Here is a 72,089-nt window from a genome sequence, read left to right on the forward strand (position 1 = left end):
GCAAATAAATCATCTCCAAGATCATCCAGTATAACTTGAGTAGTGACCGTTGCAGCAACTTTAACAGTATCCTTTTGAATATCAGGAGATGTTAACTTAAGATTTCCACGACAATTTTTTCAAACTTTATAAATATCGTCATTATGGTTAACAAGAAAATTCATAAGTTCAAGAAAATTCCCCTTATTTCTGGATGAAATTGACTCACCATTACCACGAAAAGTTAAACATTATGCTAATAAATATCGAATGCAATCAATTATACCTGTCAAATGAATTCGATAGTCCTCTTTAACTTGATTGGATTGTTTACACAAGACACCTTCAGTGTGTTGCTTTTGTTTCATTAGAGCTTGACAATTTCTCCATGCTTGATTATGAGAGCTATTTAGATCTCCAAAATAAACTCGAAACCTTTCATTTTTTTTTCCAATTTGTAAAGCCTTTTGTTATAAAGGCATCACCGCAACCTTTATATTCTTCAAGATGTGACCTCATAAGATAACAACATAAACAATATGCAGCATCCTCACTTTGACTATATTCCAACCAACTATCATATTTTAAATACCAATCTGAATTAAACTTACGAAAGGTATCTCTAAATTTTCTTTGTGGAAAAATAATTTCTTTTGGTTGACAAGGACCCTTTTGCAAATAATATCTTTTAATTCCATCTCTATCACTTAGATGATAATCTGATATTTTTGGCCTTAAACTGAGATCGTTAGGAAGTTTTTCCAATTCAAACTACAAAAACCTTTTTTTCATGAGAGAATCCAGTTTGGGGTTTCGACGTTTATTAGGTGTTTGAGGATTATGAGTTGATGATTGTTCAGTTGATTTTATTTTTAAATATTTTTCCATTGCTTATTAATAAAAACAAAACAAAAAATCACAATTAAAATCATATTCAGAAAATTCATAATAATACTATAAAATTGATACAAACACAACAATTTCAAACAAACACTACAAAACTCTAAAAATAAATTTTCTGTCATTAACACAATCTCAAGCTCAATAAAGTAATAATATATTTTTTACTCTTATTACAATAATAAAAATAAATTATAAATTCATAAAGAGTAAAATTAAAAAATATACCTTTTAAAAGATCAACAATGAAGAAGAAGATAGAAACAGATAGACACTTTGTAGTGAGAGAATAAGGAGTAAGAGAAAGAAGAATACGGAAAAGTGATTTGTTTCTATTTGGAAAGAGTAAAAGAGAATTAATAGGAATATGAAAAGAAATATGAGTTAGATTTTTTAATTTTATTTAAAGAATTTATTTTATTTTAAATGCATATGGATGTGTTTGATACTCCGAATCATTTTATTAAGTGATGGACATTATTAACTTTTCTTCCTAATTTTTAGTATATTAAATATATTAATATTTTATTTATATTATTAAATATTAATCAAAGAAGAATGTGGTGGGGGCATAGGCCCACCATTTCTTCTTAATACCTCTGTCCCTATATATATATATATATATATATATATATATATATATATATATATATATATATATATATATATATATATATATATATATATATATATATATATACCAATTAGAGTCTAAATATCATATCAGCTCTGAATCATATTTAGCACCAGAATGGAATAAAACTTCATACTTTAGAGTCTTCTTAATATACCTCAGTATCTTAAGAGCAACTTGGTAATGTTACCACTTTGATTTGTTCATAAACATACTCACTAGTCCAATTGCACAACAAATGTCAAGTATGGTATTACAGAGATATATCAATGGGTCCACCAACTGTTTAAAAATTATAGCATCTACATCATCACCCTTAACATCATAATCCAACTTGTGATTTGTTTCAGCATGTGTGATTGCTGACTTACAATTTATTAGCTCAAATCTCTACAGAAGCTCAAGTTCATACTTCAGCTAATGCAAAATTATATCCTTATCAGAGTACAAAATCTTCATCCCTAAAAAATATACCATATTTCCTAAATTAGTCATCTCAAACTTAATCATCAACACCTTCTTGAACTTAGCTATCTCATTTGAACAACCCCCTATTAGCAATACGTCCTCAACATAGAGACACACCAGAATCATATTGCTATCAAATTTATGCTGAACATAAACATATACTTTCGATGTTACTAAGTGTGACGAAATCTTTGATCTATTGGTTGCTGATAGAAAAATTGGTGTTCCTAAAGGGGATAAAGTACCACCGTTATAACAAAGAAAGAAAAAAAGTTTTTGTAAATTCCATAAATTTTTGCATCATAAAACTTCTCAATGTGTACTTTTCAAGGACCTGGTGTAGAACGCTCTCAAGGATGGCAAGCTTAAGTTTGTTGACAGGCAAAAACTACGGCCAAAAGAGGACGTTGAAATGAAAGTTGAAGCTCTCTTTGTCGAGCCAGTAGACATCATCGTGGTCCCACTATCAACGAAGCTGGGGCTGAAGACTGCAAAGAAAACTATGAAAATCAAGCAGCAAAGGTCTATCCCAAAGCTGAAGAAAAATTGGTCAAATTTTTGAATCGTTGCATGTTGAAGGATTTAGAAGTGATGTTGTGCCCCAGGTGCAACTCTGTGTTTGACAAAGAAGATGCTAAAGAGCTGGAGAGGATAAACCATTACCAAGCTAAAAAGTATGTTCGACGGGATAAACCCAAAGAACTTTTCTCCAACAAGGGAAAAGGTCCAGCAAAATTCCAGGGTAGGACTTATGTCCCCACTGCAGATGCATCTCCTAGAGAATGAGTACGCCCTGCTAGGAAATCAACAACTGATGGGTGTGAATAGAAAGTAGTCAACTTTGGTGCTAGTTCCTCATACAAAGATAACTCTCAAGTCTCGAAGAAGTAATCTTACGTCTCGCATAATTACATGGGAAAAAACTCCCAATGACTAGAACTCAGTGGAGGAGACACCAGAGAAAAAATAAAGTTGCACGAGAGGCTGAGAGTTCCAGCGGAAGTGATAACATTCAAGTTGTCGATAAAGGTCAATCTAGTCGACGACCCGTTAACCAAAGGTTGTTTCCCCCTCTGTCACCAATAAATGAGGAGAAAGCAACAAAGGATAAAGCAGGCGAAGATGTCGACATGGAGACATACAAATTCGACTCAGGGTCTGAACCAAAATTAGATATCATTTTCAATATGATATATGTTTTTCCCTTAGAATACAACGCGGTCATATAAGTGATTAAGGAAAAAGGTCTTGATGAAAAGCTAGTTACCCACAAACCTCTATGTTACTATGTAATGAATGACAACTCAGTGAATGAAAATCGTGTCATTTTTGAACAACCAGACATGGCCATGCAACAACACTTGAAGCCTTTGTATATAAGGCCCAAGGTAAATGGCATAGGGATCAATAAAGTTTTGATCGACTGTGGAGCATGTTTCAATGTTATGCCACAATCCCTCTTAGAGAAAATTAGAAAACTTACCACATATTTAGGCTGTAACAGCATGGTATTGTCCAACTATGAGGGCAAAACCAGCAAACCCTTAGGGGTTATTCAAGTTGACATACTGGTAGGAACTTCCACAAGGCCAATGATGTTTGTGGTTGTGTTGAAAAAAGAAAACTACAACCTACTATTAGGTAGAGTGGTTGCATGGAGTATGATGTGTACCCTCGTCTATGCATCAGAGGATCACCATTTGGAGGCCTGATAGGATTGTCAAACACATCGAAGCATATCAAAGTGTTTTCAAAGCAAGTGTCAATCACATCGACAGACTTAACTTTGATCGAAAATTGGTGAACATTTAACCATGTCGACCTGCCGGAGAAGGCTCGCTCTAACTTTGAAGGGCGTGAGGTATACTACATAGTGAACCTACATCCACAGTATGAGTTTACTTGGGAATATGAAATTGTCGGAGGGTACAACCGATGGTATGAATCTGATGAAGATCATGTTAGAATTCTCAATTTAGTTTTCTCATTTTCTATTTTTCTATTTTGTATTGCTTGAAACTTATTACAAAATGATTGAGATCTATTTATTTATTCATACATCTCAATTTAGTTACTTACCAGGCTTCTTAAATCTAGGTGTTAGTTTCCTATATTTTAGAAATTAATATCAATTAAATTGCTTTAATGTTTACTAATTAAATAATAGTCCTAACACATATAATATTACATAAGTGACACAACATTTTAACATATGCAAGAGATGGGAATACTAGCAAGCAAAAAGAAATTGACATAAATGAGAAATGTTTCTAACTTAAACGTGATAATTTGATATCAATCATCCCACAAGTAATGTGGTTTAAATATTTTGAGTTCATATTACATAACGATGGAGAAATAGAAGGGGACATAAACCATCAAATTCAAGTTGGACAGATGAAATGGAGAATGATTTCAGGGATTTTATGTGACACAAATCTACGGTTTAAGCTGAATGAAAGTTATTATCAAACTGTTGTAAATAAGTCTTTTTTACTACTGTTAATAGTAATTTATACTCGAAGTTTTAGTCTATTAGTTAGGCCCATTAGATTAGAATAGTCTTATATAAATATATTAGTGTTTGTAATTTTAACATGCTTAAAATATGTTATTCAGTTTCAAACATGGTATCAGAGTCTATTCTAGATTCATTGTTGGGTTTCCTGCATCATCCACGCTTTGGGCTCATATAGGTCCAAGCGTGAGGGTGTGTTGGAATTTCCGCCTTAATTGCGGTCCGCCCCTAGTCGCCTTAATTGCGGTAGTTTGTTTGCCTTCATTCAGCCCCTAACACCTTCATTGTGTTGGGTTTGAAGGGGTGGAATTAGTCCCACATTGCTAAGAGACATGACTTGTGTTATGTTTATAGGTGGGGGAAATCCCCATCCTACAAGCCGGTTTTATATGGATGAATTAGGCCAAACTCTAATATGGTACCAGAGCTTGATTTAAGATTCGGTAGGCCACCACCTATCAGGTTTCAGTATCGGGTCACTCACCATTTATTTTTGCACTCCATATGTTCAGTCCTAGGCATGAGATGGTGTGTTAAGAGTCTCACATTTAATAATATATGACTTGAACATATCCTTATAAGTGGAGGCAAGCTTCACCCTACAAGTCAGTTTTGTAGGATTGAATTAGACTCAACCATAATTCTTAACATGGTATCAAAATGGTAAGACATGCAATGTCGTATGAGATAAAATGGTTAGAGATTAAGAATTAACATAAGAATACAATAAATATAACAAAGATGAAGATGTTGTGTTGAATGTATAGTAAGGCTAGACAAGATAAGATTATAAATTACAATATTAGAGAGAATGTTTGGTAGCACTTATAGTGGAAAATTTACTTACGTGGTTTGAATATATAAGGTTTGAATATGTAAAGAGAAAGATTAGTAAATTTTACCATAAAGAGAGTGGATAAGATAAAGAGGAGTCAAACTATTAGAGATAATAAATACCTAAAAAACCTAGGCTTAATTAGTGACGAATTCATTTAACTTAATTTCAATTTTCACTTTAGTTTCTTATCTAATAAGTGTTGCATATTAGTCCCTTAAAAACTGTTTTGTTAGTCTAGTTGATCATTTCCGTTAAATTTTGTGGAAAAAACGTTAACTCCTGCATACGTGACATGATTACAAGATATTTTTATAAAACTAAATTAACATTGTTTTCGGAAGTTAAAAACCTCTCGCAAACGTTAACTTCTGCATACGTGGCATGATTACAATACATTTTTATAAAACTGAATTAACATTATTAATTTCTGCATATGTGACATGATTACAAGACATTTTTATACAACACATTCCCTTCCATTTCCCCCCAAAAAAGTCATCCAACAAACTCAAAGAGCAACCCCTAAAAGAAACATCGCATATGGATCATTATAAGGTTCACGGATTTCACAAAACAAGTTTAGAAAACATTCATAAAATTAGTGTTTTAGTTTCGTCCTAATAAACATTCTCAATCACCAAAAAGTTGAGTTATAATTAACGGTGATGTTAGACCCCAGGGGACAAAGCGGTTGTGCTGTCGGTAATAGTACCAACTATTATTCTCAATATAGTTATCATATAATATTTTACAATATCTTTTTCCTTCTTGACTTCTCAGTAGTGTTGGAAATTATGGAAAATCAATGTCCATGGGAGTATTTCAATATGATATTAAATGTGCAATTGAGTTAATGATAATAAATATATTCGGAATATGCAATATTTCATAATGTAACCATAGGCAAACTATTGCAAACTTATGCCGAAAAAATGTTGTTTCATCAAGAATTGCAATCTTATGAAACAACACATGCATGACTTATAAATAAATTACTCATAATTCAAAAGTCATAACAAAAAACATACATTATCTTCACTAAAATTCCAGACACTCTTCCCTACATTCGAGTTTTCATCAGTCTTATGTAAACTCGAGTATAGGCTGAATTATCTTGTGTATTCCTGCGTTTCAACTCTAAGACATTTGAGAGTGCTTGAAATATCTTTAAGAAAAATAATTTCATTCACGATTCTAGCCGCAATCCATTTTATTTAAATTAATTTCTAACCGTCTCAAAAGTATTACATATAATGACAACCAAAGTTTCCATATCTAAAATCAAGAATAATAATTAATAAAAATGAATTTTTTTAGAATAATAGTTTCCCTGAAAGTGGCCTAAAAATATGGAATTAAATTGTTTGATTCAAAAGGTAAATATTGTTTATATAAATTGATACTATATGATAAAATTTTGGAAAACATGTTTTTCGTTATTATGTAGAAAAACATTCAAAAGATTTATAATGGTATTGTTACTTTTCAAATGCTTTTCCTGTGTGCATGCATATCTTGATTCAAAAAATGCTACTGTTATATTACAATATTGTTATTTCAATTTGTTTTTGGAATTATTTATTAAAATGGAAATTTGTTAATCACCGAAATGATCGAATTTGTTAAAGTTTATAATTTTAAATTATGCAATTGAATTATGATTTAGATATTATATGAATAATATGTATGTGTTTAATTAAATTTATTATTATAAATCGTATAACGAATATTCAAAGATGGATCATCACTTATATATATTTTTGAATTGGGAGTGTAGTGTAATTATTGAATTCAAAGAATCAGAATTATTTAAGAACCTTATCACAAATGATAAGTAAGAGAGTCTGAAAGATTAAGGATCTAGGACAAAATAAAAATAATTCTCGATTTATTTTCTTTATCTTGTGGACGGAAATGATGGAAATTTTGTTTGGAAAATTTTATTATTCTTCAAGTGAAAGAGGATCTTAAGACTTAAAAGTTGGCTTCAAATGACTTCTCTTTTTGGAAGGACACTATCCAAAACAAATTGTATTCTATAATGTCAAACCAAAAGGTTTTTAGACAAAAGGAAGGTGTTGGTTATTTCAACATTTATGCACGGGTAGCAAGGATGACGTAAATTAAAATTTTATTTGACATTATAGTTCATAAAATAGATGTCAAAACAATATTTCTAAATAGATATCTCAATGAGGAGATTTACATGAGCAACTGGAAGGTTATGTATTTCTTAGTAATGAACAAAAGTGTGCAAATTTGTCAAATCCTTGTATGGATTAGAACAAGCATCGAAATAATGACATCAAAAGTTTGAATATGTCATTGTAAGATTCACCGATTAAGGGGAGACACGCAAGAGTTTGTCATCATCAAAAGGGGGAAATTGTGAAGAATATCTTATATCTAATTCAGTTTTGATGAAGACAAAGATTATCAAAGAAGAAAGGTCAAAAGTGTCATGCACATCAATGACGAAGTTGATCAAGAAGGTTAAACATATAAATTCAAGTGAAGATTTAAGACAAGTGAATATAATTAAGGTATTCATTGCAATTCGTACTATATTACTTTAAATTTCTCAGAATTCCATATCTCACTTCATCTAAAAACCTTCTTCCATCATCATGCATGATTATCTAAAAACCTTCTTCCATCATCATGCATGATTATCTAAAAACCTTCTTCATCTAATTCTTGTTACAAGTGTTTGTACATAAAGTTTAGTGAGAATATTGTGATATTCATTTGTCTCCATATTGATTATATGATTGATCATTAGCAAAGAGATGAATGGAATTTTTGAAACAAAGAGGTTTCTAACTTCCACATATTAAGATGAAAGATCTTATACTAGTTAACACAATTTTGAGGTTAAAGTAAAGTGAAACAGTGGGGGTTATGAACTTAGTCAAACACACTACATTGAGAAAATGTTTAATTAGATCAAACACTTACACTTTAAGTAAGTGATCATTCCATTTGATCCTAGTGTCAAACTTCAAAAGAACGATGGAAGAATTGTGACTAAATTGGAATATGCAAGTGCATGTAATGTACTAGACCCGACATAGCATTTGCAGTTAGTAAAATGAGTAGATTTTACTAGCAATCTAAATGATGAGCACTGTAAGGTCATCATTAGGATTTTCGGCTATCTTATAAAAACCAAAAATCTTGACCTCCATTATGGTAGATTTCCTGCCATATTAGAAGAATATACCGATGTGAGTTGGATATCGAGTGTTGAATATCATAAATCTGCATTTGGGTGGATATTTACACTAGTCGGCGATGCAATTTCTTGGAAGAGTAAGAAACAAATGTAGATCGCTCTCTCAACCATAGAATCGGAGTTTGAGGCTCTTGCTTGCGCTAGTGAAGAAGTTGAATGATTGAGAAACCTTCTATTGGAAATTTCATTGACTAAAGATAATGTTTTAAAGATGTTGATACATTGCGGTAGTCAAGTCACTTTAGCTAGAGCATACAAAAAAAAAGTATAATAGAAAGTCTAGGAAAGTGGGACCTAGACATTCTTTCGTGAGAGAATTGATTAAGGATGTAATCATTTCATTCACGAATATACGATTGAGCCATAATTTGGCTGATCCATTTACTAAGTCACTGGCTAAAGACTTAGTAAAGACAACCTCGAGAGGTATGGGGTTGAAACTCTTTCAATAAGAGTTCCAACAGTGGCGGCAATCCAATCTTACGTTAACAGAACATTAACCTCAAGATTCAATGGGTGACAACAAGTCGTTGATTTGGATGTTTGTCGAACATTTGATAATAATGTTGATTATTTTAATCGAGGGTTAAGTTTTTCCAAACTATTAATGAAGTTTAATACCGAGAATAAGTATCTCATGGAAAATGATACAATATGAACTTCACCTATGTGAATTTCGAGATGGTGTCGTCTCAAAGTGAGAGTTGAAGTTTCTCTCACAAAAAATTCATGAAACAGGAAAGCATATGACCATAAATAAGTGTTAAGAGAGATATGTAGGGGAAGAACCCTTAAAGAATGTGTCTGAGGTAATGCCGATCTAATCATATGGATTAATGATTTAAAAATATTGTCACCTAACATTCTTATTAGACTTTGCGTTGTCCTCACTAAAGTTAAGTTTTAAATCAAAAGATACTTAAATGTATTAACATTCTTTATACCTCCTTTTTTGGAATTAGACTTGTCATTATTAGAACAAGTGGGGGATTGTTGGAAATTATGGACAATCAATGTTCATGGGAGTGTTCCAGTGTGACAAGAGTGTGCAATTTAGTTAATGACAATAAATGCATTTGAAATACGCAACACTTCATGAAGTGGCGCATAATATAACCATATGCGAACCGTTGCAAATTTATGTTGAAAAGTTGTTGTTTCATCAAGAATTGCAACCTTATGAAACAACACATGGATGGTCTATAAATACATTATTCAGTCAGAGTTAAACCTAAACTTATTTCATACAATACAATTAGGGGTGTTCATAGATGCGGGTCGACCCACAAACCCGTTGATCCAAACGAAACCAACCTATAAATCATCTGAATTCATTCATTTATGGGTATACCCAATCCAATCTATAACAACCTGTATAATTTTTGTTCGGGTATCGGGTTTGAGTTTTTGCAACCCACAAACCCGTTGACCCGACATATTAATGTGACTTTAATAATTTCTTATTTTTATTATTATTTTAAATAAAAAATATAAAATTAATATTTCTCTAATAACCATAACTTTTTCATTATCCACCAATAATACTACTAAACCAATGAGTTTACGTAATTCTAAGATTAAATATTATTTTTTATTTTATTGTTGTATCATTTTCAATTTATGTATTTTATGGAAATAAATTTTTGGTTGAATTTTATATTATTATCAAATGTTATATCGTCTTGATGAATTTTATTAGATATTATTATAATGTGTTTCATCGAATTTGAGTGTTATAAATAAGTATGATTGTATTGAATTGTATTATATTTTTTTAAACTAACAAAAGAATCATAATTTTTTTTTATTTAAAACACAACTTACAAACTCAACCCATAAACAAACGGGTTAGTTCGAGTCGATTTTGATAATGAAATTACAAATTGAACAACAAATTCAATCCATTGAAATTTGAACGGATTTGAAAGCGAATTAGACCAAACTCAATACAACTCAGCTCGTGTACACTCCTATATATTACAAGTTTAACAAGTATAAAATGGTGCATATATTCACGAAAAAGGAAGAAGAAGAAAACAGAAATCGTCTACTCTAATATTTTAACAAAAAAACTACCTCAGTGATGCATAGTTGCATACAATATCCCTTAAAACCAAGATAGCAGTTTTTTCTGTTTAAAAATTTGAATGAAAAGAAAAGGAAAAATTGGCACATTTACTATAATTTTAAGAGCTACTACATAAAGAAAGGTTCTTTAATGCAGTCAATTATTCCATTTTATCGTTATAAAAATAAATACTACACTTGACCATTATAAAAATAAAAAAGATAGTCATTCCACTATGAATAAATTTTCTTGTATTTACATAAACCTGCCACCATATATACAAATAGCCATTGTTCTTCATTTTAACTAACATCATCAGACTAAATGAAATCACTAACTTTCCAATGATTTCATGTCACCGAAATAAAACCCCACGCACCAGGCGAGCGCCAAAAAATCTCTTCATCCAAGTCCTATATGTCAAAAGGGTGATCATAACAGGATCAGGAAAAAGACTTCAGCCTAAATCCTCATAGAAAACTGTTTCTTCCATAATCCCATGCTCATTCGTCAGGTCGCACTGAAATAATCTCAAATTTAGAGGGATATATATGCAAACAAAAACACATAACCAGCTTTTACTCTTATAACATTCATTTGCCTACACACACAAAAAAAAAAACATAACCATCTTTTATTTGCAATCTGAAACATGGGTTCCTAGCAGAAAATACTACATAACCAGCTTTTACTTCTCTTAATATATTTATTTGCTGACACACAAAAAACACACCATCTTTTTTTTGCCTCTTAAACACGTGGGTTTCTAGCAGAAAAATACTACATAGAGACAAATGTTCAAAATTTTTGCAGCATAAGTTGTGATTATAGTTGACTCTTGGAAGGATTGGTAATCTTCCACTACATTGACTTAATCAATAACTGTCCTTGAATCTTATCAAATTAGGGGTGAATTCTGTCAACTTTGTTCGACACTGTAGCATTACTCTACCATAGCAACTATGGCTTGCTTCAGAGCTTGAAATGATCAAATAATGAAAAATAGAGAAAAAATAAAACTAAACAATAAATGAATATCATGCATGGTGTTGATATACATTTAAAACTAAGATGAAAAAAAATCTAATTACAGGACACCAAAGGGTTTTTGGAGTGACATGACCTAAAATAGGACACTTCACATATATTCAGGTACAGGTAAGAAAAGAATACAATGAAAGATGATGCAAAAGATACTTAAATCAAATTATTCTTCCAGAGCACTTTTAGGATGACCAATCATGATCAGGTAATGATTAGACAGAGACAGAAATATAAGAACATGGGATGGAATAATGTTAATTGATTTTATTTAGATAGAGATAAAAGAGATTCAAGTAAAGCTAGGAAAAACAATCCAGAAGGACTTAATATCTGTTATCATGGCTCCAAAAATATTGTTTTCATGGCATCTTCACATTCGCATCAACTAAAGGGAAACAACAACATCTACATCATCAAAATTAGTAAAAGCATAGATGAGGAAGTTTACCGCTTCTTTTCTTAGGTGGTTTGATACTCCTGTCTGCACCAGATGAGGAAAAGGATCTTTTGGCAGAAACAATTTTCGATCTCTCATCCTTCTTCGTAGATATCAAACATGAGTTAAGAATAGCATCAACAGCTTCACGCTGTTTTTTCCTTTTTGAAATTTCAGCAACCATACTTTGATTAGAAGCTTTCCCTTGATTGTTTGCATCTCTTTCTTCGTGACATCCTTTCATTGAGGAAGTAGAAACTTCTGTAGAACTGATCCTATCCCCTCCAGGATACATAGACAGTTTTTCTGACTTTGAAGGCTTTGATGCCTTGTGTCCACCACCTGTTTTTCCCACACGATAGTCCAAGTCATTCTTTGAATTTTGAAACTTGGATTGCCTTTTACTTGAGGGTGTCCTTCCCAAGCTCATATTCATTTTATATTTATCTTCTCTTTCAGCATCTACACATACTGTATCCTTCTTTATGGAAATATGCTTATTTTTGGAATCTTTTTCCTTGGTCAGGGAAGTTTTTTCCAAAACTGAAAAATTATTCTCTTCCCGACTACCCTTATTCCTGTCCTTGACTTCAGAAACACATTTATTTTTCCCCACAAGGGTATAATTGTCATTAACCCTTTTTTTTGGTACATTGTGGCAACTATCCTTAGCCTTCTCCACATGCTTCAATGGTCTTGCATGGTTATCAGAATTTTCACAAACACGCTTACTATTAGCAGTTTTGAACATTGAATGATATGGCATTTTAGCCGTCATGATCAAGTTTCTTTCTTTGGCATCTTTAACAAGAGCTGCCCAGTTATTGTTTGTCTGTAAAGTTCTTGCATTACCCAAAATCCAAAGTGATAACTTGGCCCTTGTCAAGGCAACATTCATCCGTCTTATATCAGCAACAAAGCCAATAGAACTTGAGCTCATTTGAGATGTAGCACTGCTTGACTGAGCTGCTCTTACCGTAGAAAGTAACAATATATCGACCTCTCTACCTTGGAAACCATCCACAGTATTAAATTCAATGTCAGCTATGGTTGAAGATCCAAATGCATTAAGAAAACGAGACCGCAGAAGAGAAAGTTGACATTTGTATGGAGTAATAATGCCAATTCTTCCACCAATAAATTCAGCTGGGTATCTAAGGAGCATACAGTAGAAAGTTCTGTAAGCAGTCATCAATAATAAACTTAAAGACGAGAGATAGAGTACACTGGTACCGGTACCTTTTCTTGAAAAACTTTAGTATTTCAACCGCAGCATCAGCTTCGTGTTCATTACAAAGCGACATTGCACCAGAGTTTTTTCCATGAGCCTCCCGACCATCAATAATATCATAGAATGCATAAGGCCCAAGACCCTCGGTCTGATGAAATGGTGCTGATTTGCTAGACATTTGGCTACCATTTAGTAATTTGTTGTCATAGAAATGCGACGAAGGAAACTTGCATATCTCCGGATGCATTCTATACTGCCATTGTGAGAAAAACCAAAGGGAGGGGATTCAGATCTTTTACATAAAACAGGGTAACAAAAATATAACCAATTGTGCACCAAAATAACGAAAGAATATATAATAAGAACAAGACTTGTGTAATCAATGGTGGATAGTGGTATGGCCGCAATGTCAAAATTTTGGGAAAGTACAATGAAAGAAAGTTATACCATAGTAATACACAATAAAATACATATTCATAAGTAAGAATCAAAGTTTGTGTCTACTAATATTCAAACATAATATAAAACAAATAGGTTTTAGTATGAAATAAAAAGAAAAGTTCAAAAAATACATTGGGAACATTTATAAGTTGAGGGCATATTCAGGGTTTACAAGAGCTTCACTGTAGCAGCCACTAATTGGCCACTACTAAAAAATGCAATAGAGTTTCACAAACATCCTAAGAGCTGCTACACAACGCTGCAACTGACTACAGAGCACAAGACAACTTTAAGAATCAGGAGGTGCAAAATATAAGTTGCAAGGGTTTTAGGAAAAGTGGTTGGCTATTAAATGCAATATCAAGCATGATTGACTTTATGATCTACAGTTCAATCCCGACCATCTTTAGTCTTATGATTGAATTCAGTAAAAATAGTATTGAGTTTACAGGAATTCTTATGATGGTCTCCCCATAAGCTCAAGCACAACAAGATGAAAATGTACACACGTGTTAGAATTTCGCATGACCTTATCATGTGAAAAAAAAAATTGTTTTTCTCTTTGTAGACATTAAATAAGGGAGCGTCGTTAAAGATTGTAAATATTTAGTGAAATAGACAATATTTTCACATACCAAGATCATGCAAATTTTTAACATGACAAGATCCATTCCCCAACAAGACCGGGAAAGAGAATTGCAAAAAATAGAAGATGGTGCTTCAACAAAACTGAATAGCAAATGCAACCTTAAGTACCTCAAGGGTTCCCCAAGGAGCTTTAGACTTCTTAAGGGTAAGAACAATTGATGCATCTTCAAAGAAACTTATCCAAAGTTACAAATCAAAGGTGTTCTGAAGTTTTTGGATTAGGCCTAACACATCCTACATAGCCGGGATGTAAGGTGAGAGATGTATGTATCCCACTTACAATTTACAAACACCTTTTTAATGCCATATCACATCCAATGTGAGACTCTCAAACACACACCTCACACTCAAAACTAAACATTTGGAGCATTTGGCTTGCCCTCATTGCAGCCTATAACACCTACATTCTGTTGGGTTTGAAGGGGTGAAATTAGTCTCACATTGTTTAAAGATATGGCTTGTGTAGTGTTTATAAAGCTTAGGCAGCTGTCACCTTACAACCCGATTTTGTAGGGATGAGTTACTTAGGATCTGTTAAGAATGTGCGATTGGGCCTAACTCAACCCTACAAAACCGGTTGGTAGAGTGAGGACTGCCCCCACTTATAAACACATGTTCAGGCCATATATTGTCCGATGTGGGACTCTTAACACACACCCTCACGCCCAGGACTGGACATCTGGAGCGTGGAAATAAATGGTGGGTGGCCCGATAGCGGAAACCATAGTAGGTGGCCCACCGGATCTTAAACGAGGCTCTGATACCATGTTAAGAATGTGTGATTGGGCCTAACTCAACCCTACAAAACCGGTTGGTAGAGTGAGGACTGCCTCCATTTATAAACACATGTTCAGGCCATATATTGTCCGATGTGGGACTCTTAACAGGATCAATCAGCACATTCTAAGATGGTATCAAAGTCTATCCTAGACTCATTGTTGTGCTTCCCGCATCTTCCACGCTTCAGGCTCATTGGTGCCCGAGCGTGAGGGGGTGTGTAGAAATTTCCGCCTTTATTGCGGTCCGCCCCTAGTCGGCTAATTATGGCATTTGGCTTGCCTTCATTGCAGCCTCCAACACCTATATAGCATTGGGTTTTAAGCAGTGGAATTAGTCCCACGTTGCTTAGAGATATGGCTTGTGCAGTGTTTACAAAGCTTGGAAAGCCGTCACCTTACAAACCGGTTTTGTAGAGATGAGTTAGGCCGAACACAAATTTTAAGATCGTCCTTTGCATCTTGATCCTCTGTATCATCATTCTTATTTTGGCCTTTCTTGATAGAATTACCATCCTCTAAGAGACGCTGCTTATCCTTGATTTTCCAATAATAATTCCTTGATTTGTATCATGTCCGGTAAACCTTCCTTCATGTGATTTATGTCCATCTTCATTTCTGTCATCAACTTCCAATAACAATAAGGGAGGAATTTGTTTGTCCCCAGTAGTTTTATTGATTGAAAAAATAGAAGGCAAACAAGGGTGAATGCTCTCTTCCACTGGAAAATTTCCAATCAAAATGAATCAATGCCAAAAGATCCCTCCAAAATGAACCAATGCCAAAAGATCCCCAGTAGTCTTATTTATAGTGTTTCCTAGACAGCCTTTGCTAAAGGGCAACCACCCTAATTAACTAATAAAACAGCCAAAATTAACTGACTAACAAAAACTAACTTAAAACAAAAAATATTCTGTGTTAAACTTGCAGAGCCTTGGTATTAGGCTCCTTATTAACTTCCCTAACAAAAGCACGCTTCTTGATCATATCCTGAAGAAAACTAAAGTACCTGTTCAGTAAGCATAATAACAGGATGCCCAGCCCTTTGTAAACGTTCAAACATGCTGCACTCATAACGAAATTTACTTGCAACATTTGATAAGACAGTTGCAGGAAGCTGCTTTGGGTCACCAACCTTGAATACATAACAAAGGTAAGTCAAATTACTTACCCGATATCTGAACTTTGAAAGTTTGAGTTAGTAACTCTTACCATAATACATTGGGTTCCATTTGATTTTAAAAGCTGAAGAGGAATTAGAGTAGCTGGCTCAAGAGCCTGTAACAATAGAAACAGGTCATAAGGCAAAATGAAAACTAGAAGATTATAAACAAATTATTTATAGCAGCACAGAGATATATATAAATATATATACTTGGGCAGCTTCATCAATTACAACAGCATCGAAAAGAGTATGTTCAGAAGGACCCCGAAACTTGGAGCATAACATTCTCTCGGAGCAAACTCCATAAAGGTCTCCACCACATCCACTCAATGTAGTTACCACTATCTCAGCTTCCCTTAGTATAGACTTCCGCAGCTGATACCTAAGAGTCTTGGTTTCTTCATTGGCTTTCTTCTCCTGAGCCTGAACATTCCGAAGATCTTTATATATTTGCCTTTTTTGCTCATACAGTTTGCATAACTTCTTTTCAATTTCAGCATCAGACATTTTTTTCTCATCCCCCACGCGACTTTTAACATCAGAATCCCCATCCCTTAAGTTAGCACGCTTGGTTTCATAGAACCTGATAGAATCGACCAGTTTCTCCATATTAGACCGCAACACTGCTGATGAATCTACTTTCAAATCATTCTTCCCATCTTTTGAATGCATCCTATCTTCTGCTATACGTTGATCGACAAGTGTATCAATAAAGAATGGGAGTGAATTTTGATGGACTGTTTTAGCATTTCCAACCCTCACAAGATAAGGCTTGTACATTATCCCATTACTTCCATAAAGACCAGGGCTAGAAATTCTTGATACCAATTCATCTACAGCAGCATTAGATTGAGCACAGATAAGAATTCTTCGTCTCGCACAGTTTTCGAAAGATTTTGATGAACTCTGGCCATCATCAATCAATTGCCTAGCCATGGCTGCATCCTGCCATGCCCTCGCAATGGCAACACTCTGGTTAATCTTAGGTCTTGAATAGGTGGAAAAAGAATTCTGGGTCATGTTTTCATCTAAAGGATTTTTTAGACCATTCATCTTATGTGGAGAAGAAGCTAGAAGGGCACTGACAATTGCAACAATAGTACGTGTCTTCCCAGTTCCTACATATACATAACAAACATGCAAATTTCTGAGTAAAAATCATTCGTAAAAAGTTATAAGATCTCCAAAATTAAGAGATAGCTCAGGGTGGACCTCATACCAGGAGGACCCTGAATAAGAGATAACTCTACAGTTTTCTTTGCCTTCGCCCTTCCAATAGAAACACTTATTGCTTGGAGTTGAGTGACATTAAACGATGACCTCAGAGTCTGCTGCAATGACTGGCACAACTTGCTGAGATCTACTTTTTTAAATTCATCATGACAAAAGGAATCCTTGATGGGATTTAAAATGAGCGGAAGTAAGGGAATGTGTTTTACAGATGACAGTGCATGAAATTCTCGAATTTGTGGGGTAATGCTCATTATTCGGCATCCATGCCATTTACTTCGTTCAGTGAGATTTCTTCTAGCTTGATTTAAACGTGAAGAACCGTTTTGAAAATAGAACCGTATGATAATGATACTTAAACTTCTTTTATTGTCTTTTTCACGCCTTTCAACCTGCAAACACATATTGACTGTTATAGCATGACAGAATTATTTGGTTTCCATTATTCAAGTTGCATTGATGAGAAAAGCCACATTGGATTGAGGGTAGTGTTTGCCACATTGGGGAGCCAGCTATATATATATTCAGATTTCTTCAGAACATTAACTTTTACCTCTTCTATCCATTCTTATTTAACCTTCTATCTCAATAGTTAAAACGAAAACAACCAGCGGGAGCATTGGATTAGCAATCAATTATAACAAAAATTGACATGGTTTGCCACATAAGATTAAACAATGGTTCATATAAGTTAAAACTCTCAATAAAACATGATAATGCCAACAGAGTGGATACATATGGCAAATTGCCAAAAAAAATCATCATTTGCAAGAATCATTAAGGCAATACTTGTTTAGGAAGGAAGAAAATGAAGAGGAGGGTGAAAATGGGGTGGGATAAAGATGTTTTAACTTTTCACTCCCATCTCAGACTGGAGTGGCCAACATATGTGAGGTGGACTGAAAAAAAGTTATGTTACAATTGCAAACTTTCTGCATTTTTATTGTACAATGCAAATATCAAGAGATTTCCCATCACTTTCAAACTTCACATTTTGTACATACTCTATAATGCATAGCCCAAAACAATCAACTACAGGACTTCATAGACTAGTGAGAAAACTCCCTATATAAATCATATAAAGAGAACAGTATACCTTTCCAACCATGTGAACATCATGATTAGATTTTTGTGGAGGATCTTTCGATAGCAAAACAAAGTCATTTTCTGAAAAGCTCTTGCATGTAGCAGAATCACCATCGTCATGGACAAAACGAACAATATGAAAATCGTCAATTCTCTCTATCGACATCACAGAAAGGCTTCCATAAAACATCTCCTCCCACGAAGACATCTCAAGAAAAGAATTTTGAAGTTGTGCTTTAAACTCCTCCAAAACTAATGGTCGAAATATTTCCACATATTGTTCAGCCGATTGAAAACACACAGGAACTTCCTTTAATTTGTTAACAGCTCGGCTTTCATCTTTTCTTGCAGATGACAAACCAACTATTGCAAAATAATCTATCTCAAGAATAGGTTTATACCAATCATCCAAACTTGGTGGCTTGAATCTTCTCGTTGGGTCCCCTGCCTTATGAAGACAACCGGATCTGTTTTCAAGAGTAGTTTTTAGTTGAATAACTTGTCTTTTCAAAATTGAAGTGGGCTTTGGTACATACAACTGGGTACGCCCCACAGATTTCAATGCAGTTTCTAGCGGGTCATCTTCAGAATCCCGAAAATCACTTAAAACTTTGTTACCGGGACATGACAGAGTGTCACTAATTTTGGATGCCATACTGCCGGTTCTATTCAAACTCTTAGTACTAAGAGTCTCAACAGAAGATTTTATCGAATTGACCCTATCCTTGGATTTTGAAATTCCTTCCCTCTTACAACTCTCCGGGCCCTTTGAATCAACATATGGAGCTACTGCAAGCTTATTCCGTAAATTACCACAGTCTTGTTTCTGAGAAGAAAGACTGAAAGCTTCAGCAGTATCCTTTTTCTGGAAGGCCTCCTTTATTTCCTTAGAAGTTTTCATGTAAGCAACATTCTGGATTGCACGGTCAGTTGCTGGTGAACTATTACCAGCGGTATGAGTCATTATGTTGCCATCAGATATGTTTTGACCTGTCTCACTAACTGATAAAATGGAATTAGAAAACACGTTTGGTTCAAATTCATCATCTGAAAGAATAACTATAGTTTCTGTATCTTTTTTGCCAGTCATCACTTCAGAGTCCAAAATTTGTAAGCCTTTATCTTCCGTGGATGAAGAATGAATATCAGAACTTAAAAAGTTATTTTTAAAAGAAAGGCTTTTAGTTAATGATGATTTGAACTTCGCATTTTCATCCTGAAAAATATGAGAGTCTTCACTAGATAGAGACATGGTCAGGCGAGAGACATGTTCTGTCAATTCTTCCAAGGTATAACCATCTAAATAGACAATGCAAAACAAAAACAAAACATATTAATGGCATAGAACTCATAGAAACAGGAGGGAAAACAAGTACATGAAAAAGAAAAGAAAAAAAAAACTCACTGCTCATAATAAGATTTTCAATGATCATGATTGCTGATGCAGAAGTTTTATTACTAGAACCTTTGAACAGATTCAGTAAATAAGTAAGTGCTCGTTTCCAATAAATAATTACAACTTTTAGCATTGACTTTCCCCATTCCATGAGATTGTGAATCCATTTGACACCCAATTTATTTTTTACCAGCATTGTGAAATTTCTAAGCTCTTCTCCATCAAATAGGAAGAGTTTATCAACAAGAACAGGGAGAATCTCGAGCAACCGAACACAAGTCATCTGAAACAACAAAGAACTATTAAATGTGAAGTACTTCCTGCTTCTACAATCCAGATGATCTGAGAACTGCAAAAGTAAATAAGCTAACTTTCCTTTGTAAAACAAACTTATTGATATTAAAGAGAGAGAAAATTCAAAGAGTGAAGTTGGAAAAGCTAAATAAAACTCAAATGTGATGAAATCTCAATTACTCATTTAAACCTGAATTCAGAAATCAGCAGCAAAAATTGACGTATCAAATCATTTACAAAAATGTTCATTAATAAATTATGGACAGTAGCCAAGTTTCATACTTGTATGACATCAAATGATGAAGGCATTATAAAAGCAATGTGCTGAATGTACTTTGAGTGTAAAATAACAAAGTATTTTAAATGCTACTTAACATAACCAGAAAGAAAAAAAATACAATTCCACAAAGGAAAATAACAGACAACATAATACCTGGCAGAAATTGTAATCAATGAATTCCTTGCCTTTTCCCAGGCACCTACAGAAAACAGGCCATGCCATTTCAGATAGTAAGCGACTAAATGTTTCCTTTATTTTTAGTTCAACGTTGATAACATGTTTATCAATATCCACAGGCAGAGAATCAAAAGCTGGCTGTTTTAAAAATCCGCCTTGTGAAGAGAACTTTGGCACACTCAACTCTGGGCCAAGTACACCCTCATCTTTGAGTAATTTGCATAAAAGAAACCAAAAATGATGTAAAGTATGAAACTTCAACAGAACAGAATCCAGTTGGACCTAGCATGGAAACACAATGATATTAGTAAAATTGGAAAGAAAAAAAGGGCAATTGGTCAAATGATCACTAGACCAGTGTTGTCAAACTCTAAAATTTGCACTGGAATCTCTGCAAAACCCGTAAACTTCTAAGAGATGACTTAATACAAAAATTGTAATTACCAAAGATGATTTAATACTATGAGCATAGTAAATATTCAACTATCTAAAAATTATCCAGTGACTAGACATGATCAGTGACCAGACAAACATAATTCAACATGGAAACACAAATTCACAGATCACAAAAATAGCTTTATGACTCGGCACAGAAAAAAGAGCACAAGTTCATGATCTTTCCTCTTTTACACACACACAAAGGAAAGATAGATAGCAACCACACTATTATTCAGTAACATTTGCTGAAAATATTACCAGTTTCATAGCATGTTTTAGTCCCAAAATAATTGCATGCAACGAGGGTCTGTGAGAACAAAGAAACTTCAAACCACAAGAAAGACCACGAGTATCTGAAACTTGTTCCAGCATAGACTTTCCAAACTGTCTAACATCCTGCATGGAAAAGGCAAAGGGCGTATCTTAGGTTGTATCTCACAAATAAGAAAAAGAATGAGAATAAAACTCATCACATTTCGACAAGGGCAATAACACATGATCTATATAATTTCAAGATAAATTTGGCGTATTACGTCATTTGGATCCAATAGCGAAAGGATCAAGCTTTGACTCATTAGTGGTTCCCAAATCCACTGACTTCGAAGTTCTCCTTGTCTCATCTGAACCAGAAAATGTGTAGTGAACCTGAGGTGCAACTCCAAATTACTTAGTCAATAAATTAAAAACTTTCTTCTAACTTAAAAGCACAAGGCCCTCGAACTTCAATATAACATAAGATGAAAATGAAATCAAGCTGGTGTTCAACCTGTTAAATGTTCTTATTAAAGGAAAAGACATAGTCAACACTTCAACTGAGTTCTTAGATTTGTTTCCATCACCACCATCATTAGATCCAGTTGGAACTTTCCACCCAAACGAAGATGATATTTCTGCAGCAACAGATGAAAGGCAAGATCTGACTGGAAGCATCATTTCAGCACTGCTCTCAAGCTCTACCATCGGAAAACGAGATCGTGCCCAAAAAACAGCTTTGGAAAATGAAAGTGGAAGAATTGAGGGACTGATATCAACTAAAACATCAACCCATAACATTGGAATGCACATCCAATCTCGGCACTCTTGAGAGGCTATACCACTCTGCACATTGAATTCACTCCAAGAACTATTACAATCCTGCTCTTCGCCATCTAGAATAGATGACAGCAAAATATCATCACTTTCATCATCCAATTTAAGGAACTCGTATGCCATGCTACTATCAATGCTGCGAGTTATGCGGCAATTCAGCACTGAATATATTAAAGCAGTAGCATCTGATACTATGATTGTCTGTATAAGGTCAAAAGCAGGTTGCCTCAGAGAACTGTGAAGTGAGGAGTCCTTCAAAGATGAGACAAGCGAGGGTCCCCTGTCCAACACAAAGGTTGACAAATAGCAGGTAATGAACAGAAGAGTAATCCAAGAATATCATACACATCACCGTATGATTAAATTCATTCATATTATAAATGCAGTAGTAGTTTTTGTATAAGTTCTCGGACAGTTGAATCTGTACACTAACATTATACAATTCATTAAGTCATTATCCTAGCCCATATCTTTCTGTGGTGGAAATGGAAATGCATCACAAAACAAGGCCGGCTATTGTGCCTCAATTCGTTAAATTTAAAATCAGTTTTTCCTGACTTTCTGAGTAATAAGAATGTAACAGGAATAGAGTGTACGACATGTGTGTGTAGTCCAAGTCTCTGTTCTGTGAAGATGTTTCTGCATGTGTAATAATTGTTACAGAGCTGATGCAGACAGCTGTTAGAATTATTTACATTCTATTTATAGTCTCTTATAGACTGGACGGTCTATTACAATTCTATTAGATTAGAATATAGATGAGTTAAGATATTGCGTATGAACTTCGCAAAGTGATATTTTTCATAGTAGAGCACTTTCTCAGAGATTCCTCTATGGATTAATATTTTCTACCCCTTTCCCAATTTCACTTCTTTCCACACTTTCTCTCAAAAATATTTCTAATTATGCTTTCTTTTTAGCTTTGCTATACATAGCCAATCCCAAGCCCGGATAAAAGGAGAGGATTGTGTTAGGCAGTCGACAGCCAACGTATAACTTTGCCGAATCTCTATGACATGGATCAACTACGAAATAATGTGAATGCTAGGTCATTGCCCGTAAACAACGTGTTGTATGGCTCGAGTACAGGGTCAAAAGAGCAAGGGTCGTTGCAGTGTCGTCCGGATGTGGATAAAAATAAGCAAGGGTTCCCACATTTTTGTGAACGGGTGTAGGTAAAGAAGTTAGCTCATGAGAGGGGAAATCGCTTTGGATCATAGAATATAAGCACACTTCCAGGAAAATCTGTGGAAATAGTGGATGTGATGGTTAGAAGGAAAATTAATTTTATGCGCCTACAATATGTTTATTCTATTTTGTTTCAGTTTTTTGTTCAGTTAATTAGTGGTTCCTAAATTTTAGGAGCAAGTAGTTGTTATTTGCTGCTGAAGTGTTGGCAACGTGTAGTGTTCAATTTTATTTTTGAATTACTTAAGTGTATTGCTTCTGCTGAATGAAAGAATTGAATTCCCTAATCCTTCTCAACCTACAACTCCCTTTCCTATACTCTACGTTTTCATCTTTCAGTCATAAAACCAACAAATTGGTAGTAGAGCTATCATCTTGTGGGACCTGCGAAAATGGAAACTAAAACAAGTTTCTCACAAGTTGCTCCTCCCATCTTTGATGGGGACAATTATGACCTTTAGGAAGTAAGAATGGAGTCTTACCTAGAGACTTTGGATCTTTGGGAGGCCGTGGAAGAGGATTATGAAGTTCCTCCGCTGCCAAATAATCCTACCATGGCTCAGTTAAAATATCACAGGGAGGAAAAAACTCGGAAGGCAAAGGCAAAATCAGTTCTTTTTTCCGGTGTTTCACAAACTGTATTCACCAGAATTATGACCCTCAAAACAGCAAAAGAAATTTGTGACTATTTGAAGGAAGAACACACGGGGGATGAGAGGATTCGAGGCATGCAAGTGTTGAACTTGATTAGGGAATTTGAATTGCAGAAAATGAAAGAGTTTGAGACAATCAAAGATTACTCTTGACAGATTGATTTCCATTGCAAACAAGGTTAGGTTACTCGGCACTCAATTCGTTGATTCCAAAATCGTTGAAAAAATTCTGGTTACAGTGCCTTAGCTGCAGTCAATAACCACCTTGGAGAACACAAAAGATTTGTCTAAGATCACCTTAGTTGCAGTGTTACATGCCTTGCCAGCTCAAGAGCAACGAAGGATCATGAGGCAAGATCATGTGGTTGAAGGTGCTTTACCAGCCAAACATCATGTAGGTGGAAGTAGTGCAAACAACCAAAGCAAAGATAAGGGAAAGAAGAAAAAATTTCCACCTTGTGAGTAATGTGGAAAATTGGGTCATCCGCCATTTAGATGTTGGAGAAGACCAGATGCAAAATGCAACAAGTGCAATCAACTTGGACATGAAGCGGTGATATGCAAAGGCAAGTCTCAACAAAATGAAGTCAATGCCAAGTTGTAGAGTAAGACGAAGAAGATCAGATGTTTACAGCATCATGTTTTTCAACGAGGAGTAGCTCAGAATATTGGTTGATTAATAGTGGTTGTACAAACCATATGACATATGATAAAACTCTTTTCAAGGATTTAAAGCCTACTAAAGTTTCAAAGGTCAGAATTGGGAATGGTAGTTATATTTCTGCAAAAGGAAAAGGAACCATCCTAATTTCAACAACTTCAGGTATAAAGACAATCTCAGATGTTCTTTATGTACCCGATATTGACCAAAACTTGCTTACTGTGGGTCAGTTGATAGAAAAAGGATTTAAAGTATCTTTTGAAAATCAACATTGTGTTATCTTTGACACTACTGGTGGGGAGATATTAAAGGTTAAAATGAGGCTAAAAGCTTCTCATTTGATCCAACTGAGGAGGAGCAAACAGCCTATTTCACCCATGTTAGTTCGACAGAACTTTGGCACAAGCAACTTGGTCATTGTCATATTCAAAGAATGTTGAACATGGAAAAGAAAGACATGAAAAGAGGTCTGCCAGTACTGTCCAATCATTTGCCAAATTGCAATGCTTGTCAATTTGGTAAACAAAACAGATTACCATTTCCCAAAACAACTTGGAGAGCCTCTCAAAAGTTGCAACTCATTCACCCTGATGATGCACGACCTCAAAGAACACCATCATTACAAGGTAGTCTCTACTTTATTCTTTTCATAGATGATTTTACAAGAATGTGCTGGATTTTTTTCTTGAATTTCAAGCATGAAGTGGTTGGAGTATTTGTAAAGTTCAAGAAAATGGTGGAAAATCAAAGCGGTTGCAAGATTCAATTTTTGAGGTCCGATAATGGCAAGGAGTATACATCAACACAATTTAATTTGTTTTGTGAAGAAGCTGGAATTGAACATCAACTCACAACACCATACACTCCATAACAAAATGGAGTTAGTGAAAGGAGAAATAGATATGTAATGGAGATGGCTAGATGTATGTTACATGAGAAGGAGATGCCTGAACATTTTTGGGCAGAAGCAACAAACACATCAGTCTTTCTTCAAAACCGACTTCCTTTGAAGGCTTAGAAAGATAAAACTCCTTTTGAAGCTTCGTATGGGTATAAGCCTTCACTGTCCTTTCTTAAAGTGTTTGGTTGTGTTTGTTTTGGACATGTTCCACAGGTTAAGCGTGACAAACTTGACAAGAAAGCAATTTCGGGCATCTTCGTGGGATATAGTTCAGTTTCAAAAGCCTACGAAGTGTATCATCCTCAAAGTGGAAAGGTGATTGTCTCTAGGGATGTGCATTTTAATGAAGATCAACAATGGGACTGGAAGAATCCTCAGAGAACAATTGGATCTTTCAACAATATTGGAAATGATCATCTTGAAAAGCAAACAACAGAGTTGTGTGAAAATGAATTAGAAGATGATCCTCCCCCATTAGAGGCACAAGGTTGTTGTCTGACATCTATCAACAGTGCAATGTAGCAATATGTGAACCTGCTTGCTGTGAGGAAGCATTAAAAGATCTAAAGTTGAAAAATGCAATGGAGGAGATGTCAATGATTCAAAAAAACAAAACATGGGAACTAGTTGACAGACCTAAAGATAGAAAAATCATTGGAGTTAAATGTGTTTTTAGAACAAAACTAAATGCAGATTGCTCAATCAATAAATACAAGGCCAAACTTGTAGTTAAAGGGTATGCACATATTTTTGGTGTTGATTATTGTGACACTTTTGCACCTATGTCAAGATTAGATACAATTCGATTAGCGTTAGTTGTTGCTGCTCAAAAGGGCTAGAAAGTATTTCAGTTAGATGTCAAATCAGCCTTTCTAAATGGTGTTTTACAGGAAGAAATATATGTGGAGCAGCCAGAGGGATTCATGGTGCAAGATAAAGAAGATAAAGTTTATCTACTCAAAAAGGCCCGTTATGGCTTAAAACAAGCACCAAAGACTTGGTACAGTAGGATAAATGATCATCTATTGAACATATGCTTTGTGAAAAGCTTATCTGAGTCCACTCTTTATGTGAAGCATAAGGGAAATAATCTTCTAATAGCTTCCCTCTATGTTGATGATATGTTAGTGACCGGAGATGATACAAGGCTGGTTGAAGAGTTCAAACAAGAAATGATGCAGGCTTTCGAAATGACAGATCTTGGTTTTAGGACCTACTTTCTTGGCATTGAAATCAAACAAAATGAAAATGACGTGTTCGTCTGTCAAAAAAAATATGCAAAAGAAATATTGAAAAAACTCAGAGGGAGGAGTGCAAAGTAGTTAGCACACCAATGAACTAAAAGAAAAAGTTGAGCAAAGAAGATGGTGCTGATAAAATTGATGAAGGATATTATAGGAGCTTGATTGGATGTTTACTGTATCTCACGGCAACAAGGCCGGACATTCTATTTGATATAAGTCTTCTCTCTCGGTTTATGCATTGTGCTAGTGAAATGCATTTAATAGCAGCAAAATGAATACTAAGGTATATTAAAGGTACTATTGATTTTGGCATCAAATTTGAGAAATGTTAAGAGTTCAAGTTGTATGGATTCTCTGATATTGATTGGGCTGGATCCATGGATGACATGAAGAATACTTCGGGGTATTGCTTCAGCGTAGGCTCAAGAATGTTCTCATGGTGCACAAAGAAGCAAGAGATTGTTGCACAATCCATTGCAGAAGCTGAATTCATAGCAGCAACACTTGTAGTAAATCAAGTTTTGTGGTTAAAAAGGTTTTATGTGATTTAAATATCCAGCAGAATGATAAGACAGAAATTTGTGTCGACAATCAGGCAGCAATTGCAATTTCAAAGGATCCAATATGTCATGGGAAGACTAAACATTTCAACATCAAGCTCTACTTCTTAAGAGAGGTGCAGCAAAGTGGAGAAGCCACTTGGGTTTATTGCAGATCAGAAGATCAATTGGCAGATTTATTTACAAAGCCACTTCCTGTTAGCAAGTTTGAGTTCTTAATACAGAAAATTGGAGTTTGCAGATCCTAAAGCAAGGAGGAGTGTTAATTATTTGCTTTTTGGACTGCATTACATGGCTTTTCTTGTTTATTTTATTTTGTTTCAGTTTTTTGTTCAATCAATTAGTGGTTCCTACATTTTAGGAGCAAGTAGTTGTTATTTGCTGAAGTGTTGGCAACATGTAGTGTTCAATTTTATTTTGAATTACTTAAGTGTATTGCTTCCGCTGAATGAAAGAACCGAATTCCCTATTCCTTCTCAACTTGCAACTTCCTTTCCTATACTTCTATGTTTTCATCTTTCAGTCATAAAACCAACAAATAAGGAGTGGAAGAAGGATATTGTGGATGTGAAAAGAGTAGGAGATCGATCATAGTCTTGAAATTTATAGTGGAACAAGACACCTTTAATGTTATTAGTGCATACGTACCTCATGTTGGGTTAGCAGAACACCTGAAGATAAAATTTTGGGAGGACTATGAAGGTTTATGATGGGTTCTTATATGAATATGTGAGTGACAATGAATTTATGAATAGAATAGTGAAAGAATGTCGTAATTGTATTATTGCGGATGAACAATTACATAGAAATAGCAATGAAGAAAATAACAAACTGATAGAGAATATCTATCAGCCCTTAAGCACACAGTGCTTCCCTCACCAAGATGGTGATCCTTAACCCTAATAGAATAATTAGATACCTACTTCCCTCCCTCCCTCCCTTCCTTTCCTATTTTGTAGACACAAACTTAGTTGATTATTATAATTATTATAATCAACTCCCATAATTATAGTAACAAACTCCTATAATTATTGCCTCTATTCTTTTACTCCTTGACCCCTTCTTCTAGTATAGACCCTAGGTCCATAGTTAAGGCCCACCTCGTCATCAATATCTCTATCAACACCTCCCTCCTTAAAACCAGCCTTGTCCTCAAGGCTAAATTCAGGAAATTGTCCCCTCAAATAAGCATCATCTTCCCAAGTCACATCATCCAAATACTTATTCTTCCATTGAATGAGACTTTGCAGAACAGTCACACCTGCCTGTACTGTCAGCCTTGTACCCAACACCTTGTCAGGATAGATGTCATCAGTACCAACATCCTCCAGCTCTTTAGGAAGTTCTTCTTGCTTCTTCCTGTAACTTCTTTCTCCGTCTTCGTCTTCCTCATTCAATTCATTCTCTACATCTTTAGCACTTCGCATTATCTGCATCTGTGTCACAGGATTCAGAGTGCGAACACGCCTTCTAATTGGAAGTTTCAATCCACTCATGAAATAACCTAAATATTGCTCCTCCGGCAATCTCCCCAGTTGTGATGACAGTAACTCAAACGCCTCAACATATTCTTCCACGTTGCCAGTTTGACGCAAGGTGGATAACTCCTCAAATGGATTTTCTAATCGACGACCGTCGTAACGCGCGATCAACGATTTCTTCAATTTCTCCCAGGACAGATCGTCCTCTGTTTCCATGAGTAAGTTGAACCAATGGATTGTTGCACCCTCCATGCTCAGTCAAACCAATTTCACCCGCATCGCATCCGATGTGTTCTGAACATCGAAGTAAATTTCAGCTCGTGTGATCCACGCCACCGGATCACCCCCTTCGAACAAAGGAAGTTTCACCTTCTTCCCAGCAAGACGTGATTCGCTCTGTGACAAATCACCCACAGATGGCTCTGCTTCCGGTGTTCTCTTACCAGTCTGTTTGCTTAATTCAGTTAATAGCACACTCTGTTGTTGCATCTGCAGAGCCAGCTCCTGCAGAGTCGTTGTTACATTCTCCATCTGTTTCTCCAAAGCTTCAACCCGGTCTCCCATCTTAGGTTGCCTTGGCATCTACAATCTCTGTTTGTAGGATTTTTTTTTTTTTTTTTTTTTTTTCGATCCGGCAGGTCGGACCAATTGATGGGTTCTTATATGAATATGTGAGTGACAATGAATTTATGAATAGAATAGTGAAAGAATGTCGTAATTGTATTATTGCGGATGAACAATTACATAGAAATAACAATGAAGAAAATAACAAACTAATAGAGAATATCTATCAGCCCTTAAGCACACAGTGCTTCCCTCACCAAGATGGTGATCCTTAACCCTAATAGAATAATTAGATACCTACTTCCCTCCCTTCCTTCCCTATTTTATAGACACAAACTTAGTTGATTATTCTCTTCCCTATTTTATCATAACAAACTCCTATAATTATTATAATCAACTCCCATAATTATAGTAACAAACTCCTATAATTATTGCCTCTATTCTTTTACTCCTTGACCCCTTCTTCTAGTATAGACCCTAGGTCCATAGTTAAGGCCCACCTCGTCATCCATATCTCTATCAGTTTACTTCAGGATATCCTCCAAGGAGAGAAGTTTTTCCTAGGATGAGGGCTCAATGGACATGTAGGTAGCATGGCAAGAGATTTTGATAGTGTCCATGGGGGATTTGGCTTAGGGGAGGTGAATGCGGAAGGTAAATCCATCTTAGAGTTTTCATCGGCTTTGGATCTTACTATAGCAAATACATTGAGAGTGTCCATGGGGGATTTGGCTTAGGGGAGGTGAATGCGGAAGGTAAATCCATCTTAGAGTTTTCGTCGGCTTTGGATCTTACTATAGCAAATACATGGTTTAGAAAAAGACATGAACATCTTATCACATATAAAAGTGGGGTGACATATTAAACATGAAGAAAGCAAAGTCTTCATTCAGGAAAAAGATATAAAGGATAGGTGGAAGACGTATTTCTACAATTTATTTAATGAAGAATATAATATCTCACCAGACTCGATATTAAAGAAGAGGATCGGAACTATAATTACTATCGTCGGATTTTTGGATTCTTGTACTTTGGTCGGTAATGCCCTCCTTTTATTTTATATATTTATATTCTATTTGCCTTTCAAAAAAAGAGTAAGGCGATTGGACCAAACAACATACCTACCTATGAAGTGAACTCCTTGTCTGTTAGCTAAGATGACAAAAATTCCTTGTCTGAAAGCAACTGATTGAAGGAGTAACTAAAGGATGCAAAGATTTATTGTTAATCCAAGGTTTCCGTACTTTGAATCAGAATATTGTGATTAGTGAACTTGGCAGTTAGTGCAAAGTACATTTGCTTCAAACCGCAGGATCAGTGATGGGAACTAGATTCAAAGGATAAAGCCCTATTGCGATATTTAGTGTACCTACAAAAGGATTATCTATAAATACAACACAACTTACATTTTCAGTAAGAAATATAATCAAAAGGATTTCCTTACTTCTTGGTAAATAGAAATTTCCTATGCAAAGTATGACTGCATTCTAAGTCATTTGCTAGAACAACATGCGGCCACTATTTCGTATATCTGTCTTATATTTAGAGATAACAATGATTAATAGATCCAATGGATAGTCGCAAAAATAACCACGCGAAGTCCAACTATAGAGCCATTTACTTTTACTTTCCTCTAAAGCTCTACCCATTTAAGTCAATTTCTTAGTCCCTATTTTCTGCATCGCTAAACTGAAGATAGGTAAATTTACTTCTCTTCTAGTTAGCAATGACTTTTAAGTTCCAAAATTTGAATTTAAACCCAGACAGACAAGAGGGAGAGTAGAACTACATACCACATATGTGCACACTCAAAAGGAGGGCAAGGCGGGCTCATCTTGTAACCTCGGTGCACAATAAGAAGTGCCATCTGAAAACATAGCAACTAAGATAAGCCCAAACATCTTCTATTCATCAATTACTAAAGCTATACAAGCCATGCAACAGCCACCATGCAAAAATCTAAATGTAATAACCTGACATGCCAATCTTCTTGTTAGAATGCTGAAGTTACTGCTCGCTGGCACTTGATGAAGGAGAAAATAGAGAAAATGCCTACGTTGCTTTTCATGCTCCCCGTCATGCAAAGCTTCAAGAGACTGGAAGATTTGATCAGACATTCAAATAGTGTCAGCAGCAAAACAAGCCATCCTTCTCCACCCCCCACCCGCACACAAAAAACAAAACACACACAGAGCAAGCAAACAAACAAACACCAGATTAATACGCACATGCCTGTAGAAAGGGTTGGAATAGACCAAAAATATCTATATGGATTTTCTCATTGCGAATATGGAAGCACTGACCAAGTAGAGTGTTGCGCATTGCATTTGGAGACAGTGTAGAGCTTAACCAAAGCTTACAGCCTTAAACCAAGCCAAAAGAAAATGTCAGAAAAACAAATATTTTAAAATTAAGGAAAAAGAAGGGGGAAACAACTTTAGGAATTGGAAAAGGAAAATGTGTACCGAGCATTTCGAAAAGTAGTCTCAAGCAAGTAACAGCATGTGAAAATTCAAGTGAATCGCCACTAATATGATTGAGTACAATGTCAAGAAAAAAGGGATAATTTTCCAATATCCCTTCTTCAAAAGCTGGAGGATCCAAGAAACCAAGTCTTCACAAGACATGCGTCAAAATGTACCATGTCAATATTAGAAAACAGCTGACTAAGCTAAATCTTGATACTAATAAAAGAAAAGAAAAACAAACTACTTACAGTGATTTGATACCAGTCCATATGGACATGCGATCCAACGGAGTTTTTGGTATTGAAGTCTCCATAACCAATGGCAAGGTATCTGCCTCTAAACAGCCAATAAATTTCTTAAGCAATGGTTGCAGAGGTTCCAAGTCTACTGCGCTCCTAAGCATGCGCATACACAATCGTTAATCGTTACCAAAAAGAAAAAAATGCTTAAAATGTCTGGAGGGAGAAAAATATATGTGAATACAGTACCAAATAAAAGATAAGCAACATGGTATATTTCCATGACTCTAACAACGGTAATTAGTAATAACAAAATCCTACCATGCATTTAAAAAAAAAATTGGGTTCACCGTTCACATCTTCATATCTTTTTTGAGTCAAAAATTTGGTTTCAAGATAAGATATTACTAAATACCTTTTCTGGGATTTATAGATATACAGGAATTGCTTTCAGAAAACACAAGTACCACAGCGCAATAACAACTAGAAAATGAAATTACAACTAGTATAGCTGAAGCTATTTCATGTCAACCAACAAATGAGTACCTTACTCTTCCCATTGATCCTGCTAGGCGGTATCCAACAGAACGAACGCTTCTCTTGCAAAAAAGTAATGCATACACTCCCTGGAAGAAAATAGGTTGAATGTCTAAAAAAATATATAATGGATGTTCAAGCAGAAATACACAGCATGGAAAAGAAACAAAAATTACCGGAAATTGTTGATGCCCAGACAAAGCCAGTTCGTGCTTATTATCAATAGCCTCAACAAACAACTCAAACTCAGTGAACAGAGGCTGATAATCTAAGAGAATTGGGAACATCAATACCTATTTCAAAATTCAATAGAAAATAAGAAATGTAATACTATAGTAAGGAAAACAGAAAACAAAGTAGGACAGGACGTAATAATGATAGGACAGTCAACCTATTTCTACATGAATCAAATTACATCATAATATTCATTTCTAGTACTTAATAGAAAGTTGGAACTAGTGAAAGAAGAAAGCATCAGAAAAAAAACAGCTACCTCATACAAGACATTAACAACTTGAGCATTATCGCGTGCAGAATCATACTCTTTCCCTATTATTTTTGCATTGATATCAGTCAGGTGCGACTTGACCCTCTCATAATCAAGGTTTCGCAAGATTTTAAGAAGAGGAGCTATGGAGGTGGAGTCATACTCCATACTATACGTGTCTTGGGCTTGATGATGCTGGGAAATACACTGCAGGCAATGGCGCATTTCATTAGAGATTCTGTTCCATAGCTGCCTAAGAGGTGATTGTTTGCGGTGATCTTTGTAGTAATTGTAAAAAGTCTCCAAAAGAGGTCCCATTATATCCCAGGAAGCACACCATATATGATTGTCAGTAGGCAGGGCAATTAGAAATTGATATGCATCTGCAAACCTGTGTCATGGTCAGAAGATTACAGCAAGAAATAGGTTAAGAGATAAAAAGGACGGATATGTGTGTGTGTGAGAGAGAGAAAGAAGGAACCATTTCTCTTTGTGGAGATGGAGGCGAGTGGGATCATCATCATCGTCGGCGTCCCCTTCTTCTTCCTCGATGCGTCTCCACCGTTGGAGTAGGTCCCGTCTAGTAGCAACTTCCTTCGCCATTGAAATTGACATTGGGTTTAGGGTTTAACCTTCAGATTATGAATAGAATCCTTATACTCCAGTCCAAGGCAAATAAATGCCCACAAATTAGGTTTTCTTCCAATTCCCGCGCTGCATTTCATCACATCACTCTGTTTCTCTATAAATTAACTCTATCCTATTTTCCTCTATTTTTCCAACAATTTTATTTATTTTACAACTCAACTAGTCCAATTATGCCACAAACTCCCTCACCTTAATTTATTTATTGTATTACCTTAATTATTAGTTTTTATCTAATTTATCTTTTAATCACGAATTTTTTACTCAACTAATCCATTTTTTTAAAAAAAAATCTCAAAATAATCCACTTTTCAAATTAATTCTCCAACTATCTCACTTTGAATAGATGACGCCAATTGGATTGACGCATGCTCCTTCAGTTAAAAAGGTGCGTCAATTGGATTGGCTAGTGCACCTGATATTGTCAATCTAATTGGCGCTCATGTGTTAAAAGGGAGAGGAGGCGTCAATTGGTCTGGTGCCTCTGTGTATTGCGTAAATTTTTTTGAAAAACAATGTATATTTTAGATAAAAGTCGAAATCGAACCAATTGATATTAATATTAATATGTGTTTACGTACGAATACCATAAAGACTAATGTCGTTGACCGAGATGGCCTAACCGACCTCCGGTACCACATCCCCTAGCTACCCCGAACGCGTGGCCCTAACCCATGTTGATGATTCACCCCAGGTGTTTGAGAATTTGAGGACCCAGGAACATCACCACTACCTGCAATAAAGCGTTATCGCCATAGCTGAGTTCAAGACTCACGTCAGAGTAGTTGGGATGTGTTTGAGTTATTGGAGAACGATCAAGACGATTGAAGGGAGACATTGATGTGAATGATGCATCGAGGAAAGGTTGAAATGATTGTTGTGGTGTTTGATAGTCATATGGTTGTTTCATCATCCATTGTGTATGCTTCATTTGCCTGGTCAAGATCCATTCAAGACACATTTGTTCATGGGCTATTATGGAGGTTTCTTTAGTCTGTTTAACATTCGCTTATTGGTCTTACATGTTCATCTTTTGCTTGTCTATGTTCATTGGTTCAAGCCCATTTCCATGGAATCATAACTTCCACTTTATTCAATTCATCCTTAGCATTGCATCTGATCATATCCTCATGCTTAGTCCATGCCTAACCTATTTCATTTGGCCAATGTCATTCATGTCATTTGCATTGCCATTGTTGTTTGGTAAATGAATCTTTGATTATGACCTAAATCATTGTACATCTTGGGCCTTGCTAGAGTTTTTATTTCATGCTTGGCATTGTTCATCCAAGTTAGGGTCATGTCCATTGATCCATGATTATGTATTCATCAAGTTCATCACTTAGTCTATTCCATATCATTTTCATTAGTGTTTGGTCCATGAATTGTTGGATAGGTCCTAATCATTATCCATTTTGGCCCTTAGGTCTTGATTCATTCAAAACTCGTGTCAATTGATTCATGTTATCATGTTCATTCATTTCAATATCTTTGATATTCATACAATTCATTTCAAATAGTCAATGTATTCAAATATCAAATATCATTTCATACAATCACATTCAAAGTCCATACATGTACAAAGACTACAAAATTGACCATTTATACAACAATTGACTTTTGGTTAACAATTGACTTTTAGCGCGACAACCACAACATCTAAAAACAACATTTCTAACTGATTACAACAATCAAACAGCTATCATTTGGTCCAAACATCATTTTCATATCATCCTTATCATTTTGTACTCGCACTCATCCATGTAAGACATTGAGCCTCTCAATACTTCTATTTATTTTTTTGCCTTTAGGTATGGTTCCGTCTAACCAATGAACCAACTCACATCAACGTGGGTTAGGGTCACGCGTTCGGGTAGTTAGGGGATGTGGTACTGGAGGTCGGTTAGGTCATCACGATCAACGACATTAGTCTTTATGGTATTCGTATGTAAACGGATATTAATATTAATATCAATTGACCCGATTTCGACTTTCATCTAAAACGTACATTATTTTTCAAACAAATTATGCAATACACAGAGGCGTCAAACCAATTAACGTCTCCTCTCCTTTTTTACACATGGACGCCAATTGAATTGGCAACACCAAATGCACTAGCTAATCCAATTTGCGCCACCTCTTTAACTTAGAGAGCATGCACCAATTCATTTAGCGCCACCTCTTCAAAGTGGAGTAGTTTGGGAATTAATCTGAAAAATTGGTTATTTTGGGATTTTTTTTTGAAAAAGTTGGTTACTTGAGTAAAAATTTCTCATCTATCACTTTTTTTATTATAACATATGTATTTATTTTGATAATATACAAAATTTATAGTGTTTAAAAAAATTGTTTTTTAATGATTTTTTAAAATATCAACTCGTTTGAATAAAATCAATTAAATTGGTTAAATGACTTACTTTTGTTTGTCAAATGTGAGATGTGAGTTAAATGGATGTGAGATATAACAATATTTATTTTTAGAAAATAATAATTAAAAAAAAAATCTTTTGATATTTTTTTGTCAAAAGTTCCTTAAGAGGGTTTAATTAGTAATTTGATAGTGTACTATTCCGGTCTAATTTATAATTAAAATAACAATTTTACACTTATTAAGAATAGTAGTTTATGGGAATGTTTCCTCCCCTTTATTAAGAATCTCCATCATTTCTTTGTTATCATATTCAAATTCAATCTCCTTATATCTCTTATCAATTGTTCGTTTAATCGCAAGTTTCATCGTCATCGTTTCAACGGCTAACAGAGCATTCTCTCATTGCGTGTATCGTCTGTATTCCTCTAAGCTGACATCGTCTTCTATATAGAAAATTGCACATAGACCCCAAAATCCTTTTGTTTTAGGCTTGCATCGATGTTGCATCTAACTCTGGATTGTTGGTTCAGGTAATCCTCACTTCTTATTGGCTTTTTTTTCTTTTTAGATTTTCATTTTTTTAACCTTGTTGATAATCATCTTTTTTATTGCATATGCATGTTTCAAGTCATTAGCTATCATTTTGGTATGATTCTTCATCATCACTTTACCTTTATCCCTTTGTATATTGAAAATTTTGTTATCTTTATGACCGTTCTTATTTTCCTGAATAGGTTTTTCAACCTTCTGAGTCCTTCTCGTATTAGTCTTATTTTCTGGCAAATGCATACCTTTACTTAGCTTCGTATGGATATAGGTTTGGTTATTAATATCGTGATGTTGTTATTAATCATCATTCTCTTTTGTTTTATCCTGTTGAGTACCTGTGATGTTCTTCCGATGACTGTTCTTTATGTTTAGGTTCAGATTACCTTTTTCATTTTTAAGGTATGTATAACCGCATGTTAGTATTATTGTTTTTTCTTGTTTTTTCTGGTGAAGTCTTTGAGCCTTTTAACACTATAGTGGTCCTTCCCAAGTTTACTAGTTGTATTGTTTATTAATTTGATTTTGGTTTAAATTTTGTGAAAAAAGATAGTAGATACCAAATTAATTATTTTTATTAGTTTGGATTCATTTTCTTTTAAAAAATGAATCAAATTGAATCATTACACTTCTACTAACATATTTGAATTAAACTAATAAAATTGATTCTCGTTTGGTTTATGTTCAAATCTGAATCATCAAATTAATTAAATTTAATCTCTATTTATTTAGTATCAATTTCGATCTTTTAAAACTGATTATCTAAAACTTAAATCAAATCATTACATTATTAACGTACGTAATGTTACTAGTGATATATGATAAATATATTGATATGAAATAGTTATGTTTAAAGTGATGATTAGCATTTTTAGACCTAGTATGTTTACTTTAGATGTTTATCTATAACAATATATAAAGGGAAAACTTATTTTTGGTGTAACCTATTTTTCTACCAACTTTACCCTTATATAACTTACATAATAATTTCTAATAACTTCTATTGAAATCACTACTATTATCTTTCATCTAACTTCCTACTATTAACTTCCTATATAACTTCTATTTAAAAATAATATTAAATAAAATAATATCGTATATATTTTCACGTGTGTTCATTAAAAAAGTAGACATACGGGCACAGAGTGCCCGTCTAGACGCTAGTTCTTATAATTAAAAAACTTGTTTAAATAGTAGTTCATTAAGTAGTGGAAATACTTTTAATATATAAAAATAAGTTTAGTAACATGGTAGATTGGTTTATGGACAAGTTGAATAAACTTAAAAGCTTACACATATTCGTTAAAACCATAAAGTGAATGAATTTGTTTTATCATTCGTAAAATGGATATAATAAATGTTTAGATATAAGAGAATTTTAATATTATTTTATTTATTCATATCATTCAAAAACACAATATGTTAGTTCTTTACTTAAGTATTGAAGTATCTTGAAACATCACCGATTAACTTGAACATTTCAAAGGAAATATAATATGTTCTTACTAGATTGATAACTCGAGGAGACAATGTAATCTTCATGACATTAATTACAATGTCTTCGTGTGGTGCTTTAGTGCAATTATATGTTTCTCATATTGTTTATTCTCTAAGCGGTATGATGTACTTGAAGATGACACTTTTATTCAAAAGTTAGGCATTAGCTAGCATGTATTGAGTGAGATAATTGATTGTGTGAATCTTCTTTTTGGATGGCCTTTGGTACGCCACATTTAGTTATTATTCTCGTCTATATGATTTATATTATTAGTATATAAGTATATATGTTTGTTAACGTAACTTATTCTAAGATTGACGGTGAGGCATGTTATAGATGTTTGACTAATAAGTGCATTAATTAGTTGGGATGTGTAAGACCCCAATTTTGACCCTAAGATCCCTCATGATATCTCATCATATGCCATGGCATTGGGATCATACATTGGCATCCTCCTTATTCCTCATTCATTGGGTTTGTATTGGGAGAGATCACCAAGCACCATGTGATTGTATCATACTTTGTATTTTATCATCTTTACTAACCAAAAATACAAAAAATATGTCTTTGCATTTGTCTAACTCTTTTGTAGTTAGGACACTTGATCACCTTTGACTTATCAAGTTCATATCTAGGGTTTAAGACCCTCATTGCTAAGAGCTCAACCAAGAAATGATCCACAATGACTTTAGGAATCATATATGAGTCCCTATGATCTTTGTATGTTATTTTGATCAAGAATTCTTCAAGAGTTTGGATTTGGTTTGCCTTGGAAACCCTAGTTCATCTAGGTATCTTGTGTAACTTCTTCAGCAAGCTTCTTCACCAACTAATCAAACATTTCAAGGGACACTTCAAATTTCATCATCTTATGCATATATGATCTCCCATGAGTCCAAAAAGTCAAGAGAATTGCAAGTTTGCAAGATGGTTGATAATGGTTGACCAGAGGAATTCATCTGATCAAAATTGGGGTCCCCCAGACCCTATCTCCTACAATTTTCATCATATGTGTTTGTTATGTGTTTGTTCTATGTGTTGGCAGCAATTTTGGTAAAACCTATAGTGTTCACAAGTTGTCACAAGTGTTGTCTTGACATAAGATAACATGTACCTGCAGGATGTTTAAAATGTGAATATGCAGGATTTTACTAAGATGTCAGACTCGATGTCATGACATCTGTATACAGAACATTCAGTCTGAATGTTACGTATTATGTGATTGCGTTTTTTATGTTAATCTATATATGATTGAAGAGATGATTAAACATGCTACTCAATCAGTAATTACAACCAGATTGACTTATTTTCCAACGAGATATAATCAGCTGTCATGAGAAGATATGAATGGAAAATAGTTTTAGGGTTTTATGATATCCAAGCCTAGCCAAATGCTTCTATATAAAGGACATGGAAAACCTGGTTTTAAACACAAGAAATAACAAACGAAATATTGAGAGAGAATAAAGGTTTGAGTCTTGTGTGGTTGTGTGTATTGTAAGCCATTCATTCATCCATAGATGATTGAATTGAACTGATTTTTGAGTTGTAATTTGTCCACTCTAAGCTTTGAAGCATGAGTGTGTGTTTACTTGATTGAAGCTTTTAAGCAAGATCAAATATGTGTCTTTGAATAGTGTCTTCTTTTCATTGTAATTCTTGTTTTATATCACTGCTGTGATTGAGGGGGAGTGAGTAGGATCTCATATCTAAGAGTTCTTAGGTAGAAGCCACACGGATAGAGATTAGGTGAAAAGATTGTAACTTGAAGTTGTTTACTGAGAGTCTTTGAACTAATTTTGTTTAGTGGATTTCCTTCCTGGCTTGGTAGCCCCCAGACGTAGGTGAGTTTGCACCAAACTAGGTTAATAATTGCTTGTGTCTCTTGCATTATTGTTCTTTATCTTTTATCATGTTTGTATTGTTCAGATATTAGTGTCGTGACATTACCTTAGACATCTCATATCTGATACCAGAATTTCAATTGGTATCAGAGCAGGCATCTTGCTCTGGTTCTGGGTGAGATTTAGGGATGTTACTTTCTGGTACTATGGATAGAGACGGAGGATCTGTTCACAGACCACATATTCTAGATGGATCCAACTATGACTACTGGAAACCTCGAATGGTAGCCTTCCTAAAATCTTTGGATAATAAGGCTTGGAAGGCTGTTTTAACTGACTGGGAACATCCAGTTATTACAAAGTAAGGAGGAGCTACAACTGATAAGGCTGAGGAACAATGGACCAAGGAGAATGAGGATCTAGCCCTTGGGAACTCTAAAGCATTGAATGCTATATTCAATGGAGTAGATAAGAACATCTTCAGATTGGTAAACAACTGTGAGGTGGCTAAAGATGCTTGGAACATTCTCAAAACCACTCATGAAGGCACCTCTAGAGTGAAGATGTCTAGACTGCAGCTGCACGAAGTTAAACATATAATAAAAACAAAAAATTCAATAATTATATCATCAAATAATTGATAATTGCATTTAAATTGAAATGAAAAGAAGAAACAAAATATACGGAATAATTATATTTAAACATCTATCTCATGATTATAAACTGGCGTTCTCTACCATTGTGTGGCACCTTATTGAAACTTTACTCCCCCTTCACACATTATCAATTATAGTGAATATTAAAATTTAAGGTTTTTAAATATGGCATAACTATGATAGTTGGTTTTTTTTAATTTTTCACAATCCTCTTAAAATGTGATTTTCATTCCAATAATAACTTCTATCATGTATATATTAAATGATATAAATTAAAATTAAATATCTATAACTATATATAAAAGGGATAAGTGATTTTGGGCGGACCTATTTTCATTTTTAATTTACCCTTTAAAATATATATAATTTATTTAATTCAAAAATAAAATATTAATAAAAATTTACTCTTTTTAAATATGGCATAACTACCAAAGTTGGTTTTTTTTCAAATTTTCACAATCCTCTCAAAATGTAACTTTCATCCCAATAATAACTTTTATCATATACTAGCGTCCAAACGGGCACTCCGTGCCCGTTTTTCTGCTTTTTTATTGCGCTAACGCGTGAAAATATTAACAATTTCTCTTTTTATAAGTTTGATTTTAATATAAACTATTTATATGATGTAACATATGGTATTTATTAAGATACATATTTAATTTTGTTTGCAATGTAATATTTTTTGTATTAAATTTTATTTGAATTGAGAAAACCGCATTGTGACGTGACGTTATTCAACCGTTTTTTTCAAACAAATGAATAATGTGAGTGGAATAATTTGGTGATTTGGAATACTGTATTATGAAAAAAGAAAATAGGTGACACCAAAATTAGGTTTTGTCTTTATATATTGTTATAGATTGTTCAAAACCATAAAAAGATTTAGATAAAATAAGAAAAAAATGTTTTCACATTTTATTAAGCAAATAAACATAAACTTTATAAGAGAGATATTAAGTGACATTGTTGCTTAATAGGAAGGTCAACTGATCAGTGCATTTTGATGCACATTCTTCTATAATTGTACTTAGGTATTTATCTATTTTATTTTGCTTATTTTACTATTTTATTATGTTTTTAGATTCAAGTTCATGTTTGCCATTAATCTATTTTCGTTTGCTATTTTCAGTTTTAGCGATTAATTGATACCTGTCCACTGTTCGGATCATAACATGAGCTATGTAATGTTGTTTTGCGTGTTCTGATATGCGTTGGAAAGATAAGAGAAATAGCTACAACTTTTGTGTTGAAGCCGAAAGCTGTTTCTGAGTGCATAAGTCTCAAATAATTCGTTGAAGTTTCGTACTTTATGAAATAATTTATTTTGGGCCATTTGTTAGGCCAAATTTAGGTTTTCCGGTCCAGTTTGAATTATAAGTGAAATTCTTATTCTGGTTAAAAGGGAAGTCGCGGTACTGTAGCAAACACACCTTATTCACCATAACTTTTTATTTGGTGCGATCATGAAGAGAAACTAATCTTCTAGAGTCAATCTGCTGTAACCGAATTTCCAAGGCTTTGAGGTTTTTATCCTATTAATTTAATTTCGTTTCTCTTTCAATTCTATTTTATGAAAATTCATTTGCTTAATCTGTATTTTATGGAATGATTTTGATTAAATTCGTATGATTGCATTCCTAACTATTAATCACTGTTTTCGTCGCTTTGTCGTTAAATTGCGTTTGTAAATCGTGTTTGCTTAATTCACGATTGTAGTAACCCGCTTGCCAATCGAAATTGAATCGATTAGAGATCGAAACCGCTTAGGGAACTGGTAGGTAAAAACCAGTGATTAGCCGGAAACCGAAAACAGTAGATTGACTTATTTTATAATCGCTTATTTTAATCACTTTTTAATCACGTTTTATAATCACTTATTCTAAATCGAATCGCAACCCCCATATTTTGTTTTCATACTTGGTTAATTTGCCAGGAGTCCTTGCGATACGATACTCGAGGTGTCGCTTCCGCTAAACAACATGTTTCTAATTACTCATTTTGTGCTTTTGGTTAGTAAATAAAAATGAGAAAAGCAATATTATACAATTCAAGCATGTTTGGTGATCTCAAACCACTCACAAGAGATCTCACCCAAAGGCAAAGGGAACCAAGATGCTCATGATCCTTGAGGCTATGCAAATGAAATATTATGATGCCATGAGGGATTTTAGTACATCTGTGATTCTTTGATGCTTATAGAACCGCACTTGATGATGATTTGGCAAGTGGATCTGTAGTCTTTCGACAGAGGGATATAACTTGTAAAGTGTGAATTTAAATATTTTCCACAATGCCTCTGGAGCACAAATCCATCTTGCATCAACATATTGTTGAATCTCATCCATACCTGTACCTCTGCGAACCTCCATTGCAACTCGATCAGGACCTTTGTAAACATATTTATACAAATATTTAATACTTTTAATGTTGCTGCAAATATCAACATTGATGTGACAATCGTACTTCAACAATAACCATGGATTATAAGGAACCACCCATCTATTATCAACAAACTTATTTCTATTTAAAAAAATGGGATCATTAAACCTTCTCATGTACTCAGGATATGAGTCATTTCCCTGACGCGTCTCTTCACAAAAGTCTTTTGGGTATCTTTTTTTACAATGACCATTCTTCATACACGGAGAGCTTTGATTCAATACTCCACATGGCACGTGGATCATGTGTTTTAACACAGCTTCATACAATTCTGGTTCAGATTCATGTCGTGGTATTTCTGCTTTCACCACACTATCATACTCTTCAGGTTCCCATAACTTGTCATCAGTATCCAAGATGAGTAGCATATGCACATGTGGTAGTCCATGTTATAAATTTTAAATTACTTCCATGACAATTTAAAGAATTTTGATTTAATGTATGCGTAAGTGCACTATTATTCAACTCAAATCATAATAGATAATATTACAAATGGTTGTAAACATAAAATCATAATATAAAGAGTTGCGATGCAAATTATATAATCAAAATTTAAATATTAAATATGTTGGTAGAAAAAGAGATAAGATAACTTACCTAGAATAAAAAAAAAGTTGTTTACTTTATATTTTTTAATTATTAGAATCTTAAATTAATATAAAATTTCAAATATTACTCTAATAATATTGATATTTGATTGTTTAACGTTATTTACTTTAATTTATTAATTAAGAATAAAATTTAAATTAAAATCAATAATAAAAAAAATGAATTAATAAAGAAAAAAAATGAATATATATTATTCCGCCATTTCACATTTTAATTATATGATATGACAAATTTAAAGATTTAATCAATTATATATTTATAATATTATTTTATACTATATGTTTACTATTTAAATTTAATATTAAATAGATATGATACAAATTTTAAAACAATAAAAATAATTTTATAACATTAATATTTTCAAAAATACCAATACTTATTCACTTTAAAAATTTAGTATGTCTTGAGCATCAAATTAATTTAACAATTTCTTTAAGGTTAAATACTCATAATCTATATCAACATGAATACTTACACACAATTGCTCCTAGTACTTTACCACCACATATTTTAAAGATAAAAATAGGGTCCCCTCTGATGTTATTGCGTAACATATACCCTAAATTTGGGTTGTGTAATGATACAAGATTATTATGTCGTGGTTTTTTTTATGAATTTTCTTGATGTTGAAATACTTACAGGCCATAACGCTGGAAAAAGAGCTTTCTTGCAAAGAATTAAGCTCAAAACCACTGATGGTGCCGGACTTCCTTTTGTGCTTATTAGAAAACAGTTTTCTGTCAAACTAAGTTTTGAAATCACTATAAATAAATCACAAGGACAAACAATTCCAAATGTCAGAATTTATCTTCCACGACATGTTTTCAGTCACGGACAATTGTATGTTGCTTTATCAAGAGGTGTTTCGCGGACTGCAACAAGAGTGATAATTAAAGACGGAAAAGTAGAGGGGGAAGAAAGGGATTTTACCAAAAATATAGTTTTTAAAGAAATTTTGTTGTCACAACCTCATGTATTTATCTATTATGTTTAATCGTTCAACTATACTTTTTCAATGTCACACTTGACGTGTACTCACTAGATTACACTATATTTTTTACTATATTAATTTACTTCATTTGTTTTGCACTGAAAAGAGAGATATTTATGATTTTGGTTCCGTGGTTGACATTCCTATTAAGCAACAATGTCACTTAATATCTTTGTTAATGTTTATGTTTATTTGCTTAATAAACTGTGAGAAATATTTCTTTTCTTCTTATTTTATTTAAATCTTCTTATTGTTTTGAACAATCTATAACAATATATAAACACAAAATTTAATTTTGGTGTAACCTATTTTGATTTTCCATAATACGGTATTCCTAACCATCAAATTATTCCACTCACATTATTGATTTTCTTGAAAAAACCGGTTGAATATAGTCACGTCACAATGCGGTTTTCTCAATTCAAATCAAATTTAATGCGCGAATATTACATATTGTAAACAAAATTTAATTTGTATATGAATAAATATCATATGTTTCATCATATAATTAGTTTATATTTAAATCAAATTTATAAAAAAAGACGCTGTTAATACTTTCACTCGTTAGCGCAATAAAAAAAGCGGACAAACGGGCACGGAGTGCCCGTTTTGACGCTAGTAGTTCTTTTAGTGCCAATTTAAATTTTGTGGAGGATAGTAATGAAAAAAAAAACTACACCAAAATTATATTTTGCCTCTATATATTGTTATAGATTATAGATTATAGATATAGATGAATGTAATTTTAATTGAATTAATTATGATCATTTTGGTTTATTTATATATTTTAATCTCTCTCTCTCTCTCTCTCTCTTTCTCTCTCTCTTATTTTCCACGCTAAAGTAGAAGAAAACTTCCCCTGTCAGTTCATTACAAATTATTTGAAGACATTCGTGTCAATGACATTATCATGACATCTGCTGTAAAGAAGCCAGCCTCTCAAGGTGGTATGATTGCTGAATTAAAAGAGACTTGTGAGGAGTTGGAGACTGGGATAAGGGTAGCTAAATCTAGGAAAGAAGCTTTAGAGGTTCTGGTTAATAGCTTGGAGCAAGGTGATAGAGAAAATGTTGATCAAGCCAAGGAAACAGAAGCCCACACCTCTAGTGAGAGGTCTGAATCTCAAGATAAATCAAGTGGCAGTTCTGGGTCTGAAGCTGATGAAGATGCTAGCTCCTCTGACTGAGTGTTGGTGAAGATTGTTCCCCTTTTATGATGATGTGCTGTTCTGGATGCCTTGATGTTTGATGTTTTTTTGGCAGTCTTATTTTGATGCCTTGATGTAATTTCTTGGGTTCGTTGTGATTTCTCTGGATTCTTTTTATCTCAGCTTATATAGCTGTGTATATTTGTGGTTCTGTAACACCTGACAATATGTTTTAACATTCTATGTGACATTCTCTGTTGGACTAATAGACATTTATTTTGTCTCATTGGTCTCTTTGGTCTATTTTGACTAAAAAGGGGGAGAAGTAGCTAAAGGAGAGCTATAGTTAATATGTGCTATGAAGTAGCTAGGCTATAAACAGATGACAAGTGATGTTGAAAGAGATGTCAGATGCGGTGATGTTGAAGGAGATGTGAGATGGGGTGATGGATGTTACAGGTGTTGTTGAAGGAGATGTCTGTGTTGAACAGACTGAGGGGGAGAAGAAGCACATAAAAGTGTTTAATATGTGTTTACTAGTTGCTATTATAGCTAGTAAATATGTGGTTTGATCGCGACTTTATGAGTCTATTGGGGTATTAACTGCAAGTGCACAGTCTAATCGTGTAGTTTTAAAAGATATCGATCCCACAGGGACTTAATGAATCGATATACCGTTTTTCTAAGGTTACTTCGTAAAGCTAAGGCGGATGATACTTTGTTGATTAGGGGGAAAAGTAAAACTAAAATCGGATCTAGATTAAATATCAAATACGCGAATATCGGTATGTAGTTCGTCGTAATTAGGGAATCAAATCTTTGTTGGTTTCTTAGTTTTAAAATAAGTCTTTTCAGTAGACACTATTGATTAAAAATCTTTTCTCAAACTCTCGCTCTGTTGAATCAGACTATGACTTTATATTAACGTACGCTCTCACTATTTAGTTAAGTCTAAAATCACTTTTTGAAAACAATAGAATCTGTAGAAACTCTAATTATTAAAATAGTAACCGTTTAAACACCCTCGTCTCAAACTCTCGCTCTGTTGACTTAGATTATATGTGAAATTCTGGTGTAGTCAGAATTCAGATGTTCTACTCCACGTCATGACATCTGATCTAACATTGTAACTAATACAACAAGATAGTTATTAACCACTGTACTAATATGCACAAGTTCACAGATGTCACGACATCTCATTCTATGTCACCCTAGAATGTATGCACACTTGGTTCTGTGCATCAGGAAGGAAGACTCAACAGAAATCAATCCTAGTACTCACTTCTGTTGTTTTCTTCCACAGTTATCAGCATGATGTCTTACTGTTGTGTGTGGACATCATCTATTACATTGTTCCAGTGTGTATATCTTTTACTTGTATTTCCTGAATTAAAGGTTGAACACGTTAATCTAATTTCCAGTTCTTAGATTGCTAACAACTAGGCTATTTGTTAGGTTCATTAATTGTAGGTTAGTAGTTGGTTTCCTGGTTTTTCTCTAAGCTATTGAATCCCTGAAGAATAGCCTGAGAAAAATACTAAACCAGAAAAACCAATCATCCTACACTTTAGCACCTGCTGTTGGGAATGAATGTCACAACATTCAGTTCGACATCCAGAACATATGTTGATTCTGTTATGTTCCTGGAAACATGCTGTGCTAAGTTTGCAGTACTGTCAAAGACCAACTAGTCTCTACTTCAGTATCAACCTTCATTATCAACTGTCAAAACGTCCAGTTTGACAGTTTCACAATAATCCTCCAGCCAGGTCTGTTATCCTTGAAAAGAGCAGACTTAAATAAATACTGAACTGAAGCTAACATGCTTATCATTCAGTATACGCTGTCACTGATGAATGTTACAACATTCTGATTAACATTCAATCAGAAGTTTATATACCAGGTCTGTTATCATCTTGATAACCTGACTGGGAAACCAACTGAGTTATGACAGTAATGAATACACATGCAGAAGGAAAACAAACACAGGAAATTGTTAACCCAGTTCAGTCCAACATGACCTACATCTGGGGGCTACCAAGCCAGGAAGAAGATCCACTATTAGCAGTATTAATTCAGAGTTAAACTCACCCGTTTACAACTCTTCACTTAATCCCTACCCAATGCAATCTATACCTAGGAACTCCTAGATAGAAACCTCCAGTTTCCATTCCTATCACTACAAATACAATGTAATGTTACCACACCTTGAACTTGCTTCACAGCTTCATTCAAGAACAAAATCACTCTTGCCTACAGGCTTTGAGTTACAAAACTCTCAGCTTTTACCACTGAGAAACATATGGTAACCTTCCCACAGATTGGGAGGTTTACCTCACACACACCCCTAAATTTTCATTCTAAGAGGCTTACAAATACTAGGTTACAATCAGCTATTTATAACCTAATCACCCAACTGGATTTGGGCCTTCAGAAATCGCAGCAGACTTGTTCTTTGCTGTTACAACTTCAGCAGAAAAAATCTGCTACAAACAAGGTCTTCAATCCTAGAATCTCTCCATATATATCTCCATATTTTGAGCCTATATATCTTCTAATTGAGTCTTCAAGACCTCCACATGGGAGTTAGGATATTCACCAGATATCCTTGCTGATCCCAGAATATATACTGAATTAATTAATTCAGTTTTCTACACATGTGCGATGTCACAGACTTGATGTCGTGACATCGTACATGACATGTTGGTCCAGATGTTGAATTTCTTCAACCCAACATATTAAAACAACAGAGATAATTACATTATTTGTTTTCTAAAATTAATGTCAATCCTAAGGAATCAACAATCTCCCCCTTTGGCAAATTTTAGCTAAAACAAATAAACAATACACTGGACAAAACATCCCAATTTGGGAATGCTCTTCATCTCCGTCATTGGCTCCACCACCACAAACACCAAAGTTGGTGTACATGGGGAAGAAGAGGGACAAGCCTCAGTTGTACCAGAACCCTTCCCCTCAACCGGAGAGCTTCCTGAAGAATATGTAATGCTGAGTACATAGACAATGTAACTCAGATCACAAGGCACAACTGTCTTCTTAACTCAGATCACAAGACACAAGTGGTAAACCCAGTTGGTGGATTTTGTGCCTGATGCCAACTTCTGTTTGCTGCCACATCCACAGTTGGCTTGCTTCTGGTTTATTCTCAACCCTAGGACTATATTTCTCTCCCCCTTTTTAGCTAAACATTTGTAAAGGTACCCTTCACAAAACCAGATCCAGGCGCAGCTTGCCCAAACCTTAACATACCTCATGATTCTGAGAATGGAGTGTTTTTCTTGTGAGAGGAAGAGGGTTATTGCATCCTTTAAATAGTCCAGCCCGTGCTTAGGAATTTCCGGTAGAAATAAATGCTTGGTCAAGATGCATTTATTTTTGCTGAGAAACAGTCAGAGAATCACCAACAAAATCTCAGATTATCTTTGAATACCTTTTATAGCTCTTGACTGTTTCTTTTCCAAAACAGTCGTTCCAGTGCATGGAGACTATTCCATATATGCAGTCAGACACGTTGCACGCGATGTCTTAACATTTCACGAGGCTTTTTCCTGCATTCTGCTAGTATTCAACATTTTCCAAGGTTCCTGTCATACCTCCAGTAGAGACTTGACATCTGGCACTGATACAGTCAAATTCCCACACTTCAGCTGATGATTACTCCCCCTGTACCACACAGCTGTAGCCATCTGGCTTATTCTGATTTACCAGAATTTGACACATCACCTTCATAATTCCTACTGATTTTAAGTTTTAGAAGGAATTAGCAGCATTGTCCAGGGCAATGTCATGACATTCGGTCAGACATTCTTCAGCTCACTCAGCCTTGACACAGCATCCTGATAGCTGACAAGGTGCCATACCTGGTTATCTGAGTACACATAGACCACAAGCTTGATGATTACTTGCAGCTTCAAGGCCAGAACTCCCCCTGCCATGGACACCCCACTCTCCTCTTGAAGGTTGGAGATCCCACATGGGCATATCCAACATCCCAAAGTTGGACCTTCACATACTTCCTGATTCATAGAGAATCCAGACCACTTGATGAATGGAAAACACAAGACGCATCTTCATGTCTTCAAGAGCACACCCTCTGTTCAACCCTCTTAGCTGAACACATTCACACTCTGTGTCAATCTCTCTTCTAACCAGAACAGAAGACCACTTCACTGGATGTTCTAACATCAGCTGGGACATCCTTCACAACAAGACAATGCACACCATCTGATAGTCTTCAGATATCACTGAGTCATTGGGTTGATCGAGAAGAACCCAACTATTCATTGGGAAATATACATTTTCATCCCATTACAAGAGATAATCTTCTATAGATAGCTCAGAACTCCTACCACAAGCTCCAAGGGATGAATAGAAAGCACCTCCTTTAGTCTTCAACTTACTACTTTTCAACTCAAGAGTAATTTGTCTCAGACTTTCCTCAAGAATAATCAGCTGCCATATGTTGATTATCTTGATTCTTCGAACTCACTTCTGAGGTAGACCAATTGTCACTGGTTGATTACCTCCTTAATGAATCCTCATATGAAAAAGTCAAATGCTGCTTTTTGACCTCCCCAAGTTTATCAGACTTCTCCCAAAGATATTCTGACCTTCCAAGTGAGACTAGAGCTTCAAGCTTTTGAAGTATCCAATCTACAACCCTGTATACCTTTTTATCTCAAGTTGATGTGCCACCTCACCAACTAAGAATCTGATGTTGAACCAAATGTCACAACATTGTGTTTTGACATCTAGCTGTTGAATTCAGCTCCTTCTTCTGCCACTTGAAAGAACTTCCTCCCTTCACAAAACAGAGTTCAATTTTCTCATAGACTTGATTGTGGAACCAAGTTTGAGTAAACAACCTCCATCCTGCAGGTTTGCAGTTAAGTCATCCAAGCTCACACCTTGAAGAATCCCTGCTTTTTCTCCAAAGACATCAGACACTCTGATGTATGAGTCTTCAGAAGGACCAGTTATAAACTAACCCTTCAGCTCTACCAAGGATTCCACATCCTAAGGCAAGGCTGTTTCTATGATGTCAAGACTGCTGCCACTAGTTCTTGACTCCACAGTGTGCATAAGCTAATGCACTTCCTTACCTAGATCAGAAATAAACTGATCCAAGTAACCACCATCAAGACTATGATGTCTTCTTCTTCTTGTACATACCAAGGCTGAATCATGTTTCTTGCCAGGAAACCTTTTCAGAGATCATATGCTTTTGCTGCCACCAAAGAGATAGATCATAAGCCAATGTACTATCCTTCCTGTGATTCTGCACAGGGTCTTGAAGAAGTGATGTTCCAACATCTTTAAGAACATCCGTTATCTTGAGCTCCAAGGATAATCAATTAAACACTTGTACTTGGCACAAGTAGTCATTGATCTTAAATCCTTTCCCAATTTTCCTTTCAGATACTTCCACCATAAGAATACTTTGAAAGTACTCTTCTTGTGTCAACATCTTCTGCTTGCAAGCACCTAGACAATTTTGAAAGTCTTCCCAGATTAAATTCACCCTTAGGAATGAGAGAGATGAATTCTTCCTTGCAAATGTGTCACACAACTACCAGAACCCATGTGACACAGGTCAACAGCCAACCAGGCCCTAGGCTGACCAGACTTGAGGAGGTTAACCAAAACTCCCCCTCAACTTAACAATCATGGAAACTCCACACCAATAACCATGCATTGTATATACATGTCTCAACCTGACATACACCATCCCTACCAGTGGCAACTAACTCTATGAGTTATACCTATACATACTCCAATCACCCCAATCAGACTCCAGCTGACCATAAGTACTAGTGATACAAAACAGCACCAGTCAATGGTAAATATGCATTGCTAGAGCATACTACCTCGACTAACCTCTGAATCTTCATATTCTCACTCCTCGAAAGAACTGCCACTTCTGAACCGTGGTGTTTGAATAACAAGATTCATGGTTCCAATCCTCTTAAATGGTATAGCAATCAGGTTATCCCATTATCGACTACTAACATCCAGGGGACTTGTCTTCCAACACAACATAGTACTTCAGGGAACAGCTATCCAACCCTGATCAATCAACAGGAATATGCCAAATAGCAGGAGATTGCACAATGTCACATCTCAACCAGCTCAACTTCTAGAGATCGGACTTCTAAAGGTGACCTTCTTGAGCACACACACAGTTGACCCTACACTTGTCAACTTAGCCCATACAGATGTCTCCTCTTTCAGGTCAGGAGTGGGTTCCAAACAAGAGTATCCCTCTGTTTGACACCTAAAAACATCTGTTCTTCAACCAGCAGCTGTATACTTGTTGAACAACATGTTCTAACATCACATAGAACATTGGTTCCACCTCCTTGGAACACACCCTCCTTGAAAGACTTCAAGGTCTTCATATACACTGCCCAAGTGTGTAACAGGGTCAGTGATCAGGCGATTCTTACCATCCTGACGTGAGACCATCATGATGAGTGGACTTGAGGGGACTCAAGTAGCTTTGACATCTTCAGAGGTTATGATGAAATCTTGAACACAACAGCCTTTCATCCACATGAGGGGAAACTACATCAGAGTTTGAGTTTTGCCAGGTATTATGCAGCGGAAATCATAATACAACTCAACCTATGAACACACACTTCACCAGATCAGCCTCCAAGACCATACCAAGTTTGAATGTGATTCAATACTGGCACAGCTGTCCCACACCCAGGCCAATTGCCACCCTCCAGAGACAGGTACACACCATTCCTGTCATGAACAGTCCATCCACCTACTTCAAGGGACCATTCAGGGAAATTACAGAACCTTTCACAGGTTCCAGCATCAATACTAACATAACTCCTTGCAAGATACCAGAAAGTATCACCCATGGATCTCATCCAGAAGCAGAACAAGATGCCTGCTCTGATACCAATTGAAATTCTGGTGTAGTCAGAATTCAGATGTTCTACTCCACGTCATGACATCTGATCTAACATTGTAACTAATACAGCAAGATAGTTATTAACCACTGTACTAATATGCACAAGTTCACAAATGTCACGACATCTCATTCTATGTCACCCTAGAATGTATGAACACCTGGTTCTGTGCATCAGGAAGGAAGACTCAACAGAAATCAATCCTAGTACTCACTTCTGTTGTTTTCTTCCACAGTTATCAGCATGATGTCTTACTGTTGTGTGTGGACATCATCTGTTACATTGTTCCAGTGTGTATATCTTTTACTTGTATTTCCTGAATTAAAGGTTGAACACGTTAATCTAATTTCCAGTTCTTAGATTGCTAACAACTAGGCTATTTGTTAGGTTCATTAATTGTAGGTTAGTAGTTGGTTTCCTGGTTTTTCTCTAAGCTATTGAATCCCTGAAGAATAGCCTGAGAAAAATACTGAACCAGAAAAACCAATCATCCTACACTTTAGCACCTGCTGTTGGGAATGAATGTCACAACATTCAGTTCGACATCCAGAACATATGCTGATTCTGTTATGTTCCTGGAAATGTGTTGTGCTAAGTTTGCAGTACTGTCAAAGACCAACTAGTCTCTACTTCAGTATCAACCTTCATTATCAACTATCAAAACGTCCAGTTTGACAGTTTCACAATAATCCTCCAGCCAGGTCTGTTTTCCTTGAAAAGAGCAGACTTAAATAAATACTGAACTGAAGCTAACATGCTTATCATTCAGTATACGCTGTCACTGATGAATGTTACAACATTCTGATTAACATTCAATCAGAAGTTTATATACCAGGTCTGTTATCATCTTGATAACCTGACTGGGAAACCAACTGAGTTATGACAGTAATGAATACACATGCAGAAGGAAAACAAACACAGGAAATTGTTAACCCAGTTCAGTCCAACATGACCTACATCTGGGGGCTACCAAGCCAGGAAGAAGATCCACTATTAGCAGTATTAATTCAGAGTTAAACTCACTTGTTTACAACTCTTCACTTAATCCCTACCCAATGCAATCTATACCTAGGAACTCCTAGATAGAAACCTCCAGTTTCCATTCCTATCACTACAAATACAATGTAATGTTACCACACCTTGAACTTGCTTCACAACTTCATTCAAGAACAAAATCACTCTTGCCTACAGGCTTTGAGTTACAAAACTCTCAGTTTTTACCATTGAGAAACATATGATAACCTTCCCACAGATTGGGAGGTTTACCTCACACACACCCCTAAATTTTCATTCTAAGAGGCTTACAAATACTAGGTTACAATCAGCTATTTATAACCTAATCACCCAACTGGATTTGGGCCTTCAGAAATCGCAGCAGACTTGTTCTTTGCTGTTACAACTTCAGCAGAAAAAATCTGCTACAAACAAGGTCTTCAATCCTAGAATCTCTCCATATATATCTCCATATTTTGAGCCTATATATCTTCTGATTGAGTTTTCAAGACCTCCACATGGGAGTTAGGATATTCACCAGATATCCTTGCTGATCCCAGAATGTATACTGAATTAATTAATTCAGTTTTCTACACATGTGCGATGTCACAGACTTGATGTCGTGACATCGTACATGACATGTTGGTCCAGATGTTGAATTTCTTCAACCCAACATATTAAAACAACAGAGATGATTACATTATTTGTTTTCTAAAATTAATGCCAATCCTAAGGAATCAACAATATGATTAAACTTAAATGCTTAACTCTCATCCTCACATTTAACCTTTAAAAATACTGTTTGAAAATGATTAGAATTTAATTAACTCTAAAAATTGCTTTCGCCCTTATTTAAAGTTAATGTCCAATTTACACTGTCCAGTTAAAAGCTCAAACCGTCGTTCTATTGATTTTAACTTCTTTATGTTTTTTTTTACTCTCGTACAAAAACTTTGGTATTAACTCTGTAAATTGAGACCATAAAAAGAGTGACTATATTTTTAAATAAATTTAAACCAACTTAGTTTTTATTCCTTTATTCCGCTTACTTTACATACCGATATCTAAGTTTATTTAGCCGGACATGCTAAACAAGCCTAAACAATAATGATGCTTAAATACAGCCATATCAGACAAACAGTATAGATAAACAGCAGTACAGAGCATATATAAATTAAAACAATAAATTAATGAACCTGTAAAATTAATAGAAATCTTGGTTGTTCTCTAACTTCGATGCTTGAACACTCCACCACAAACCGGTTGGATTTGTTCTTCACAATCTTCGATCAGACAAAAAAATAAAGGCGGAGGAATAAAATACTATGACCTAACGTAAGGTTAGATCCAGTAAAAACTACACAATAGTTTCCGGTGTAGAAACTAGTGTGAAAGAAAATAAATTCAATGCTTTGGAAATTAACTAGAAAAGAAAAGGAAATAAAAATGCTAAGAAAGTAGAATGCTGTAAAATATGTTGTTGTAAAAGCTTGCACGGCGAAAAAAAAGGAAAGGAGAGAAAAAAAGCAGGGCACCACTTAAGATCTATTTAATTAATCCATCATGTAACCATTTCCCAAAAGTTCCTTTAGTAGGTTTCCTCGTGTGTCAACGAGTCAAGCGAAGAAAAAGGGCGAACGTGCTTCTGTTACGCGTCAAAGCCAAAGAAATAGGAATGGGGGTGTGACGTCCGTCACACCCTGTGTTACGCTCGTAACACTGAGCAGAGGGGCGTGACGCTCGTCACACCTTGTGTGGCGATCGTCACAGCATCACATCGCTTCTCCTTTGTAGTTGTGGGCTGGGCTTTAGTGGAATGCTTCTTTTTGCACCCCCATTTCTTTCTTTTTCACGTATGCTTCAAATAATGCTACCTGAAATAAATAGAAGGAAAATACCAAGTAATATCGAATAATATAAAATAAATCGGATCAAACAATAATATAATTTGATTAAATCAAGTCCAAAAATGTGATATTATTTCATGTTATCAAACTCCCCCACACTTAGACTTTTGCTTGTCCTCAAGCAAGATACAATGTAGAAATCGGTTTAAAATATTAGTCAGATGAAATTTCCAAACACACATCAATTCGTAGTAGGTTGCAAGTAAATCTCGTTTAAAAATAACTTGAGCTTAGTCTTAACATCAACAACTACCGTTACAACATCAGATAACCCCACCTTATGCAAACCAGTTCGAGTCATGCCATTATAGCTAGCCTAGTTCTTTTACTCTTATTTCACCTGTTTTCGTTCTAGCGAAATCACATTAAGCCCTTTATCTTTTCGCGCACATAGTGGAGTAACCGGTTAGCGATTATGATCCCCTTTTAGCTAGAAGTTCTGGTACATAAGTTGGATAACTTCGTTATTTAGTCCATTGCAAATTGCGGGGGATCGGATTGTAGTCCGCCCTACCAAGTTCAGCACCAGAAACTGCTGAACCAAATCACAATGGATCGTTCATACAATGTTTTTGTAGGGTCCGCAACCTTTGGATTAAATGATCGGGTAAGGATCACCTAACTTAATTAGTGCATTTCCTGATTTTTAATATATTGTTTTTGGGAATCATTCACTTATATTCATCGGCTCTCCACGTAGTTTGCTATTAAGATGGTGCCGACTTCTCGTATAAACTACTCGGGGTTACTATAAAACTAAAAGTTCAAGGAATTGATATAATAGGTACTTAGCCCGATCTAACATGTTGAGGTTTTTAGAGTGTTGAGGCGGTAATAATTTTTGTCTTAATTTTACTCAAGTTTGATAAAATAAGCAACCTTTATACTTATTGAGTGTGTTGAATTTTTGTTATGGCTCGAGAAAATTGAGGGGAATAGATAATAAAAATTTTCACACTAGGGACTCGACTTGAAATAAATATATTATTATTTTTTTTTATTTTTTATTTTTTATAAATTATAAATTAATAAAAGGGAAATAACAATGAAAGGGAAAATAACATACTTGAAAGAGGAATGTTGAAAGAGAAATAATCATAACTGAAACAAAGTTTTCCCTCCCACACTTAAATGAAACATTGTCCCCAATGTTTCAAAGAAAACAAAAGAAAAGGAAAAGAAAAGGGAACCCAAAGTCAATTCTGCCTTCCGCCTCTTGTTCTCGGACCCGGTGATCGTTGACGAACTTCCAAGTCATCAAACCTGTTGAGCAAGTCAGTGAACCGCTGGTCTGTTATTGCATTCCTCGCTTCCTGTTGATGTTGCATCTGGCGCATCAGTTGCATCACTTTGTTATTCTGCGCCTGCATAGCATTAATAGCATCCATGATGTCATCATTAGTTGTTGGCCTTCTTCTTCGACGACGTCGGGAGGATGGACCAGTTGCATTATCGGAAGGGTTAAGCGGGGCTGATGTTGTTCAGGACCTTGATCACCTTGCTCCATTTCCTCAAACTCGTCCGGGGGCGGGTTTGCTTGTGTAGGGTCGGTAGCTTCGGGAGCATTCAGATCGTAGATGAATCGGTCGGGGTTGGTGACATTTGTAGGGCAATGTTGGGCAAAACAACGCTTGGGACTGCTTGGTTATTCACCATAAGATAATACCTTCCGCCTACCCTATTTTTGATCAAGCGGTTGGAGCGACAATAGCTTATATCCATAAATAGAGGTGGCTGAGATTGTAAATTTTGAAGTTGGTCCCCTAGATTCAAACCAAGTGCTATGGTGGTTATTAGTCCTCCAATCACAAAAGGTTGGCGGCCTCTAGCACATAGGGTGCGGATATGGTGAAATAAGAAAGAAGCGGCGTTTACCTTTGTATCCATTTCAAAGACGCAGTGGAGGAAGAATAATTCCTTCGCGTTGACTTTGCTGTTGTTGGGTCGACCAAAAATGGTGTTTTGCAGAATGCGGATAAAATACCGGATAGTGGGGTTATGTATGTGTGAAGCAAGTAGTGCATCCCAGTTATTGGTTTCCACACCGGATATTTTTCTAAAAAGGTCGAAGGTGTTTATGTGCCACTGTGAGTTCGGAGGGATTCTTGGGTGGACTTGGCCTCCTACGGGAAAGTTTTAGCTGCAAGTGCACAGTCTAATCGCGTAGTTTTAAAAGATATCGATCCCACAGGGACTTAATGAATCGATATACCGCTTTTCTAAGGTTACTTCGTAAAGCTAAGGCGGATGATACTTTGTTGATTAGGGGGAAAAGTAAAACTAAAATCGGATCTAGATTAAATATCAAATACGCGGATATCGGTATGTAGTTCATCGTAATTAGGGAATCAAATCTTCATTGGTTTCTTAATTTTAAAATAAGTCTTTTTAGTAGACACTATTGATTAAAAATCTTTTCTCAAACTCTCGCTCTGTTGAATCAGATTATGACTTTATATTAACGTACGCTCTCACTATTTAGTTAAGTCTAAAATCACTTTTTGAAAACAATAGAATATGTAGAAACTCTTTTTATTAAAATAGTAACCGTTTAAACACCCTCGTCTAAAACTCTCGCTCTGTTGACTTAGATTATATGATTAAACTTAAATGCTTAACTCTCGTCCTCACATTTAACCTTTAAAAATACTTTTTGAAAATGATTAGAATTTAATTAACTCTAAAAATTGCTTTCGCCCTGATTTAAAGTTAATGTCCAATTTACACTGTCCAGTTAAAAGCTCAAACCGTCGTTCTATTGATTTTAACTTCTTTATGTTTTTTTTTACTCTCGTACAAAAACTTTGGTATTAACTCTGTAAATTGAGACCATAAAAAGAGTGACTATATTTTAAAATAAATTTAAACCAACTTAGTTTTGATTCCTTTATTCCGCTTACTTTACATACCGATATCTAAGTTTATTTAGTCGGACACGCTAAACAAGCCTAAACAATAATGATGCTTAAATACAGCCATATCAGACAAACAGTATAGATAAACAGCAGTACAAAGCATATATAAATTAAAACAATAAATTAATGAACCTGTAAAATTAATAGAAATCTTGGTTGTTCCCTAACTTCGATGCTTGAACACTCCACCACAAACCGGTTGGATTTGTTCTTCACAATCTTCGATCAGACAGAAAAATAAAGGCGGAGGAATAAAATACTATGACCTAACGTAAGGTTAGATCCAGTAAAAACTACACAATAGTTTCCGGTGTAGAAACTAGTGTGAAAGAAAATAAATTCAATGCTTTGGAAATTAACTAGAAAAGAAAAGGAAATAAAAATGCTAAGAAAGTAGAATGCTGTAAAATATGTTGCTGTAAAAGCTTGCACGGCGAAAAAAAAGGAGAGGAGAGAAAAAAAGCAGGGCACCACTTAAGATCTATTTATATTAATCCATCATGTAACTGCTTCCCAAAAGTTCCTTCAGTAGGTTTCCTCGTGTGTCAACGAGTCAAGCGAAGAAAAAGGGCGAACGTGCTTCTGTTACGCGTCAAAGCCAAAGAAATAGGAATGGGGGTGTGACGTCCGTCACACCCTGTGTTACGCTCGTAACACTGAGCAGAGGGGCGTGACGCTCGTCACGCCTTGTGTGGCAGTCGTCACAGCATCACATCGCTTCTCCTTTGTAGTTGTGGGCTGGGCTTTAGTGGAATGCTTCTTTTTGCACCCCCATTTCTTTCTTTTTCACGTATGCTTCAAATAATGCTACCTGAAATAAATAGAAGGAAAATACCAAGTAATATCGAATAATATAAAATAAATCGGATCAAACAATAATATAATTTGATTAAATCAAGTCCAAAAATGTGATATTATTTCATGTTATCATGGTTTATTACTTCTGCTTCTAAATTGCTGATGTGTTTTTATTGTACTCTTGTGAACAAATGGACTGATGTACGTTTTAGCCAAAATTTGCCAAATGAGGAGTTTGTTGGTTCTATGTGTTGGCAGTAATTTTGGTAAAACCTACAGTGTTCACAAGTTGTCACAAGTATTGTCTTGACATAAGATAACATGTACCTGCAGGATGTTTAAAATGTGAATATGCAGGATTTTACTAAGATGTCAGACCCGATGTCATGACATTTGTATACAGAACATTCAGTCTGAATGTTATGTATTGTGTGATTGCGTTTTTTATGTTAATCTATGTATGATTGAATAGATGATTAAACACGCTACTCAATCAGTAATTACAACCAAATTGACTTATTTTCCAACGAGATATAATCAACTGTCATGAGAAGATATTAATGGAAAATAGTTTTAGGGTTTTATGATGTCCAAGCCCAGCCAAATGCTTCTATATAAAGGACATGGAAAACCTGGTTTTAAACACAAGAAATAATGAACGAAATACTGAGAGAGAATAAGGGTTTGAGTCTTGTGTGGTTGTGTGTTTTGTAAGCCATTCATTCATCCATAGATGATTGAATTGGACTGATTTTTGAGTTGTAATTTGTCCATTCTAAGCTTTGAAGCATGAGTGTGTATTTACTTGATTGAAGCTTTTAAGCAAGATCAAGTATGTGTCTTTAAAGAGTGTCTTCTTTTCATTGTAATTCTTGTTTTATATCACTGCTATGATTGAGGAGGAGTGAGTAGGATCTCATATCTAAGAGTTCTTAGGTAGAAGTCACACGGGTAGAGATTAGGTGAAAAGATTGTAACTTGAAGTTGTTTACTGAGAGTCTTTGAACTAATTATGTTTAGTGGATTTCCTTCCTGGCTTGGTAGCCCCCAGACGTAGGTGAGTTTGCACCGAACTGGTATAACAATTGCTTGTGTCTCTTGCATTACTGTTCTTTATCTTTTATCCTATTTGTATTGTTCAGATATTAGTGTCGTGACATTACCTTCGACATCTCATATTTGATACCAGAATTTCAATATGAAAATGATTCCAAGAGAAATGTTACTCTAAATGACATTCCAAATAACTTTCATGTTGAGGTCTAAAGCTAGTTTTGCTTGGAAAGTCATTTTTTATGTTGAAAGATTATATGTCATTTTGTTTAAACCCTAATTTGGAGGTTAACTTCCCAAGGCCATAACTTGCTCAGTTTTTATAAGATGAGAGATTTATAAGTTTCACAATCACATTCAAGGTGTCTACTTTAAATTTTATGTTTGGAATAAGAGCTAACTCAACTTTTATGAGCATGTGATATGAGGATACATTATAGGTCATTTTGGACCAATACCATTGAACAAGTGATTTTCCTCAACTTCAAAATTTCATAACTCATTAATCTCAAATCCAAATGAGGTCAAATTTGTTACTATTTTGAAGGTTTTTTAAAGATCTACAACTTTGATGAAGATAATTTTCTCATTTGAAGCTCATTTAAAAAGTTGGCCAAGGTGGAATAATTGAACATATGGCTTGACACTTAGAAATTTTTTTGACATGTTGAAATTTCCAAACTTCCACCTCAAAATTCATCATGGTACAAGATTCAAATGGAAAAGTGTTCAACATAAGAGTTGTTCATATTGATCTAACCTTTCGAAAGAATCTAATTTCGTCCATTTTGGACAAAGTTTGAATAGTCTGCGCATGGCTTGAACATGGCATCATCATTTGGCAAGAACCAACTTCAAACAGCTGCACACTTTTGTCTTGCATTTCAATTCACTTTCAGACTCAATTACATGTGATTATGGACTTAATTGGGTATCTTCATGGGCCTGTACACACCCATTCAAGCATGCATCACTCATTTTCCAAATTTGTAAACAACTTTGAAAGGTGCAAATATCACTTGCTTCAACTATAAATAAGAGTCGTTTGCATCAGAATTACAAACCCTTGCGCGCCAGCTTTGCCCCAACACTTCAAACCCGCACCCACTACAACAAACAAGACCTTAGACAGCGCTTTTTTTAGCCTTAGACAGCGCTTTAAAGCGCTGTCTAAACCTCCGCTGCTAAAGGTTTAGACAGCGCTTTTTTAAATCTTAAAAGCGTTGTCTAAGCCCCCCCCCCCCTTAGACAGCGCTTTGGCCAAAAGCGCTTTTCTAAGACCCTCCTATTTTAATTTTTTTAGGTATACCTTAGACAGCATTTTTCAAAAAGCGCTGTCTAAGCCCCCCCCCCCCCCCCCCCCTTAGACAGCGCTTTTGCCTAAAGCGCTTTCTAATCCCCCCCTTAGACAGCGCTTTTTACAAAAGCGCTATCTAAGGTATACGAAAATTTTTGAAGCTTTTGTTTTAAACCACATTTTTTGCAGGTTTATAAACCAGAATTTCTACCTGTTTTCAACCAGATTTTGACAGACAATTATCACATTTTATATATGCCATTTTGGCCTTTTTTCTACCAATTTTTGGCTAACAAATATATATATATACCAATTCAAACCAATTTTGCCTTAAATGTATCAAAATATATACAAATTTATGTACACATTTACAAGTCATAACATATACTACAAATGTACACATTAATTACACAAATTTATGAACAAACATTGAGCTTTATCATGAATTGACACCACTCCTCTTTGATTTCGTCCACTTGATCCTTTGTATAAAATGCACACTTGAATTCATCAAAGTACTACATAATAATATAACATATTTTGAATTAATTCCAACTATTTAATTATATGAGATATGTGTAAATATAAAAATAACTCATAAGTTAGAAATACATACATCGGTGGGAATCTTTAATCGGCCCAAAGCAAGAGTATCTCGCATAAACCTCAACATGAAATACCCGCAATCTATTTGATTACGTTGTTGAGGACACTACATATGAAAAAAAAAATATGGATTATAAATCCTAAGTTTTATCAAGTGTCATCACTAATATAATAAAAAATGTGGTAATTAAAAATATACCGCCACTTTAATCCATGTAATGGAGTTGGCGCCCCTCCTTGAGGTTTGGATATCTCGTTGGGCCCGAAAAGCTGGTAGGACGCTAATAAAATAAAAATGAAGCAATTAGAACAATTCACATAAACTAAGAAAAATTTTGAACATTCTCACTTACGTGTCAATTAGGACCTTCATATCCGGGTATGTTGTCCAATCATTTCCTAACGAGTCAAGATAATACACAATTTCTCGGATAGGATTGATTGCGAGCAACAACCAATGTCCACTGTAATGATTAGGCAAATGTTAGATGGTAACTTGGAAAATAATTATAATAGATGAATTTAGAATGAAATGCTAACCCGGTATTAAACGGTATAAAAAACAACTTCTCCGCGTCTTTATTGTCCATGAGGATCCGAAGAACGTACTCCGTCACGGTATCCGGTCTACTTAAGATTAAACCTAAGTTGACGGTCGCGGGTGCTAAGAATCCGAATGACACGTCCAAACCATTGGGGTGCATCAATTTGTCATACAAAAACCTAATATAAAAACATCATTAACACCTCTTTTGAAATGACAAAGTTAAGATCAGGAACATTGAAAGAACATTGAAAGTTAAGATCTGTTCATTGTATATCTGGCAAAAACATTGTGTTATTATGAAGACTAAAATGACAAAGTTAAGATCAGGAACATTGAAAGAAATAGATAAACAACCAACCTCAAGAAAAGAGCAGTTGCACTGATAATTGAGCTGTTGATCAGAATGCTTTGTTTGCTCCTGTGCAGTAAATAAAACTGTAAACAACCCAAAACACTTCAAGAGGTCTTCAAATAATTTAATTAGGAATAGAACTGAACTCTTACTTCCTTTATGCGCGCAAACAGTCTCTCAAAAACACGGGGTGTAAGTCCTTGTTGCTCTTTTGCTACATTTTCTTCAGCCAAAGAATTGGCAGGACCCCACATAGTATACGTTTTCCCACTCCCCGTCTAACAATTTCAAATAGAATACATAAAACATCAAATCTAACAGGAACACATTATGAGAAATGCAGCAAAATAAGCAACTAAATGTTAATATCTAACAGAAACAGCACTATGAGAAATGCAGCAAAATAAGCAACTAAATGTTAATATCTAGCAGGAACAACACTATGAGAAATGCAGCAAAATAAGCAACCAAAATACCAAATGTTAATACCTAACAAGAACAACACTATGAGAAATGAAGCAAATTAAGCAAGTAAATGTTAATAGTGAGAAAAAGGAAACATGTCCATAAGCAAAGACAGAACTATTGAAACCAGCCAAACAATTCTCCACCAAAGGAACCCCAACATGCTCAAAAATGTCAAGCTGAGTAGCTGGATCAGAAAATTCAACAACAGTAGAAATGAAGTAACTCAAAAACAGTTTGAGCAGAAACAAAAATAGAAACCATACCTGAGTAGCTTCAACATCAGCAACAGAATCAAAGGTGAAAGTACGGCCATTAATTGATAACGAATCACCAGAAATCTTCTGAACTATAGGATCTCCTTCGTCCTTATCCTTCCGCAACGGCCTCATCCTCACAATAACCTACACAACACATACAGATACAAAATAAGAAACCGGATAATAAATTAACAAGATCTAAAAACCCTAAATGGATGAGAAAAACCTTAACGCCGGAATCGGTAGTTGCCGGGAGTGAATTTTCGGCGGCGATGGTGTCGAGAGCAAGTTTGCGTTTGAGAGGGTTGGAAGAAGGAGGTCTTGGTGGTAACGGACTCTTGGATTTGACATGGGAGGGGGAGTAAGGGACGGTGATGTTGTGATCTGAAGGAGGATCGTTTTCTTTGGAGGGTTTGTGTTTGCGAGAAGAGGGTCTGGTTTTGGCGGAGCTGCTAGGGCTTGATGAAGATGGAAGCTCTGCTGTGTCCCTCGCTATTGGGTTTCTTGGAAGCATGAAGTGCTTTCCAAGAGCGCTTTCTAAACCCCCACCTTAGACAACGCTTTTGGTTTTAATTCTTTTTTAATTGAAAGACTTTAAACAGCGCTTTCTCAAAAGCGCTGACTAAGGTCTATATTTAAAAGCGCTTTCTAAAAGCGCTGTCTAAGGGGGGGTCTTAGACAGCGCTTTCTAAAAGCGCTGTCTAAGACCCCCCCTTAGACAGCGCTTTCATTATTTTTTTAGAACATTTTCCGTGTTTTATTTTTATTTTAACCTTAGACAGCGCTTTCTTTTAAAAGCGCTGTCTAAGATGCGCTGTTAAAAAACCTTTTTGGCGTAATGACCATTGAAAGGAAAACCTGAGAATTTTCTTTTGAAAATTGAGTTTGAATCTCACTGTTTGGAGATTCAAAACTCCAGGGATCCAAAGCTTTGTTTCAATCCTAAGTCACTCCTGCAAGCTTCCTGAGTGAGATCAAGCAAGAAATGAAGCAAGAGAGATCGAGTTCTGCACAGTATTGAAGGTATTTTCCAGATTTTTTCTTCTCTTCAATTCTCTCTCAATTCTCATCAATTCTCTTGGATCCTTGGTTGTCTAAAGTCCTACCAATGTAGGCAAGAAGAGTGATTTGCTTTAAGGTCAAATCGAAGCAACTAAGTTCATGTACCTCAAATTTCAACTCCATGTATCTCTCAATATACTTAGAGTTAGGATGAATTAAGGCCAGATTCATGATCAGTGCCATTTTTACTTTAAAATCATGTCATTCTTTTCATTTTTGTGATGGTGAGAGAGAACCAGTCCGACCAAGGTCGCCTGAGAAGACGACCGGTGGTTTGCTCCGGTGATGAGCTAGATAGGTTCTGAGTCACAAAATCATGTTATTTTGTTCTAATCATGAGCGTTCCTTTTGAATACCAACTATGTGACGCGCTGACTCAAGTGCACAATGGAACGCGTGTTTTGGTCCACTTGATCTGCCACCTCAATTAATGAAGGAGATCAAGTGGTCCACGTTTTTTCAGATTAATTGATTTTCATTTTATTTGTTTTATTTTCATTAATTCATATTAAATTTAATATTGATCCAAAAAATATGAGAGTTTCACCAAGTTTTTTTTAAATAAAATCCTCTTTCATTTCTTGAATTGAAATTATTTTTTGGATCATTATTAATATTTTTCATGATTTAATTGATTTTGTGAATATTTTAATTGTTTAAAAATACTTTTAAGTTTCCAAAAATTATGAAAAAATTTCTCCAAGGTCCTTTGACCTTGTTTGACCTATGATAAATCTCATGGCCATTTCTTTGGTGTTTTGATGAGGTTTTAGGAAATTGAACAACCTTGATTTAATTTAATGCATATTTTTATTATTTTTAATTGTTTAAATACCAAATTAATTATGTAGAGCCATTTTAATTGACTTTGTGAGTTTGACTTGTGTTGTTGGGCCTTGGTCAAGATTGATTTGACTTTGTTAGGTTAAGATCATTGGATTTAGGGGATTGATAGAATGTACATTCCATCTCCCAAAATGAATGAATGATCTTAATTTGGTAAAAGTCCTCCGTTGGCCAATTTGTGTTGAATCCATTCCCCCTCCCTCTTCATATCATTCCCCTTCTTTATCTATTCATGTCATGGACCTATGATATCTCTATATACTAAGGCTAGTTAATTGCAAAATCAACATAAGTATGGATGAGATTAGGTCCCCCATTTTGCATATTCTTTTTGTGTGTGGCATGTTTCATGAGCATAGTTCATCATATCATGTCTCTAACATGTATTAACACCAAAATTCTATTGTCCGACCTCAAATAGTTGTGACTTCTACATAAGACCAATTACGATTGCTTAACATATTGCTAAATTTATGACATAAAAGGCATAACATTCTAGTTAGTGAGATTGTAAGTCTCCCTTCTTTCATGGTATTGTATGGAAACTTGGCCTTTTTTCCTTCCTTTGGAAGATGTCTTAGTTCAAGGATCCATGCTTGTGATAAGTGGGTTGAGTGTTCTCCAAAGAATGACTTAAACAAAAACAAAGCAAAAATAATACTAACTTCTAATCAATTGACAACTAACATTTAATTTCAAGTCATTTACTTTTAATGCACTTAAATTTTTAAGCTTTATCCATTTGTCATTATTCATACCATTCAAGTTGTTTACTTTAATGTCATTTTCCCTTTGTCCATTTGGACCATATTTTGTGATATATTATCTTTGTATATATTTGTGTCTTTGTGTGGTCTTTTGACCTTAATGTATATAATAAGAATAAAAACCCTAAAAAAACATTTTGTGTGGACTGTTGATTTGATCTGAGAATATTGGACTTAGAATTTAGGCAACATTCCCTATGCAAAGGACTTGGCCAATTTCAACTTTCATGAAACCAAGTGCTTGTGAAATGAACATTCATCTGATACAAAATTGAAGATCCATCCGAGTTCATCTGCAACAAGATCATTGTAAAGTTGTTATTTTGAACCTGCGACTAATTCCATCTTTGAAGTCATCTGATACATGGAAAATCTTGAAGAAGATCATGGGGTTGCTAAGCTTGGATGTGGCTATCTTTATTTGATGCCTTGCTCTTCAACTTGCTATTTATATATTGATTGTTGCTTGATTCTAAAGTCCAAGGGAAATTTGGGTTTCTATATGACATTCTTGTCTATTGGATTGCAGCCCATTGATTAGATATTGTCAACTCTTAACTTTTAAATTTATGCTTAGGATTAGTCTCTTCATCTCCTTACCACTTTCTTTAATTTCAAAATCTCTCCCCTTTTTTAAAACCTTCTTTGCTTGTGCTTGTTTTCTAAACTTAGACGATATTGCAAATTAGAAACCTTGGCCTTATGTCACTGCATTTTTAAACTTCTTTTCTTAAATAAACATCTAAATAAAATTAACTATACTTGACTTAAAATTATCAAAAGACAAAAAGAACTAATACTCATTAAAACCATTTTAGGTCTTTGGTGCCTTTGTTAAACTTAAAATTTTGTTAAAAGAAATGCACTCACTTTGAAATTGATACCACAAACTACGAGGTTTTAATCCCTCATTTTATGTTGGTACGTAGGCACAAGTCCGAAGGTCTTGTCAAACACAAAAATATAATTAATGAATTCTTTTCTCACCCCCCACTCTATTTATTGCAAATATCATTTTATACAAAAACACATATACACACAAGATTGGGCTCCCTAGGAGTACCTAGGACACTTTGGGTACTAACACCTTCCCTCTGTGTAACCAACCCCCTTACCTGTAATCTCTGGCATTTTATTAGTTTTGATTTGAAAACTTATTATCTTTTTGGGTTTTGTTCGTACTTTTCCCTCTTCCTTTGGAAACAATAAAAGTGAGACGACGACTCTAGTTTTATTGACGTCTAACTTATCCATAGCTTGATGGTCATGAATTTACCGCTACAAAAATTAAGTGGCGACTCTGCTGGGGAGTAGTCTCCAATGGGTTTAGCCTACTTTTTTGTGTGTATATAATTGTATATTTGATGTATGTATATTTGCTTGTATGATAATATCTGCTTGTTATGCTTGGTGATCTCTGAGTGGTGAGATAAATTCTAACCCGAACTTGAGTGCAATTAAGATATGAGGATGGTATAGTCATGTTCGACTTGTGTGGAGTAGTCCTTAACAAGTTGGCTTGAGACCCATCTACTCAGTGGAGACCCTTTTGGAGTTATGAATGTCACACATGTTATTTGTGGTTAGGCATTAATATCTCTGATTTGGGGTCCGAGAAGCTGAGGATCGTAGAACATTTAACCCCTTTTGGCCTATTTAGAATGTAGTGCGGAGACTGTTCAAGTGTAGACTTGATAACAATTGTTACGTGATACTGTAAGACCCTAATTTTGATCCTAATATCCCTCATGGCATCATGTTATTGCACAAGTGCATTGCCTCAAGGATCATAGCATGTTTGGCTCCTTAACCCTAGGGTTGGGACTTGTTTGAGTGTTTTGAGATCACCAAGCATGCTTGTATTGTATATTATTTATTTTCTTATTTGATTACTAACCAAAAGCACAAAAAATATGTCACTAACTCTTTTTGTTTTAAAGCTTAAGTGATCATGTGTTCCAATGCTCATAGGAGGCTCCTAAGCCCAATGAAATGGCTAGATGAAGATGAGAAAAAGCATGACAATGGTCCACAAAATTCCTAATCATCATATATGTCTCCCAAGCATCTCAATTTTGCCAATTTGATCAAGATAACCCAAGGGGCTTGAGGATTGTTTCCCAAGGAAACCCTAATTCCACTATGCTTTGACTGTGCCTTGCCCATGAAGGAACCTCAACCTCTGATCAAATTTAATCAAGGGAAGTCCTTTCATTCATCATTTTATGCATGTGTGAGCCTATTTTAGAATCCTGAATCATTTATTCATCAAGATTGGAAGTTTGGCCTTGAAAAGTTGACTAGTTAAGTCATCTGACTAAACTGAGGATCACTGAGATATAACATTTTGATGTGTTTGTCAAATGAATATGATCCCAAGAGAAACTTGTAAGGTCATCATTCATTTCAAAACATTATAGGTCATTTTGACTGAAACCCTAATTTTGGGTCAACTTACCAAGGGCATAACCTCCTTAATTTTTATGATTTTGAGGTGAGACCAAATGAATTGGAAATCTTGAGATGTCTACTTCAAATGTTATGTTGGACAAAATTTCATAATCCTAAAAGAAATACATGGATAATACAAAACATTATAGGTCATCTTGGACCTAATTCATTGAATTTGAAAAAGTACCCAACTTAAAATACCCATAACTTTGTCATATAAAATCCAAATAATTCAAACTTTGAGTCTAAATTGATCATCTTGAAAATATATACAACTTTTATGTTGAAGGTTTTTTCATTTGAAGCTTTCATCATGAAGACAGAGGGGTTTGATTAAGCTTGCTTTTGGTGAAATTTTTCAAAGTGTTTTGAATATGTTTTGTACTTGGATTCTCACAGCCAGTTTTCATCAATTTCCAAATGCCAAATGAATTTTTGCCCAACATGACTTTTGGTCCCTATTCCAAGGGCTTTCCAACCATTACTCACATTACTAATTTGGATCTACCATTTGTGAGTTTCAAAATTATCTTCATTTAGGTGCACTTTGGATATTTCATGTTATAACTTGGTATGCAAGCTGCTTCCATTTCATGTACACGTCCAAATCCTTTCCATGTGAACTGAGCAAGTTTTTGCAGCCATCATTGGGCCTCATACACGCATGTACAGGCCCATGCAATGCATTTTCAATTTACCATGCACATGAACAAATCGTGTGATCTGATACCTTCAGCTATAAATAACCACCCCCTCTCGTTCATTTGGTAACCTTTTGGAGATTTGAATTGCCGCAGCATTGAAACCATAGCCATACCAAAGGAATTGTTCAAATTTTGTTCTTACTTTCGAGCTTGAAATTCAGCATCATTAGCTGATCTTCAAAGCCTAATTCCTTAGCCTTTCACTTCCCCTACATCCATAGATCAAAGAGGAACAAGGAACTTGGAGGATTCGTGGCCAGAAGTGCTTCAATTCAGAGGTATACATTCAATTTTTTTGGATCCAGAACTCTCAATTTAATGTAGTATTCTTGTGTTTGGGTGGTTTTCTTAAGTCGTCACACTTGAGGTAAGCCATTGGTGCTTTCAATTCATCATTTCATGAGCTTACAGTTTGAACACCATGATCTTCTCCTTCACATTTCTCTCAATATAGGAAGAGTGAGGAAGATCCAATGGTATAGTGATGATCTCCATCAGACGAGCTTCATTTCCATGTCCTTGTTTTCCATTTTCATTAAAAAAAATTCTCTGCAACTGGTGGTCAGAAGTGGTTGTCTCGCCGGAGAAGATGGTGGTTTCCACCACCATCACCACGTGTGCGCTCTTGTAGCCATTAGATCTAGTTGCCACGTTTTAATCTTGTTCCTTCATTGTGTTTACTTATTTTAATACTCATGACAATGGTCCTTCTTACTATCTCAAGATGGAATCCCTATCACACAAGAGCAAACATCAAAAAGTTCACAACACAATAAAAGGAATGGACAAAGAATAAGTTTTGGAAAGGAAGTCCTTTGAAGTCAACTTTGAGATTTAGCATTCTAAAGGCATGAGGCCTAGTTGCTCTTGAACTCCTTTAAGCATAGGTAAGTCGTAATTATAAGTCCTTTCTCATTTTTGCATTGGGTTCACACAAACAAAGACAAAACAACCACACGACAACAATATATTTATATACAATAATGAGCTCAAATGAGCAAAAGGAAAATGGCATAAACATAAAATATATGCTCAAGTGAGCAAATGGAAAAGCAATATGAATAAATGAGCAAGAAAGTACATTGCATTAAAGTAAATTGCAAGAAATTAAATGCTCAAATTAAAGTTAGTAGTTAGTATGGTTATGTTAGTTTGTCATAAGACAATTTAGCGCTATGTTAAGTAATCGTAAGTGGACTAATGTAGTAGTCACGCCTATCTGAGGTCGGTCAATAAAACTATAGGCAAATAAACACAAGTTAGAGATCATGACTAGTAAGCCAAGCTCCTACAACTTGTCATGCCAAAAGAAAAGAGGAAAGGCCTTGTATGGACTTTAGGTTTTTTGCTTGACTAAGAAGCAACCTATCTTGGAAATAAAGCAACTCACTTGATCTTGGATCAAGTTGAGTTTGATTTGGACCAAAGAAGGTTAAACCTCTCATATGTCAAGACCAACCATAAGACATTAACTCATTGGCCAAAATAAAAAGAAATGAGATGAAGATGATATGAATGGAAAAAATAAAGTGGCAAACACAATTGGTCAAAAGTGAATCAAATCCTCATCAATCAATGCTAAACAGAAGAGAAATGAAGATTAGAAGTCAACAAGTCAAACATATTTTTTTGGCATTTTTGGAATTAAAATAAAATGTAAAATAAAATGAATAAAATATGGTCAAACCTCAAATTCAATTCAAATCAATTTCAACAAGTCTAATTAAATTCTCATAGGTCTAACATGGTCAAACAAGCTTTGACAAATTTTTTCAACAATTTTTGAAATCAGAAACTATTTTAAAACAATTAAAAAAACAATGAAAAATAACACAAATGAATTAAAATCTCAAATCAATTAAGAAATTGATGAAACTATTTTTCATTGACTTATCATGATCCATATGTGTTAAGAAAATATTTTTGGATTTTTCAGATATCAAAAAGTATTTAAAATGAATTAAAAACTATTAAAAATCAAATAATTCACAAAAAATATTAAATGAAGTCACAAAAATAATA

General features: G+C 35.0%; 3 protein-coding genes and 1 long non-coding RNA gene across 9 annotated transcripts in view; 1 reads left to right on the top strand and 3 right to left on the bottom strand.

Annotated features, from left to right (window-relative positions):
* LOC127082700 (uncharacterized) overlaps positions 1–2,107 on the bottom strand; it is a 3,258-nt gene extending 1,151 nt beyond the window's left edge. Inside the window, exons 1-3 of the mRNA XM_051022927.1 lie at positions 1,988–2,107; positions 1,733–1,903; positions 1–95 (exon numbers count right to left, since the gene is read on the bottom strand). The exon at positions 1–95 is cut by the window's left edge and continues 203 nt beyond it. Of these exons, the coding sequence (XP_050878884.1) occupies positions 1–95; positions 1,733–1,903; positions 1,988–2,107 (386 nt within the window). The remainder of the gene's footprint in view (positions 96–1,732; positions 1,904–1,987) is intronic.
* Positions 2,108–10,720: 8,613 nt separating this feature from the next.
* Positions 10,721–34,122, bottom strand: LOC127087672 (uncharacterized). 6 transcript variants are annotated; one of them, XM_051028603.1, is made up of 22 exons: positions 33,836–34,118; positions 33,361–33,737; positions 33,044–33,160; positions 32,877–32,956; positions 32,340–32,486; positions 32,089–32,237; positions 31,856–31,986; positions 31,597–31,719; positions 31,417–31,490; positions 22,049–22,651; positions 21,816–21,927; positions 21,541–21,678; positions 20,821–21,126; positions 20,103–20,376; positions 18,708–19,996; positions 17,601–18,003; positions 16,592–17,499; positions 16,429–16,494; positions 16,226–16,351; positions 13,360–13,604; positions 12,133–13,274; positions 10,721–11,160 (listed from the first exon to the last, which is right to left on the bottom strand). In XM_051028603.1, the coding sequence occupies exons 1-22, from the start codon at positions 33,876–33,878 to the stop codon at positions 11,144–11,146; spliced, it is 6,870 nt and encodes a 2,289-aa protein (XP_050884560.1). In that variant the 5' UTR covers positions 33,879–34,118; the 3' UTR covers positions 10,721–11,143. The 6 variants fall into 6 exon arrangements, 5 of the variants coding, with proteins under 5 accessions (XP_050884560.1, XP_050884558.1, XP_050884561.1 ...); XM_051028601.1 differs by having other exon boundaries at positions 33,361–33,745; XR_007789994.1 differs by lacking the exon at positions 10,721–11,160 and having other exon boundaries at positions 13,079–13,274; positions 13,360–13,599; positions 33,361–33,745; positions 33,836–34,122.
* Positions 34,123–36,632: 2,510 nt separating this feature from the next.
* On the top strand, positions 36,633–37,414 carry LOC127083708 (uncharacterized). Its single transcript, XR_007788519.1, has 2 exons — positions 36,633–36,900; positions 37,105–37,414. It is a non-coding gene; the product is annotated as an uncharacterized LOC127083708 (long non-coding RNA).
* A 25,939-nt stretch (positions 37,415–63,353) lies between these two features.
* On the bottom strand, positions 63,354–64,754 carry LOC127082701 (kinesin-like protein KIN-12B). The gene is made up of 6 exons (XM_051022928.1): positions 64,464–64,754; positions 64,244–64,381; positions 64,073–64,156; positions 63,665–63,790; positions 63,519–63,578; positions 63,354–63,434 (listed from the first exon to the last, which is right to left on the bottom strand). The coding sequence occupies exons 1-6, from the start codon at positions 64,749–64,751 to the stop codon at positions 63,354–63,356; spliced, it is 777 nt and encodes a 258-aa protein (XP_050878885.1). The 5' UTR covers positions 64,752–64,754.
* Between the last annotated feature and the right edge of the window lie 7,335 nt (positions 64,755–72,089).

Source organism: Lathyrus oleraceus, chromosome 5 (assembly GCF_024323335.1).
Source record: "Lathyrus oleraceus cultivar Zhongwan6 chromosome 5, CAAS_Psat_ZW6_1.0, whole genome shotgun sequence".
NCBI classification, from domain to species: Eukaryota; Viridiplantae; Streptophyta; class Magnoliopsida; order Fabales; family Fabaceae; genus Lathyrus; species Lathyrus oleraceus.

What these genes read in the sequence shown, in the direction of transcription:
- LOC127082701 (XM_051022928.1), bottom strand. Translation starts at nt 64,751, where the DNA reads ATGCTTCCAAGAAACCCAATAGCGAGGGACACAGCAGAGCTTCCATCT. An exon ending in CTGATGTTGAAGCTACTCAG is followed by an intron (nt 64,157 to 64,243) that starts GTATGGTTTCTA and finishes CCAGCTACTCAG; the next exon opens with CTTGACATTTTTGAGCATGT. An exon ending in CTGTCTTTGCTTATGGACAT is followed by an intron (nt 63,791 to 64,072) that starts GTTTCCTTTTTC and finishes TGAAATTGTTAG; the next exon opens with ACGGGGAGTGGGAAAACGTA.
- LOC127087672 (XM_051028601.1), bottom strand. Translation starts at nt 33,969, where the DNA reads ATGTCAATTTCAATGGCGAAGGAAGTTGCTACTAGACGGGACCTACTC. An exon ending in CATCTCCACAAAGAGAAATG is followed by an intron (nt 33,746 to 33,835) that starts GTTCCTTCTTTC and finishes ACCATGACACAG; the next exon opens with GTTTGCAGATGCATATCAAT. An exon ending in ACTACTTTTCGAAATGCTCG is followed by an intron (nt 31,987 to 32,088) that starts GTACACATTTTC and finishes GCTTGGTTTAAG; the next exon opens with GCTGTAAGCTTTGGTTAAGC.